We start from the raw sequence: 63,266 nt of genomic DNA, 5'->3' as shown, positions 1-63,266 counted from the left end.
GCCAACCAAATGCTGCATTATTTTAAAAGTTTAGATACACGTTCAGTACTTCAATGGCATTTCCCCACTGTAATTTAACCTGTGTGCTTCATGTAGCGCCTCTAAGCCTCAAGTCAGTTGCAGTTTTCTCATTAGTTGCCGAAATCCAAGTATAAACTTCCCGCAGAGAGTTGCCAGCATAAATGGAACTTTTAGAAACATGTGAGCATTTGTGGCCAATTCAGTCAAAGGTTACAACAGCCAGAAAGCATTTTGAAAGAAAAGTTTATCTCAGCTGCCGATTATTGCACATATCTGTTTAATATTTTGGTCAAACCTGGCTATTTGGTATTTTATGTTTTATAATCAGAATTCATCCACATTGTTAAATAAGCTTTTATTTGTGCTGCCAAACCGCTGACAAATGCATTTAGCTGCGACAACCGGTTGTTAAATTAAATTACAAAGTTTATCAACTCAACGCCATGGAGTGTGTAATCAAATCTAGCTTAAACGATACAAGTTATGTCTTTTATTTGTGCAGCAATACAGTTTATTAGCTTGCAAAGGAATTCAGCGAATGTTTAGCAGAAATTGGATTTTCGTTATCGTATCATAACGCGATCTGGAGTGGAATTGTTATTGAATTCCCCATCGGCACTTGCCTCTCACCTGTGGTGGTGACATGATTACCTGTTAGTGTAACTAACTTTGCCCCCCTCTCAGCCAGCCAGCAGATGATGGCAACTGGAATCGAGTTGGTCGGATGATGTTGAGCCAGCAGCTATGTGTACCTATACCTCGTACTCGTATATATGCCAGCCACATACTGGCAAGGTCAACAGGGTCGCAGTGCATTTAAGTGAGTGTATGAGTGTGTGTGTGGGTGTGTGCTTGTGGCAGCTAACTAACTAACTAACTAACTAAAAGTGGAGAGGGGAGTGGGGGGGAGTGGGGTCTGGCTTACACAAATAGAACGGGCGGTCTAGTAAATTCAGCTCATGAGCGGCAGCCCACGCGCGGTAAAAGCGCAACCCACTCGCAATTACCAAGTGGTAAATGCTGAATGCTGAGTGGTAAGTGCTCGGCAACTTTTCCCTGCACGCATTAAAATTAACATTAAAAGTGCAGCTAGAACCCCAAAACCCATCTCGATTCTCTGGCAGGCGAGAATTGACACAGTTCTCTATTAAGTTGAGCCCATTTCAACCGAAAGCAAACTCCTGCCGAACTCGAAACACGTTTCGCATATTGCAATGTGGTCGGGTGACAATAATTCCCAGCCCATCATCCGGTTCTGATCGGTTGGACCCAATCCCAATCCCAATCCCGTTCCCGTTCCCATTCGCAATGCTCCTCCATGGCAGCCAGTTGATGGCTCGAGCGGGCATTCTGGCATCTCGATTCTGGTCTGGTTTCTGGTCAACTGGTCATCGGGCCGGGCCATTCACTGGCATCGTCTGGCCATGTCAGCAATTAGATTACACCGACTGTGTTTGCGACTGTCTGGGCGTGCTGATGGCTGGTGAGCTGATGGCTGGTGAGCTGGTGGCTGGTGAGCTGGTGTGCGATTGTGCGTGATTTGTGGGGCCAGGGATGGTGGCAACTCCTCGAATGCACAACAATTTTGGAATCTTGATACATACAAATCCAAAAGATTAAACTAAAATAACAAAATAACACTTCGGAATAATGAATATAAAGTTTATAAATATTTTTGAGTAGCTGACAGCTTGTTTTTCCTTATAGTGCAAGTAAGTCTTTGCCACTTTCACATCTTAGAATCTCATATTGCAGCCCTGTTCAATTTGGTCTACACACTACACACTAATGCCATTTGCTGACCGGGTCTTGTTTAGTTTACTGCAACGGTGCTGTATTGCGCTGTTATTTTTGCTTTGGACCATGCCGCGTGGCAACTGTCGCAGTTGCAGAGCTGCAACTGTCGCATCTGCCACCGTTACACATACGCCGCGTTGCACGCACGTCGCTCATACGCCCCCTCGACCAGATAGCAAACATGCAGCGCCCACTAGCCACTCTTGTTTGCGCACACGGCAACGTGTTGAATGCAAATGAATTTCTTCGGTGGCGGCTGTCATTGTTGCCCGTTGCTGTTGGCCATCGCTTTCGGTGCTTTTGGCCGTGATTTATGTGGCCAGACGATTGCGATTGTCGCCGCCTTCTGGTTTCGCATGATTTCAGCGAATTTTATGCATTGAACCCAGTTCCGCACAGAGATTGAAATGTTGTTTACCCGCCATGTGTTCGTAAACAACTGCCAATTAAGACCCGGCCATGGTGAAGTAGGTCCACAAAGAGGCTTTAATTTTATAAATTATGATTAATAATTTTTTGTTGTGAATGCGTTAGGTAAACAATTATAATTTAATCCCAACGGATGCCACTGGTGTGTGCACAATTAAAATAGTTATTTTCCTTGAACTTATAAATTTAATACTCATTGAAAATTGCTATTTGCCAGAAAGTAGCCAACCATAAACTTTCTTTAATGAAGGGAACAAAATGGAATTCAAAATTGACTTTACTATTAGTTTATATATATTTATGGTAAATATTTATGGATAATTAGAAGTTTAATCTTACAACTTTTGAATTTATTTCTTTTGCACGTGTTTAATGCCTGGCAAGAGCCAATAAAACCTGGAATAAATTCCCCATAAAATAAACTGAAAATTGCCCACAAACTACGCATAAGAGTTCAGAAACCAATAGCAAATTGAATCGATAAAAGCTTATCAGCCAGAAATTTGTGGTTTCATCTTTTCTGAGACACTATTTCAGCCATAATCGAGTAACTTTCATAAACCATAAGTTTGTGATTAGCAAACGCAAATTAAATGGTTTGTAATTAGGAATGGCATTTGGCTGTGGGCCACTTTTGAGCAATGCCATTCGGTTGTCATTCCGAGTGCTACGCAAATAATCATAAATATTTAACCAATTACTGCGCACACACAGAACTTTTTAAATTTAATTAAAAATTTAAATGCGCAAAACTGAGCAACTGACTTAGAACAAGCCACACATGGACCGGCCAGCAATCATTGGCAAAATGCTAAGAGGGTGGCCAAACAAACTGGCAAAAACGAAGTAGTGGGTGTGTGCTGCAAAGCGACGGGAGAATTTAAATAAAGCGTATAAAACACAAGAAGCGTGCACTTTATGACTCCCCCCAGGACCTCGTCCTCCTGCGTCCTGTCCTCCCAACCTGAATACGGAATGCGGTATACGGGTATACGGCCATCAAAATGCGCTCCGGAGCGAGCGAGCGCTCACAGCGCCAATTACACGGGGCCCGGTCATAAAAATAAAGCGCAAATAAATACACTTAAAGTGAGAGCAAAGCGCCGTCCACGACCCCGACCCGCCATGCCACGCCCCCTTTTTTGCCCACGAAACGGACAAAGTTCGGTGGCAAAAGCCGAAAATGAGGCACCGCTGCTGGGTCAGGACACGCACAGTGGTCCATTAATGCGCAGTTTTGTAACTACATTATTGCCAGTGCAAAAAACTGGGAATTTGAAAATAGTGAGATACCCTGTAAAACTGTTTGGAACCAAATAAAATATTTAAATAATTAATTCAAGTAAATATAAGAAATAATAATAACTTTGTGGTGATGCTGTTAGCTATTTTATTTTCATCGCAGATACCCAGAGATTTTGAGCAGTAGATTGGCAGTGGCACCCACTGTACCGTTCTGCAGCTCGACGCTGGCATAAATCAAGCTATTTAAATGGACATTTCGCGCAATGAAAAGCGAGGTCCGAGTCACTTTGCGCTGCCTGTTGGTTGTTGCTTGTTGTATGTTGAATGTTGTTTGTTGGCTGGATGCTTGGATGGTCGGATGCTTGGATGCTTGGATGCTTGGATGGCTGGATGGTTGGATGGCTGGACGGTTGGTGCGTGGAGTAATTACAATTACACCTGCACCACAGAGGGCGTAAAAGATGAGGCTGAAGTGGAGTTGGAGTGTGGGGTGAAATGAGGAGCAGGAGTCGGCGCGTGCCATTGCAGTAAATTATAATTACGCCGAGTCAAAAGTTGACTTTTATTAAATTTTATTTATAATGCTTAAAATGTCATTAGCCAACTGGAGCCGGGTTAATTGCAACCGCGTTAATGGAAGGTCATGGCAAAAGCCTATCGTTGTCCCTACAAAAAAGGAAGCCATTTGCTCGGAAAACTAGCAGCAGAAACAAAAAGATTTGTTAGCCATTAAATATTATATCTCCCCTGTCATTACAATGATTTGTAATAAATGCGGGCCCAAAAAAATCGGAAGCATAAGCCAAAATCAAACAGTGACTGCCGTTTATCACGACGCTGGCCATTGGGGCACGATTTGTCAAGATCCCAGCGAAATTGTCTTTTTATGTGGCTACGTGGCAAAAACACGACTCAATTCTGTAAGCCCGATGCGAATTTGAGTTAACCATGCCGCACTTCCACACTCAGAAATCAAAGTGTCCATAAATAATCAATCAGCGAAGAGTCCGGCGAAGTATTCACATTTTCGGGGCTTGATGATAATGGTGATGGTAATGTTTGGGAGTCGTTTTTCAGCTGAGGCAGATTAGCGGAGTCTGGCGGCATCTGCCTGGGCGTTTTATATTTATTTTCCACTTCTTAGGCAACATCAAGTCAGCACAGTGATTTAAATATATGAAATCGGTGCAACTATCTTAACTGCAAAGGTATAAACTCAGACAGTTAATATTATTTATACTCCTTAGGTATAGTAAAACAATTATAAATTTAAATTATAAAGTCTGTTTTTATATAAATATCTAGATATGAGGACACTGTTTCACAAGAAACTATGCCAAAAGTCAATGTGTCGAATAGCTGACCCAGTCGAAAACTGGAAGCAGATGCAAAACTTGTTATTTGCATTGCCTATGATGTGCAAACAAGTTTTTTCTTGGACATGCAATAACATAAATAAATATGAAAATACTATTAATAGGGAAATACAAATGTTATGAATATTTGGCAATGCCCGTAAAAATAAAGACCATTAATTGAAATTGTGCTGTGGTGTAACAAACCAAATATATGGCTTTAATTTACAGTAAAATATAAATGCATTATAGCAATTAAACTTTCCGTTGCTGCATTGCCACTAAATTAGGCCACAAAAGTACGAATAACTGCTATGAACTTGCTTAGTAACTTAAAGTCAGTTAAAATTTCTCCACAACTTTCCCGCGAATATAAGCAACTGTCGAACTGCAGTCTCTGTTAACAATAACAATAAAACTGGCACAAATACAATACAAATAAAAAGCAGAGCAAATCCCATTGGGCGAATAAAATTGTCGTAGGATTCAGTGCTCGAATGCTGTGACTTCCAGTGATTTTCAGCTGCGACTCCAGCCCGAGCTAAATGTTTCGGAAACGGCAGTGCAAGTTCCGGACACCCGGATGCATTTTGTGTGCGCCACACACACCGAACGCGAGCATTACACATACGCCGTGTGGCACGCAGCTGGCTGCGCTGCCAGCGCGCGCTCATCTCATCAGCAGCCAATGCCTTCGACTGCAATTTGGCTGCATGGCTAAGACAGGCGGTGGGCCAGAGGGAGGCTGCCGCTGGAGGGGGGTGCAGAGGGATTCGGGGAAGTGAGTGGGATTCAGTGCACAGTTCACTGCACTTCATATTGCCGCAAGCTGCGTGTTTCTGCAGTGCTCTGCTGTATTAATACCCCTTAAGCATGCTTACTAGGTCCGTATTTAGTGGTGGTATGTTTCGTTTCCACTCCGTTGCTGTAGTAAACCACTCGACTTAAGTTATAGACGATTACTTAAAAGTAGTTAGAGATATAAGTCAGAAATCTAGTATTTATAATTAATCAGTTGAAAGATGTTCTATACTATAGAGGGTAATATTTAGTCTGTATAGATTGTTCCCTTAAAGCAGATTTTTCAATTTTTTCAATCACAACTGTTTCTATAATGTAACGACGCCAATGCTTTTGCCACACTTATTGAAATAGAACGCAAAGTAAATCAGAGGACACTTTTCAAACCTTAATAGTATTTGATTTTCTTCTAACCAACTTAAAAGATTCTGCACTTACTGTTCGAATACCTTAATTTAATTAAACTGATATGCAAACAGCCAATTTTGAATTGAACAAATTGTGCAAAGCAGCTAAAGCAAATTGTGAAGAAAGAACTAACTATTAAACGTTTATTATTCAAGTACACACCATATTTGATTTTATTGAAATTGCTCTTCTGCTATAGAATGCTATATATAAATACGTTGTTCAAGTCAACACGTTTCTATAGTTTCTTTCCATTTACCCCTCATTCGAAACTTATTCTCTCGTGCCACGAAATTGGCTTTTATTACGCATACGCAACGTTGACTGCACTTGAAAACTTCTTTAGCTTTTCGTGCCTGGGAATATTTATGCGATTCCAGAGCACAGGAAACGAAGAGAGCGAAGTGGTGGTGCTAGAAAAAGAAAACTGTCAAGCAGCAAGACACAAATAAATAAATGCCAAAATATATTTTGCAGCAAGTTGTCAGCAGAAAACCTAAGCAGGAAGGAAATTATGAAACCCAGTCGAAACGCCAACAAAAACAAGAAACCTAAGAGAATGCAGCAAAAACTTTTATAAAATGTGAGCTCCACTGCCTTCCTTTCATGGTCCCCGTTTTTCTTCTACTTTTTTCGGTGGCCATGAGTGTGCAAATTCCTTTTGGCTTTTGTCTAGCTCAACTCGCATTTTATAATGTGCATATTTTATAACATGTTTATGTGTTTCCCCAAAACCCAAAAACCCAAAACCACTAACACAAAAAGTGAGTGGCAACGACAACTGCACAAAAAACATGCAACAAGTCAGGTCGTGAATCTTACTTTGTATTGGTTAAAAAAGAGATCCGAAACCGAAAATTTGACAAATGTCATAGCAACAATTATTACTTATGTAGGACATAGGCTAATCTACGAAGTTATCACCCGTTTTATTAAGGTAATATAAGTATTTGTTATTTCAGACATAAACAACTTGAAATATTTTGTTTTTAGAGGATCAGCCTTTGTATTATATTATGTTTTTTGTGTGTTTATTGTTAGCACAGAAGTCAACAAAATAAATGGAATAAGTCATTCTGCTGGCACAAAAATTGCAGCATAAAAACAAAAACAATAAAAAAACCGCAATCTGCAATCTGAGTGGCAAAAGGGCTTTACCACTCGCGGTGGAGTGTCTGAAGGAATTTGCATATTTTATTAGCATGACGGGTAACAAATTTAGACGGTCCTTGGCTTGCATTTTCCTTCCACTTCCTGTCTAAGTCATTTGCGGGCGGAAGAGGGATTTTATTAACTAATCTGTCGCTTCCTCTGGACGATTCGCATTGCCATTGCGATTGACGTCACCAGGTCTGCACTTCGCCGATGTAAATGTAGTTGTATGTGTAGATGTAGATGTGGATCCTTTTTGCTCCCAAGTCCTTGCTGCTTGCCGCTTGCCGCACGCAAAGTGCAATTTCCGGCGGAAATGTGAGAAGGATTCCGTAATCTAATTTTAATGATTTGGCCTTCCATTCGTCGCTTTGCGAGGGCAAGTGGCCGGATTGGATTGGATTTTTCCTCCTGCCCCCCGCCCCGCGTGGAAAATTTAAAATTAACCCAATTTCGAAATCGTTTTTGTTGCCGACGCCCTGGAAAATATTCAATTATCCGAATTTTCAATGTCTGGATGTGACAAAATGCCACACAACACAGTTTGCCAAAGTTTTCCTCGCACTCGCCCCACCCACCGCCACCTCCACCTCTATTTTCCATCTTCTATATTTAGCCTGCCGTGATGCTAATGACGTCAGTGGCCTGTTTTCCTCCAACTTTCGCCTCTCAAAGCAAATTAGCCAACAGAGGAAGGGGCGTTGGTAGGTGCTCCCAAAGGGCGCGGGCGTGGGCGTGGCAAAGTGCCATTCAAGCTGGCATCAGTGTTAAAAGTTAAAAATTAAGCGAGTAACGCAAGAAGTTCGAGGGGCCTTTTGGGCTGGCAGAAAAGAATGTTTGTAGCAGTCAAAGAAAATGAAAGCTGATTAATGATAAGGGGCGCTGGAGGCGGCTCGATGGGCGTGGCAAGTGCGGGTGCGAGTGTGCGTGTGTGCTGGAGACTAATTAAACTAATTAAATGTGTGAAACTCACGGCATTATTTGCCAAATGCTCACCAGATGCGGGCAAATGGGATTTGGTCTGCTTTTCACGATTTTCGCTTTTGTTTTCAAACTGCGAAAAGGTAAACTCTAGCATAAAACTGTTTTCATTAGGGCAAAAAATAAAGTTTGAAATTGAAAGGATTTCACCCTACAAGTTAATCACAGCTACCTGCTTTTTTTTGCTTCAAAGAGGTTTTTGTATATCCATTGTTCAATTTAAAGTAGCTAACTTATGCATCCTTTCACCATTTTTCACCATTCAAATCACAAATAACACAGTGCAGTCTACCGCACTAAATCGAAGTGACATAGTTTCAATTGAATTCCATTGCTCGTCTGAATTTCCTTTGTTGGCTGCCACCATTTCAGCTTCCTGATCACTTATGCCATCGATAAATTTCCATTGTATTCTAGCAAATGCTGCATGCAAATTACCAATGAATTTTAGCCAACATTTTAGCCGTGATGGATCAAATGTTGTGCACCGGCCTAAAACAGCGCAACAAAACTTTAATCCGTTGGGAGTAATTAACAATAATACGGTTTTGACCGTGGCAACTGGCTGCAAACACGGAAACATCCTGGAATTTTAGCATTTTAATCGAACAGCCACAAAATGCTTGTCTTTTGAAATTGCCGCTGCCACTGGCACTAATGAGTTTTACCATGCTCGCGTATTGTTTGCATTTGTGCCAGCCTCCATGCCCCATTGCATTGCAAATTTCATCGCTGAAAATTCGAAAAATGATTTTTCTCTAATTACAAAATATCATGGAGCAGCCGCAGACGAGACCAAAAAGCGCAATTGATGTTGATTAGGGCCAGAAAACTGGGCAACAGCCGCGTGTTGTTCTTTGCTCTCACACGTGTCCTGATCCTGGCTTGCCCCATCCTTGTGCCACCCGGAGGCAGCCCCAGTTGCCACACATTCAATTGTTGGCCACCGTTTGGCTGCAGCTCCCACTCCACTGATTTCGCTCCACATTTTCGCCCATAATGTGCTTGATTTGATTTATTCGCGTTGGCTACAAAATGAAAATGTTTCCTCTTGCGGGGAAAAGCTTGGAAGTTATACAAAATAAATACACTTACTTCCTAACCATGAATTTGATATATATAAACTACCTGAATATTAAAATGGGGGAATTTATGAGGGTTGACAGAAGCACACTGTTTAGATATTAACTAAATTGAATTTCTTGAATTTAATATTAATATAAATATACATTGATACACAAGCCACACAATCCGCATACCCACCGAAGAAAGCTCCATGGAAAATCAAAAAATAGCTAAAAAGAGTTTACAAAACTTCCATTTCGATTTGCTGCTTTGTGACGCCATTCACTCGATCAAATTCGCAAAGTGCAATGGGGAGAGCCAATTGAATAGGCGATGTGGCAGTGGCAGTGGCACTTCCCGCTTTTGCCCCTACATATATTGGAGTACATCTGGGCCAGCATTTCATCTATTTACAGAGTCTATCAGTGTTTTTCAATCACCGCTTCACCTGGTCCTGGGCCAAGTCCTTCTGGTCCTTTCTCCACTGCGCTCTCGCAGAATGCAACAAAAATGCAACAGAAATACGAAATAGCCAAACAAATAAAGAAGAACGAACGATTTTTGTAATAAAGGAATTGAACGGAGGGCGCGCAATTTTTCTAATGGAGCTAGGCAAGATGAGTCCTTCGATTGGAAAATGCTCCAAGGATATGAGGTGTCAACTGATGAGCTTTCCTCGCTCTCCATCTCTTTCTCGCCTGGCCAGTTGTCTCTTTCACCTCGCACTGTTCATCTCACCGTTTGCTTCTTGCTGTCAATGTGGCAAGGTGAGTTCTGGGCGGAAATGGATACTCGGTAGATAGCTTCAAAGCGGCATTTGTAGCAGTCCATTTGCGAGATTTCCTTGAAACCAAATCATTGTGTCTTTGTTAAAACTTGCAGCACCAATATCCATTTATTACTTTACTGAGGAAACTGCATTTTATGATTACTATCTGTATTTATTTTGCTTAAATATTCTCTTTATAATCTCATTAACTGGCATATCCCTCTAAGGTAATTTCGGCTCAATTGCCCACATTATTTCGCCGTTTATCTTGACCACCAAAGGAGGCGACCCTTGAGGTAAATGGCAGGCACCTGTCCTTATCACACGCCCATTCGGCCGATCGTGAATCCTTGTTTTTATAATCGGCATTAGGCATTTGAATGGCCGAGTGAGGAACCCAACAAAGAGCCCCAAAGTATGCGCACATTTGTAGCAATAAGCGGGACAATAAAACATTATGTTGCCGATAAGAAGCTGTGAACGGTACAAAGCGGAACGGAAGTTGGGGATGGGGGTTTGGGGACCCCCCGTCTGCGGTTACCCCTCCGTTCCGCCCTGTCATCGAGCTGCTTAGCGCCCTAATGCGATTATTAAGTGCCAAGTGCGCTGGTGTCGTGTAAAATTCATTATATTAGCCCCGCTGCCACTTCCCACTTCCCACTTGCCACTTGCCACACCCCCATTTCCGGCGAGTTCATTGGTCCTGTTCCCATTTGGCCAGCCCCCTTCTCATTTCCACTCGCTCATGCAGTGCGCGTACTCAATATCCTGTCCTTTGGCTTTGCCACTGCCACTGCCACTGGCTGAAACGAAACGCGGCCGGTGACTGTGGCGCAATAAATTAGGGTCGCAAATAAATCATCCATTTTAATGTGACAGTTCCGACAAACGAAGCCCCCTTCGACGAGCAGTCCTGGATGCTGTTGGGTTCTCAATTGGTCTGCTGGTCCTCCGTTTAGAGATGAGCTCGTGATTTTACAAGGACTTAAAACCACAGACATCAGGGTTTTAAAAGGCAAAGCCTTAGTTACTCATTTCATTTTGGTTATAGTTAATTTCCATATACATGCGAGCTTTTGATTGTAACTCTTGGATAAGCCTATAAGGCAGTACACTATTCTTCAGCCTAAATCTACTCACGAGATCCTCTCCATTGGGCTCCAGATCTCCAGACCTTATCCTGCCCCCCTTCGCGCAGTCGATGCCCCCATTTGTGAGCCATATTTTGCGGGTTCATTTTCAGGCGTGCCATCAGCGTCTCCTTCGGCTGGGCTTCCATTGTTTGCACACTGTTTGACTGGCATTTAGCCGCCAGCTCCGCCGCTCTCGATGCCACTAAGTACTTGCCTAACTGCGGCACTTAATATTTTTGAATTGCTGTGCGTATGCGAGATGTTTGTGTGTTTCTCCCTCTCCGCTGGCGAAGAATGGAAATGAGGCTGGGTGGTGGGACTCAGGAAATGTGCCACCATTATCTGACACACCTAGGAGCAGAGGAACACTGGAGAAAGCGCGATTTGCTGGACTAAATGTGGTCAACAGTGCGTATGATTAATAGGCGCTGATTAGGTTTTAGGTAATGCGAGAAATGGCCAGTGAAAGGCATTGCAGACTTTACAAATGAGTGGGAAAATCCCCACTTTCGCCCCCTCCCAAATTAAACATAAATTTATCGCACAACATTTCCGGTACGAGTGCAGCGTAATTTTCGGCTTGGGAAAAGGGGAAATTGCGCACATGTCGCCATACAAAATCCATCCAAATTCGGAGCCCGAAAGACACACACAGAAACACACACACGAACATTGGGTAATGAACATTTATGAGGCAATTTCCTTGGCTGCGAACGCACACAAAGCAGCCGAAGGGAGGACACAGCAGGAAGGACTCGGGGACAAGTGACAAACCCACTGGAGGACAGGAGGACAGCAGGACCTCCCACTGTCATCTTGGCGAACAACTTTTTCTGCTCCACTTATGCCCAAACTAATTAAGTGCAGGAAAAAGTTGCCATTGCCATCCCGTTTACAACTGCCGAGTTGCACTGTCTCGCTCGCAGCTGGGATACTTCGCTTTGTCTGCCCCGATACTGCCAAATGCAGCGAGGACGAAGGATACTCGACTCGTCCTGCCAGCGATGCGAAAAATGAGGCAGTCCACCATGGGCTAGAAAACGATAATAGCGAAAAAAGCGACAGAATTCATTTGTTTAAAAAGGGTTATAGTGAAACTTATTTATCAGAAACACACTATGATTAATAATTTTTGTAAATATTTGTATGGCATTTCTACTTCTACTCGTGGCATTTTCCATTTGAATTATCTCTTCCTGCCTAGAAAATAAATGGAAATCACTTCGCATTTCCTTTGAGATACATCTGTTTTGCATCACCGGAATTGCGCAGCACGTTTGACAACTTGTAAGAATTTTAGCCACTGCGCGTTGGGCGAAAGCCGGATGAGAAGCGGCGGAATCGCGGCATTAAGGACATTCTTCTTATCCTTAGAGCCGTCGCACTGTGCTTTTTAGCCCTTATGCATTTCCTATGGCGGCCAAATATTTAGCAGCCGCTCCACTTTTGCGCTGATAGCCCATTCGAGCGTCATAATAACGAAGATAAATGTTGCAAAAGTTTGCTCACAACACGCCCCAGGACGAGGAGACAAAAGGACGAGGGGAAGGACCCATCTGCTATTTCGCCTGCAGCTGCGATTTCTCGGCTGCATTGTGTGCAGTTGCATACTTTTCGGCTGGCGTCTCTGGTGGATATTTTGCAAAGACAAAGGCACTGTGCGTAGGACAAAAGTTGGAGCGATTCATCCAGCAGGAACTTTACGGATGTGGTGTATGGCAGTATTGCAGTATTGCAGGGCATCGCAGCAGTGGGAATGCTTTGGCTAAAAGGAACAAGTTGACGTCAGTTGAATGCGCAGCACTCTGGGGGCCAACACAAGGGGATATCTTCTAAATGAGCCAAAAATATCACTAGCATTTGAACATGTTAAGTAAATGGAACTTGCACTAAGAGAAACAATGCAAAATGTATATGTAAGCGATACAAATGCAACACAATCTAGCTGCATGCTCTATATTAAGCTGTGGATATTTTATATTTTTCATGGGGAAAAATACCCATCACGTTGATCTATGAAACCCGCGAATTCAATCAAAAGCATTATTTCGAAATCGAAAACTGATTAGCTGAGCACAATTTTGACATGCTAGCTTTATACAAACTTTGTATAGCAATTTGGAAGTTTAATGAGAAACTGGTGGGGCAACTAGAAGGGCAACTGCAACGGCAACGGCGATGACAACAACAACAGCAGCGACGACAGTTTACACTGATGCTCGTTAGTTCTACGCCAAAAACTTTGCCTTTGGCCCTCGCTGCTGCTGCCACGCCCCTCGAAGTCCTCGTCTCGATTCTGGCTAACTGCAATTCACAAATTTCAGAATGGCCATGGGAAATCGAGAGAAGGATGAGGGCAGCAGCCTTGTTGGACTTGTTGTCCTGCCATGTCCATGTCGTTCCCGTTCCCGCTCTCGTTCTCGTTCACTTGATTTATGTCCAATGCGTCTGGCAAATGTTTTGGGACATCCCGATCCCCAGCTCCATTCCCATTCCCATGCCCATTCCCAACCCGATCCACGCCCACAATTCCCGTGGCTGCAGTCTTTGGACTTGGCTTTAATTAAAAAACTAAAATAGATGAGTGGCCGGGTAATTTGTCTAGATTGAAGCTCTCAAAAGCAATTTGATTACCACTCGTAACAAGCTATAAATTATGGCACAAAAATAAATTAGAGGTCCTTGCGGAAAGAACGAAAAAGGAGCGCCTGTCGCTCTTGTTTATTTATGTAATTAAGGGCGACATTCTAAAGAAGTGTAAGGAAAAAAATGATGTCATCGAGATATTAAAGGCAATAGCAAGTTAGCCTTAGCTATGCTTTTGGCTTACAAATATCCTTATGCTATTTATAGGCTAGTACAACTTACAACGTACAAGAACCCAGCTCAGTTGATGGCGCACTTTCTTGTGGCTAGAGATTTTACTCACCGATTGAGGGGCATAAAGTAGCTCTATAAAAATAGCTCACAGATGCTTTCAATAAGGCCAAAAGGCAGAAAAGGGAGACATTGCATGCTGAACATGCCACACATGGCACACATTCACCCAGACATTGCGAACAAAAGAAAAGCGAAAGGTTAAAGGCAGCAACTGGAGCTGACTTAAGAAAATAGCTCATACGCAGCGTGTGCCGCACGCCTCGAATGCCACAAATGCCGCCTGAATAAAGCAGAAGGACTTCCTCGCCGGTGAGAAGGTGCAAAGTCAGTGGAGAAGAGGACACCACAGTCACCACAGTCATGACTTCCTTTGGCAGCTGCCATGACTTGGCCACTTTCTGGCTGTGCACTTGCTTATTTTCCAATTTGTGCGTTTAGCGTTGTTTATCGGCTTACCAGCAATAATACAGAAATAGTACACAAAGTATGCATACTTCATGGGAAAATATGTCTACGCGCCATGTGATGTATTTCAACATTTAATAATTAAAACTGGCGAATAAAATATGTTGAGCCGTTGCAAGTCACTGGGAAAAGTAGCTGATGTCAACTGAAATCTCACATTTATTTTCACGGAGCAACTATATATATTTGCACAGAAGTATTTATAAATGCCATACAAATTAAGGAGAAATTGTGCCATATACATTACCATATAAACATATTAAATTCCTTTTACTTCGCGATGTCTTAAATGTGTTTTCTTGCATATTGCATGAAACATACGTTACCTGCTCGATTCATAATGTTATTCCGATGAAAGAATTTATTGAATATTTTATGCGAATTCCGCGAAACACATTTAAGGACTGCAGATCAAAGGAACCAACGGAAACGCAGGAGCCACGCGGAATCCTTAAGCAGCAGACCGCGTTGCGACCCCGAGGCCACTAAACACTTGATTTGAATATGCGCACCTGATGTCGAGGCTACCTGGCCTCCGCTGATTGAGTTTACCTGGTTTTCGAGGGTCGGCAACTGGGCCCGAACTTCCTTCAATCGAATCGAATTGGCCGGGTTAGGGAGAAGATGACGATGATGTGGATGCGGTTTTTCGGCTTCGCACTGCTGGCCAAAATCCATCATCGGGGTCCTCAAATGCAAGCGCTGTTCGTTCGCAGGGAGTGCGATGTTGTACATTGTACATACATCATACATACATACATACATATATTGGGCTCCTCTTGCAGCTGACTGAAACCACAAATTGCAATTAGCGTCAGCATTTCAACCCATTGACCTCGGCTCGGCTGGAGCTGCTGTGCTGGCCCACCATTGATTGATGATGAGCGCTAATTTGTGAACTTTTTCCAGCAGATCGACCTTGGTCGGTTTAGCCGAAATATAGCAACTAAATTTGCATAGTGCAAGAGGTCCAATGCTGGATGTCATTAGTCAAATGATAGATGAGAACCAAAGCGAAAGGTTTTTAAACACTAACACACTTCTGTGAATGCATAGATTGAAGATTCCTGTTCTATTAGATAGAATAATCTCAAATACCAAAAGAGTTATTTAATATAGCTTAATATAGCAAGAGAGTGGTATTTAACTTTTTATAATAAGATTATCCTTTGAAACTGTGGCAAAGATCTCAATGATCTGTTGAAGTGAAAGGGGCCAAGAGGAGCTGAATGTCCTGCATTTGTCCTGTTACTGTGGCTGTTGGTTTAAGAGTGCAATAAAGCAGCTCGCAAGTTTCTCTCGCTGTTGACCCATCTCCCCTCTCTCTCTGGCCCGCTCTTGCTGTCCCTCTTTCGCGCCATTGTATTAATTTCCTTAGTTAAGTTTTTTATTCGCGCTGTACAATTTTTTTCGCGCTTGTCCTTCTCGTTATATGGTCTTTTTTGCTGCTTTTATATGTTTTGTGTGTTCTGCTTCGTTGCCTTGCTTATAACGCAAATCCTTTGTTGTGCCCTCCCCCCCCAGCCACGCCTCCTTTCGGCCCAGCCCGCATCCGCATCCTTTTCGAACAATAGCTGTGAAATAATCACTTGCCTGTTTGCACTTTATTAAGTGGACAGTGGCGGGAAAGAGAAAGCACGCCCCCGGCGCCTTCTCGTGCGAAAGAGACAACTGCAGTAGATTTACTGACCCAACTTCGAGTCGTTTTATTGTGGAGCTTGTCTGGTTTTCTTCTGCGCCAAAGAATTTTCTTTCGCTTTAAGAAAATAAGTTCGTAAAATGGAAACTAAATGGAAACTCCCAAAATTACCACACTGAAATTCGCAAAAGGCCCCTCCGGGGGCGCCACAAAGTTTGAAAACAGTGTTAGTACTGAACATTTATTAATGCTAAACGATATATTTTCTCGAGTGTAGGTTTATAGTAGCAGAGCATGCATTTCTCAACCTATTGAAACCTTTCGGCCAAGTTAAATTGTTTTATTATGGTAACCACAGAAAATGCCAGCTTCACCATCTAAAAAAGAAATGTAATTTAAAATAGGTTAGACCCAAAACTGATACCCACAGCTAAGTTTGTTTGCATGCAAATGGGAAAAACTCCACCAGCCGTCAGAGTAATGGGTTGCTGAAGATTGTGAAGAAAGTATACCAAGGTGGATTTGTATCGACGGTCGGCAGAAGTCCAGTCCGATTGAAAGAGGCAATCGGCCATCTCCTGGCAGTCGTCGATGATCATGTTGCACAAATAGCAAAAGGGAAAAGTCTCCATGGACACGTCGAACATAAAGAGGCAAGTGGCGACACCAGTCCAAAACGTCGAGAAGAACATGAGGTTTATCATTGAGAGACCCAGGACAGTGCCGATCAAGAGGAACTGCACGAAAATGGTTCCCGAAAACACAGGGCGCAGAGCGTCAACATAGCTGCAAAATAATAAACGCTTTCCAAAACAAATGGAAATTATATTATTTGAAACACCTTACTCCAAAATCAAGCGATGATCCCGAATGCACTTGGTGAGCTCCTCCAAGTACTCTTCTTCGGACTTTCCTGGCTCCGATCTGAGATTTCGCAGTCGCTTTTTCAGGAGGTTGATGTGGCATCGAGCCATGAGCATGGAGATCAGGGGACACACATCCGTGCAGAGATCCATGTAGATGGCCTCCGTCATCAGGAAGCATTCGGCGATGCTGGAGATGTAAAATTGCTTTTCGGAGTCGATGAAGGGAAAGTACATGCGCCAGGCATGTCGTCGCTCCAGCAGAAAGTACGGAAAGTTCATCACCACGAAGCTGGAGTAGAAAATGTGATACAAAATATCGAAAAAGTTGGACATGGCAACATAGCGATGAACCGTGGCCCTCTCCTCGTTGCGAATGCATCTCTTGTCCAGCTGATCCAGCAACATCTTAGCCTCCTGCCTCTTCCTAAATCCCATCATGGTAAAGGCGCACTTGAAGCTGCTGCCGTACATGTTGACTCCAATCTCGAAGGAGCTAAGGAACTCACCCGGCGAAAAGGTCTTGAACCGCTGAAGGTACTCGATGCTTATTGAGATCGGCAGAAGGACGAGCATTACGATGCTCACGAACACAAACCACAGCTTGTAAAGTAGATCCCACCTTCACACGAAATCATATTTGTTTCAATACTTGCATATGTGCTCAGCTGGTTTTCATTACCTTTTGTTCTCTGGCTCTGTCCAGCCAAAGGACCACATCACCCTATCCAAGTAGATGAAGGCATCTCGGGACTTGACCCGCTCGCTCAAAGGCCTTTCACTGATGTGGGGAAACAACTTGCTCAACATTTCGTCCGTGGCTGCTCTTTGAATATTTGCTTGAGCTGGGAAACAGTGCCTTTTATAGGCCACCAAACTGTTGTAAAATGTCTCACATGACTCGACGTTTTCGAGAACTTAAACTTCGCATATGCCAAAAGTTTTCAAGGAAACTCAGTATACATTTTCATATGACATTTTTCCAGCAAACAGAAGTCGATTAAATCGACCGCAGGTTACCTTTCTCCTGAATGCAATTATGCTCGTTCAACGAGCAGGAACTTAACATGCCATTTACCGAGTAAAACACTTCCAAAACTACATTAATTCACATGTATGGCTTCATTCGACGATACTGCACCCAATGCCTTTTCCCCGCCCAATATCATTGCCTTTCGTCTGGCATTGCGGTGACCATTGGCGGTGTTAATCAATGCCACCGCGATGGCATGCAACCGAAAAATGGATGCCGCCAAACACATTATCTGTATTATTAATGAGCTGCATGCCGCAGACTGCACTCCTGGAAAATGAGTGGCTTGAATTTCATGTATAATTTCCGAAATATTTATTATATATTCGGTAAATGAGCTGCGTGTCTTAAAACACATAATTAATTAGATAGAAAATATAGGTATAGGAGAAAAAATCATATTAGTAATTTACTTTTGATACGAAAGACAAAGTCATACTTTTAGATACCTTTACGATGATTGAAACCCAATATTTATAACACTTTTTTTTTGAGCTTCTATAATATAGAGTTTAGCGATGATATAAGGTTTTTCTGCGTGCATCGAGTGTCCTGTAAATTGGCATCATTGTTGATTGAGTTGAACGAGAGACCCGCTGCGGGTTCCCCCAATCAAACATCGCTCTTTAGAGCTCTTTGCACAGCACATTGCATTCTCATTATAGCCTTGCTTTTCGGGTGTTTAATTAATTGAAAGCATTTTTGCCAGCGTTTGCGGCCGCTTTCCCTTTTGCCAATTTCGCGGAGAGTGTGAAGCGTCGACCGTAATAATATTGACTCATTGGCGTTGAGGACGGACATCCACATCCACACCCAGACATACAAATGCACACAAAAGGACCTCCGCGAACATGCAAATTAAATGCATTCGCCGGAGACAAACCGTCCACGTGCCCTAGAATCTTTTGTCGGCTCTGGTAATTAATCGGAATATTTTACATTTTTTTCTGGCTGATGATAGAGAGACGGAATTTAAAATTCAATCAGCGTCTGCAGTCCAATTTATTTTAAAGGTTTTGGCATTTTTATGATTTAATATTAATGGACCAATTGTATACATTTCTTTTCTGATCATACATTTGTTGCCTAATGGGTATATTTTTGTATGAACAAGTGCCACTAGTTATCTAGATTGTTATAAAGTAAAAGCCACACAGTTTGCAAACTCATCTTTAAATCAACGATTCCTGGAAAACGCACCATATGCAAAACATTATGTTGTCTTATGAGTATACAAACTGATTTCCATTGTTGGTCAGTTGGTTTAGTTTGAATATGACGTAAGCCAACAAAACCACAGAATATGGTACGAAATCCCCGAAATATATAAATTATTATTATTATTTTTGGTTTTAATGTGCTTCTCCTCGTTGGCAGCATTTGCAAGTGCCGCATTTGGATAATTAATATATTTTGTCTAATTAAAAGCTGACATTGCCGGTTATATGTTATAAACATAAACATAACAATCATATGGCTATCTGATGACAAATGGATTGGCCCGCATGCAAATAAATTGGGAATAAAAGCTTTTAAAAGTTAGCAATGATATCATAATTTTTTTAATGTTCAGCGGAAGTCCAGCAAATATCTATTACTAACTAACATCGCAATCAAAGTGATAAACTTGCTTTTAAATATATATTATTTACCCCTTTTAATTTAAGTTCAACTAATTAAATGAATACAAGTAAATTCTATGCTATATATTCCACATGGACATGCAGATTTCCGCAGTCGTCAATCCTTTGAGTGAATGCAATTTATTTTAATTGCGGTGGAAGGCAGCGAAAAACAAAAATTGCTAAAACGAAAAAAACACGAAGTAAAATTATCGAAAAACAATGAATGAATGCAAAAACACTCACTTTTTCTTTTACTTCCTGATTTGCTCTCTTTTTTTAGGTCGCGAGCTCATTAGAATTTCTGTAGAATCAATCTGAAGGTTTCTTAAATTTACTGAAATCGAACTCAGTCTATTTGTGTTCTTACATTATATTTTATTTCTTACGCATTCTAGAAACAATGGTTTTCCTTGTGACACCTTTAGCGATGTTAGACTGTACGCAGACGTCGCATAATTTTTGCGGGTTGAGTAAAATCCAGTTTAATCGCGTGCTCGAAGGAAAACAGCTCCTGCAGCTTTCCTGGCAGGTAGCTAAATCTAGCGCTCTAGCGCCAGCTGCCACTTCCTCAGGGATTTCCCCAGAAAATCTTCCACTGGCAGAGTGTCGCAGTTTTCCCAGTAAGCAGCAGCAGGTAGCCGATGGGCTGGCATAAAAACCAGGACACCATGAACTCGGGCAGCACTGCACTCTGGACACTCAAAGCGAACAGATCTCACCGCAGCACTCAGCTACCCAGTAAATCAGTGGGCATATACATACATATATACGATAATGGCCGAGCTACTTTTTCCACAACTGGAGCGTCCTTTGCCCACGCTGCCATCGCTGCACTACACGCTGTTCGCCTACAGGGAGGAGTTGCGACGCCGCGATGCCCCGTTCATGAAGATGTCCACCATCAAGCTGCACCTCACGGACAACCTCATCCTGCAGACGATCAAGAACATCCGGCAGTACGACACCATCGAGATTATGAATCTCAACCAGGAGATCAACTTCAAGCGGCGCCTCACCAAGCAAATGCGGAAGGTGCGCAAGCTGGAGAAGCTCAGCTTGCAGATCGATCCGCGGAAACTCAACGAGAATGGCCAATGGCACTGAGGTTTAATGATTTAGTGGAACTCCAGAACCTAAGCTTCTTACTCAAACCCTATCGTATTCATACACACACCCAACTATTCTTACATACTCTGAGCATGTGAAGTTAGATCGTAAGCAAAGTCTCTTCAAGTTTCTAAAACTCTATAAGCCATACTAACCATACTAAGTCTATCAGTTTTGAAAGGAAATAAAAGTGAAAATTAAAACAAATTGTGTTTGTGCCCTAGCAGTCACATTCTGAATAGAAACAAATTTTTAGGTCGCAACAAACTGTGTAAAATTTGCCAAAAAATGTCTACATTTTGGTGTATTCTTTTGCTATTTTCACTATTGATCTGGAGCGCTCAATCAGATAAATTTTCATCTGAACGGCCTGGCAATGTAACCGCAATTACAAATTGGAGCATAAAGGCGAGATCCGTGGATCAGTGCACTCCTGGCAAGGTCCTGGTGCTGACAGTGCACAATTTCTTCGAAACCACGGAGGATGGGACGTTCTTCGTGAAGTTCTATGAGCCGAACTGCATGGGCTGCCACGACTTCGAAACTATCTGGACTGACATGGCCAAATCGTTCAAGTCCAGAGGCAACCTTTGCTTTGCCGAGCTCAACTGCAAATTGGCCAAAACCATATGCAACGACTATCAACTGCGATATGAACCCAACCTAATATGGCTCGAAAATGGAGAGGAAGTTCGGCAGTACGACGGAGACCTGACTTCCCCGGGCATTAAAATATTCATTAGGGAAATGATTAGGCTGAATGAAACCAACAGATCCGCGGCCGAAAGGCCACATTTTCACACCAAGCCAATTATCCTTTTTGGATGGTTCCTCTATGCCAGGCGTGTGACTTCGTATTTCACATAAATTGTTATCGTATTAAGAGCAGTCAGTGTAGTGGGCTGAAATGAAAAATAAATTTAAATAGCTGTGCCGTTGTTTTCATTTATATGAGAATACGCCTCTCCTAATTATTTGAAGGAACTTTCGTCAGCCAAACGCACATTTCATGCGGGCAGCACACATGTGGGTGGTTGAAACTGAAAACGCAAAAACAAGAACGCATTTGCCGGATGCTGTGGCGGCCATAAAAAGTTTCCCAACTGCAGCTACGAGCCACATGAAAAATGCCCGGGAAAGCGTAAATTGTATTCTCAGCAGTAAGTTGCACTTATACCCTGTAGTCCGCAAGTGCGGAGTGCTGCAGCATGCTGGTTTCAGCAGCGCAGTCCTCGTTTTTGGATAATGAGGAATTTAAAAGACATTACTCTTTGTTATCTTCAGCAAACTTCATGTCTGATTCAATATATAATATATAAAATCATCCAGAAGATAGTTCCGCTGTTTGGTACGAGGTAGCGAATAGGCGGGACGTTGTAAATGAAGCATAGTGTAAGCATGCAAATTTGTGTGTGTTGTGTGGGCGTGTTTCAGTAATTTAGTGCGCCATTTAAAATGTCGGTCCTTCGGGTGTGGTTTGTTGTCTTTACAGGGAAGAGATCCCAAGATAGAGTATGTTAACTTGCATAAACATTGCACACTTGCAGGGGCTTTTGCGCCTTTTGGGCTTAAAAAATATGTAAAGAACTCAAATATGGGTAAACGACTCAACACTGCGTGTTTGTGTAAGCCAAATCTGAACCGAACTGAACGTCGTTCAACTAAAAAGAAAAAAAGCGAAATAAAACTGAAGAATGCCGCTGTGTATTTTGATACTCTTGAGAGGGATTTTTCTTAGAAATTGCATTTCAAGTACGAAGGACTAACAACAAATAAGTAACAAGACAAAAAGACACAAAACGCCGAGGAATGCACTAAAAATGGAAACGCAAGACAGGCAAAGAAAATATTAATCCGAAGCAGCACAGCACCAAACAGAGGAAAAACTTCCCGCCGTCCGCAAAAGTTTTCCTCTTCGGGGGAGGGGGGGAAAGTTTTTATTTTTTTGGCTCGAAACTTTCGGTTGCCACTCGAGCAAAATAGCTCAATGGCTGGAATGCAACTCTGTGCGAGTGTCAAAGTGCAGACGATGCTGACAGTCACTCACAGAAGTGCACACCCACACGTGAGGCCTGCATTCTGCACTGAGGTACTGTGGTTGCACAGTGTTAAGTACTGGGAGAAGTTTTGCATTCGACTTGTTATTTACTTGCGAGAAGGCAGCACAATCAAGAGTGTTTTCCGCTGGCTTGGTGGTGGGAAAAATGGTACTTTGCCTCTGTTGCACAGGCATATTTGATGGGCTGGCTTGTAGAACCCCAAATGTTTAGCATTGTTAGCTGAATCGGTACATGAATTAAGAACAAGTGATAGTTCCAAGGCCGGGACTTTCAGATATTTAAATTTCGAATCCACCTGATCCACCTGACTAAGGGCTTTTCCTCCGTTCACCATCAAACATCAAACACACATCAAATTCCAGCCACATACCGTGGCTTCTACCACGCTGGCATGGACATTTATTCCCAAGCCACTGTGGCAACCGTACACAAAATCGCAAAATATTTTGTCCTGCAGACAAAGGAATCCCGAGGAACGGAGACGATGAAGCGACAAGAAAAGGCCAAGCCCGAAAAGAGCAAAAATGCCAGTCGATCCACAGCGTACTCCACCACCCAAATCACCCACTCCACCCACTTGGCCGCTGAAAACCCAGCTAAAGTATGCACAAAGGAAATGGAATGAAGTGTAGCGAAACTAGTCGTGACACAATTTCTTATGCAAATTGCACAAGTCATAGCGAAAATATCGAATATCCCGGCCAAATGAAAATGGTCAATTCATAAAATTCCTACGCCAATAACATTATCGGCTCGTAAGAGTGGGCACCCAAAAAATGGAAATGCTGGAAAATAAAAAACGGTTACACCCGTCTAACATTACATTTCGGGAAAATGTCGCACACACACACACTTAAAATAGAGACATGAACCATTTGGCCAACAGATAAATGGGGCACTCGCACCGGGGTTCACTTGTGGTGCAAACCCAACTCGTAATATGTGTTGGCCAAAACGAGCATAAAACGAAGCCCGATACAATCCAAACCCAATTGAATCAATTGAATTGAATCGGCAGCCAAAGGTTTGGGTTTATCGATGTGCGGGAATCGGAAAAAAGGGGGAAATGTTTTCCTACTTTGTAGCAGCACCTAGCAATCGAAAAATGTCGGGTATATTAGAAGATTTTACTATCTTATTTTATTAGTATTTTAGATTTTAAGTTAAGTGAGTTCAGAGAACTCTTTAGTTTATTTAATTATTCCTACCAGAATAAATTTGCAGGATATAAATTTCGAGATATAGGGCATATCGCCATCGATCCCTTTGAACTGACCAATATATTTTTGTGTTTTTTTCCAGAGCAACCCTTTCGGCGAAAACCCCAAACGTGGCCACCAACAAGAGGAAAATAAAAGTAAATTGATGTGCTCAACTGTGGGAGAAGAAAGCAGCAACGTGTGTCACATGGAGTAGTTTCCCCAATTTTAGTGGCCGCTGTTGCTTCAGCAATTTGCCCAATGTTGCAATGCGGTAGCTGGAAGCTTATGATTCCGTATTGAATGCCTGTAAAACTGAGGCTCACTTAAAGTTTAACTTACTTCCTGCAGACTTGCGAACTATCCGAATCACATTCTAACTTTTGGCTTTAGTGAGTTGGCTGCACATCCGCGAAACCCTACTGGAATTTTACCATAGAGACAAGCGAACCGAACATCTGCAAAACTTTTGCAATCGAAAGCAAAGTAAAAGAACTGGCAAAGAAACTCCAGTGCACCGAGTTCAGTTCAGTTAAAGATGTGACTTCTCATCAGTATTTAAACGCCAGTAAGCACAGATCCCCCAAAACGGTTGTCAAATTCGCATTACTTATTGAGTTGCTGGTATTGTACACTTAATGCGTATGTCAGTCAAATTTTCCCCGGTGCAGAGTACTTAACATATCTATAACGCCATCAAAGTAACTTCCGTTTGCGGAGCCAGAAAATACACGAAAATGATTAGCAAACAAGAAAAATCACTCAGGATGTCGGCGATGTGGTATCTCCACCTCACTCTGCCGCACATTTGATATTTTATTCTCGTAGGCAAGTTGGTGCGCCAGTAAATGATATGTCATATTAGATGGAATGTTATAAGCATTATGTTTAGCATGAAGACATTTTCCATTTCGGCGCCAGTCACTTGATTTGGCTTTCACATACTTTAGACAAATTTCCCACAAATAGCTTTTCAGGCAAGTGTTGCGGCTGAAACTCTGTTAATTAATGAGAAATGTTTCACTTACGAAATGGTTCAACTTTAAAATACTTGCATCCCATATCAGTATCAGCAGCCAGTATGCAACATTCAGGGTGAAACTAAAAAAGTGCAGGGGGCACGGGAAATGGGAAATGGGTTCAAATCATGACGTATACGTACAACAAGTTGCCTCAACTTTTCATTACAAAAGCCAGTGCGGCAGCCGCAGTCTGTTCACATTACTGTGCCACGAAAAATGTGAAGGCGCCTGGGAAATGGTTATGGGAATGGAAATGCCAAGGGAAAGGAGGAGCGGAAGGAGCAGAAGGAGCAGGTCCTGAAAGGAACAGGACTCCTGGCTGATGGCCTGGAACGATGCTTTGATGGCCACATGCAGCTGCAAAATAGGAATTGCTGCAGCCAAACAGTTGAAAACTAATGAACTACTCGTTCTGGTTTGCTGCTCTAACAAAAATAAACAGCAAAAAACTTGAAACAGTAAAATAAATATGAAAAAGGACCTGCAAAACGTTGACAAAATGGCAAAAAGTTGGCTATTCAGCTTCCTTGGTGTCCCTGCGCCCTGCGCCATAAGTGGAATACCATGTAAATATGAGAAATATGAATTTAAATACTCGAGCGAAGGAGATAAAGCAGTGGCAAAATGGGCTGCCAACTTTCCTGTGCCCTTTTCAATGGCATAAAACATTCGGCATTAAGTGCCACAAGTGAAGGTAAGTCATGTGAAATCATGTTGTTTACAGCCATGAATGTAAATTTTGTTTAATGAAACTAAAGCTGGCCATAAAACAAGTTCAATATTAAAACTTGGATGGGTGAAGTAAGACTAGAAACATGTGTATTTCAATTAAGTTTGCTTTGGGGAACATCGAAGTATCTCTTTTAGCTGCTCAATTTGGTGTACCATTCATAGAAGAAGATTATACATTTTTATGTCCTTTCTCTCGTGTGTCCTTGAAGTGCTTTTAAACTGCTCGTTTAACGGACTCAGCTGCTTGATTATTATATATTTTATTATTATTTTTTGTAATAAACAAGCATTCAGTGAGCTCTCCACAGATTTGGCTTTCTATAGTTGAGTGCACTTGGGGGCAGAGTCTGTGGCCCTCCACTCGCCCATCTCTCGAGTTTATTCACTATTCACTTCAGAAGGTATTCGGTTCATCCCATTCAAAACAAAGCAAAGTTAAAAAAAGTAAATAAACCAAAAAGGAAAACGTTCTCGTTCATTCATGCTCATTATCCTGTAGATTATTCGGTACTTTACAGCGCTCAATGCGATAATAACGATGTTGTGTTGCGAGCCAAGGACACCGATGCACTGGGAAAATCTAAAAGAGGGAGTACTTTTGAAAACACATTTAATTCTTATCTTTTTAAGGCTTAAGCTAAGCTATAATTTAATAATTCCACATTTTGTTAGGTTTTTGAAATGTTCCATTTGGCTACTTAATTTAGTTTATCCAAGAAGTTTCTAGGTGTATTTGTGTAGTTTTGAGGCTGCTCGATTTCGAAGCACGGGCCAAGTTAATGCAGTTTTGGCCTCGTCCTTGGCCCAACCGCTCCAAGCTGTCCTGTCCTTTTGCTCCTTGATGACGACGACGATGACGACGATGATGATGCACTTGATATTTGCCGTATGAATGCGAATTGGGGGCTGGACGTTGGTGGTTGGCGGGTGGTGAGAACGCAGAAATCTCTTTGCCATTTAAAGCAGATTAAGGCTTTGGCCCCTTTGGTCCATATATATTTCGGACTCTTTGCGGGATTTGGAGCAGCTGGGACCGGGTCCTGGCGGTGGACATTCAAGGGTCCTGGCTTTTGTTGTCGCTAGCTCCCGCCTTTCACTGCACATTGTGTTTCGGGGCTGTCGTTTCGGCTTTTGTGGATTACTTGGCATTTACTCGGTGGCAAGTTCCTTCACTTCACTCACCACATCCACCACCTACCTTTTTCACCCACTTTCAGACTCGGTTAATTTCTGCCCATTTAAATGTTAAATATCTTGCGGGGATTTATTTAGAGCACTGAACGAAAGTAAGAGAACGCAAGGCAAAAATATATAAATTTTGTTATCTTTGATCAAATTATAAATTTATTTTAAAAGCTGTGTATAAAGCTAAAGGTCCATCATATGATTTAGTAACTATGAAACAGAGATGTAAAACGAGGTATCTTAGATTGATTACCCCATACTTTTTCTCAGTGCAGTGAAGCCCGCTACTTTTTGGCACCATGGATGTACGAGTGTGCGTACTCGCTGCTCGCTGGACACCTAAGCTCGTCAGGCATCCTCGACCCACCTGAATCCCCTTTACCTTTAAGCCCATGCCCTGGCGTTGGGTCCGCGACCACGCCCCCCCCACCGCCTGCACCGCCTCCCTAATGGACCTGCTGGCTGTCAAGCTGTTGTCATCATCGCCGCTAATCCCGCACTTGAGTGGCAAATGCCGAGCCTTCGTATGCAGGGCGGCCCTGGGCGAAAATGATGATGATGTCCGGCTTAGGTAATGGCAATTTAATAAGCCCTAAATGCTCCTGTCGCCTCGGGCGCTGCGTTTTGCACTCAACCATCGGCGATTAGGGATATTCCATGTCAGCGGAGATGGTGACGGAGTTGGGGAGTCACCAGCGTGGAGGAAGTTTTTGGGCTGAGCCGAGGGATTGCTCCTACTTTTCGGAGGTCACTTTGAAAATCTGACACATCGAGGCTATTGGCTTCAAAGTAGTATTAGCACTTATGATCCTTTAAAAATCCTTAAAAACGGAATCATTTAAACTCTGTTTTACATATGTACATAGCACATATCAGTTACTTTTTCATTCAGCTGCCAGTTCACTTGTTGGTAAAACCTTTTTTGGCTGTTCGCTTTTGTCATTGGCCTCACCTGTTTCACAGGTATTTCCGAACATATTTCACCTGGAGCATCTGTGCCCCGAAAAACTTGACCGGCAGTGGACAGTGGACGGGTCTTAGGACAATTACAACACGCAGGACGCGTTTTGCATGCAGCAATAATACAGGAGTCTCGCCCCGGACAAAAAAGACCCATTCACAGGGTCGACAAGCGGAAAATTGACAAACGTTCTGGGCCCAAAATGCATTCAACATATACATACGAGTACATACCAACGTACCAGCTGGACCAGCAAACAAAACCAGGTCCTTTCGGGAGGATTCTGGACACCACGAGGCCAGGGTGACAACAAGAGCAAAGAAACTGGCACTGCAGCCATGATTGTTGCCCTACGCTGCTTGAGCCTGTTGACGATTGTTAGTGAGACATTGACTAAGTGTCCGGACGGAGGACAAGGTGCTGTGGGGAAAGAGGAGTGGGGAGGGTCAGGAAGGAGCAGGGAGGAGCAGGGAGGAGGAGGAGGATCACGGAGGAGCGACAGGGGTTCTGGCATCCAGATTGGACGGACAGCTTAATGACATTCAAAGTGTCGAGTGGACTACGACTGGCCAACAGAAGCGAGCATCGCACAGATTGCATCACTGAGAGAAAAGACTGCCTCCTCAACTTGCGTTACTTTTCTCAAAATATGAATATATTTTGGATATGAATTAGTTCCCAGTGCAACTAGAGTTTCGTGGGAATTAAGTTAGTTGACTAAAACTTAATTTTGTCACTTTTTCTTTCAGTGCTCGCATGGTGTGTCCCACAGCCTTCCGATTTCCCTCGTTGAACTCCTTCAGGCGGTGTCAGAGTGCATTCTTGTTGACTTACTGACACTTCGGACCTGGCAGAGGAGGGAAGAGGCGACTGGACTGGCTGTTCGGGAAATTAGTGCCACAAAAGGGTTGTCCAGAGGTCAGAGGTCGGCAAGGCAGGAAGTGCTCATTATTCAGCTCATTTGCATGCATTTCGTTGCAGGACACACATTTGTCCACTCCGGGTGCTCTTTGCTCATGCTTTTCCCATTTGCCACTTTCCTTTCGTCATTTTTTTCTTACTTTTATCTCTCATTGTTGCAGAATGTGTCTTCTGGCTGAGATGCATTCAGAGTGGAAGCTGGGAAATACCCTGTTTTTTAGATGAAAACTAAAATTCAAATTTCATTGTGATAAATGTCGAAATGATACTTCTATTATTTTGCAATGCCGAGTCTAAGGAAGTGGAATTTCAATTATTTCCAGCATTATCCCTATGTCAGCATTCAGTCCACACCTTGCAGTCGGAGTCTGTGTTTCGTAATCCCCCTAACAAATACCTGATAGCCGAGTAATACAGAGTAAAACACACGCAGCAAACAGGCAGAGACTTAGCAGCTTGATCTCTGGCCAGTGCATTCAGCTTCCAGGACAATGCCAGAAACAGGAGGACATCTGGCAAGTTCTGGTCCTCCCGACCCGCTCCTCCGCCTTTTGTGTCCTGGCCCGTGTAATCGCATTTGGTCGGCTTCTCGGACCCAAAAGTCGGAATCGGAGACGGAGACGAATGCCATTTGTGAGGAGGAACTGGTTTTAAATAGATTTCGCCTGGCCAAAAAACAATGCAGATTCAGATGGAGATGGAGATGAGCTCCGAGAACGGTTGTGAAATTAAGTGCCTGTGGCCGGGGCTTCTGGCTTCTGTCTTCAGGTGTAGGATTTTTCGGAGAGCGCACATAATTTTTAGCTTTCAGTGTCTCTCACTGGCATTGTAATTATGGTAATTGGCTAATATTATTCTGGAATTCAATTATATATTTAAATATTGTCAGACCAGCATGAAATAAATAGGCACTTTGATGTTTTATTTTCTGTGTCACTTTATTGTAAGAACTGCACACGCTCGCTTTCATAAATCGACTGACGACGCGTAGATCATGAGTACACACACAAAGCCACATACCACAAAGCTACAAAAGACAGAATGAAGATAAGCTACAATAAGCAATTCATCTTCTCTCTATCCTACTCTCTGCTATGCAGGAGTATATGTAAGCTATGTGACTTTTGCACACATACATACTTTCCAACACGCCACCTCAAAAGTTACATTGCTGTACTTTTATTACTAACAAGACTGTGCATGTCCTTCTGGGGAATAATTTTGATCCAGCATTCGCTGCGAGGAGTTGGGGAAACCCAGTAAAACCCAATCAGATCAATCGAACATATTATTTACATTAATTCAGTTTTGCAAACAATTTTAACTAAAAATTAACATTATTTCGTCTTTGTAAGAAATTCAAAATTATAAAAAAAACAGTTTTATTTATTAAATTAAATTAAATGTTACTTTATTTCACGAGCCCCAGTTCAGTCTGGTTCCTCTGTAGTTTAATCCAAGAATATTATGTTTTAATTCATTCTGAGAGTCCAAGTCCACTTCTCAATGTAATGAATCTTGCAGATGGTAACGGCTTAGTAAGTATATCAGCAAGTTGTAAATCTGTAGAAATATACTTAATACAAATAAGTTTACTTTCAACTTGTTCTCTTGTAAAATGATATTTAATGTCTATGTGCTTAGTTCTCTTGTGGCAAGTTGGGTTATTTGCAATACTAATACAACCTTGATTATCTTCATAGATATCTATTGGACTATTTAATTCTAGCTTAATTTCAACCAATAAAGACTTCAGCCATAAGGCTTCTCTAACACCTTCAAATAAGGCCATGTACTCTGCTTCGGTGGATGAAGCTGCAACAGATTTTTGTTTCATTGTGCTCCATGAAATTAAACAACTTTCAAACATTTTAAATAAATAACCAGTAGTACTTCTTCTGTCTGTCTCATTTCCTGCCCAATCAGAATCAACATATCCAATAAGAATATTACTAAACTGTACATTTTTCTCAAACTTCAATCTCAAATCAACAGTTCCTTTTAAATACCTTAAAACTCTTTTAAGACATAGCCATAATTCCTTATTATTGTTGTTCGTATATCGACTTAGAATACTTATTGATGTACTTAAGTCTGGGCGAGTACATAACATGATGTACATCAAACAACCAATCAAGTTTCTACATGGTGCCTCATATGATTCTTCAGATTGTAGAGCCTCATAGTTCAGTTTGCTTGGGAGAGGTGTACTAACTGCATTGCAGTCTTCCATATTAAACTTTCTTAACACATTCTTTATATATGCAGATTGACTGAGACATATCTGACTTTTATTTCTATCAATTTTAATTCCGATAAAATATCGAACTTCTTTTAAGTCAGTCATTTTAAATTTATTTAGAAGGTATGATTTGAATTTAGACATTGTTTCGGATTTACTAGTGGCAATTATTACATCGTCCACATATAATAAAATATAGATATTATCTAAGAAATTTCCTTTATCTAAAATATAGATACAGCGATCAACTTTTAGATTTTCAAATCCAACATCTTTAAGCACATTTTCAAAAACTTCAAACCAGCATCTTGCGGCTTGTTTAAGGCCATAAATAGCTTTATTAAGCTTGCATACTGCATTCTCATCGCAGTATGGCAACCCTTTTGGAACCTTCATGTAGATTTCATCTTTTAGTGTTCCATTTAAGAATGCTGTTTTCACATCCATATGATGGACTTGTAAATTGTATTGGTTTGAAAGGGCCAACAAAAATCGAAAACTGGTAATTCGTGCAACTGGTGCAAATGTCTCATCATAATCAGTCATATATTCTTGTGTAAAGCCTCGTGCTACTAGCCTTGCTTTATACTTTACTAAGTTTCCAAACTCATCTTGTTTAATACTAAAAACCCATTTACAATCTACTATGTTTTTATTATTAGGCTTCTGCACCAAACTCCATGTTTTATTTTCTGAATGTGAATCAAGTTCATCTTGTATGGCTTTTTCCCAAAAAGATCTGTCATCACGAAATTCAATTTCGTCAATTGTACTGGGAATATCATTTAAACAGACTTGAGTATTCATTAGACATTTTTCTAAAAATCTATACGATAGTTTAGGTTTACCTTTATTTCTTTCACTGCGTCTGATTTCTTGCTCACATTTGTTATCTTTTATTTCATCACCAGTTTCTATAACTGGATCGGCATTCTTTAGACATGTGGAATTTTCACTATGTTGTACATTCATCCTTGAATCAACAGATTCATCATTTTCCACCATTGGAAAATCTGACTCTTCATTTTCTTCATTTAAAGAATCATCAACACTTTCAAGTTGAACCTCCGAGTCTTCTTCATGTACCAACTTAGACTTTAACATGTTTATTTCATCCACCACAACATCCCTAGCTGTCATAAATTGTCTCGATTTCTCATTCCACAATTTGTACCCATTTGGTTCATAACCGACAAGTATTGTTTTAATTGACTTGTCATCAAATTTTCTTTTATGCATTTTATTAAGTGCATATACTGTTGAACCAAATATCCTAAGATATTTTAAGATTGGCTTTTTATTATGCCACATTTCATATGGTGTCTTCTTTTCTTTCAACGCTCTACTTGGGGACCTGTTAATTAAGTATGTTGCTGTTAAAACAGCTTCACCCCAAAAACATTTATTAAGCTTAGAGCTATTAATCATTGATCGAGCCTTTTCTGTGATTGTTCTAATCATCCGCTCTGACACACCATTCAATTGTGGAGTATGAGGAATCGTTAAATGATAGCTTATGCCTTTTTCAACACAGAAATCACGCATTTCATTTGAAAGATACTCCCTACCGTTATCTATATAAAGGTTTACTAATTTTAAATTGAAATGAGCCTCACTCTTGGCGATAAAATCTTTATATACAGAGAAAACATCTGATTTATATTTAATTATATATGTCACACAGTAATGTGTGTATTCATCAATAAAAACAACGTAATAGTTTTTATTATCAATAGTAGAGGGTGTGATTGGCCCACAGACATCGGAATGGATTACAAACAAAGGTCTCTGGATATTTTCTTTGTTTTTAAATTTATTAAATTTTAATCTAGATTGCTTGCCGTTTATACAAGCCTCACATAGATCTTGATTTAGCTCTATGTCTTTTAATATATTTATATCTTCAAATAGTTCATTTTGTTTTATCTCTAAGAATTTGCCTGCACTTATATGACCCAATCTTTCATGCCACAAGCGATACTCAGCACTATTTCTAACTTTTGATGTGTATACTCTACTATTCATGTTAAATCTTATTATTGGTACATTGTACTCACATGTTCCATCAAACGCTAGATTACCATCTTTAGTTACTCTGATGCCATCCGGGTTAAACTCAACCGTCATTCCAGCATCTTGCATCTTCTTCACTGATAATAGATTATGTGGAATTTCTTTACAGTACAGCACATTCTTCAGCGTTATTTCCCTTCCACTACTGGTAAGGTTAACCACTCCTTTTGCAGTTGCATGTATGTACTCTCCACGCTTTGCAATTTCGATGGCAATATGATTTTGCAAGTTTTCATGTTCAGAAAACAACGACATATCATTGATGAGATGATCTGATGCACCGGAGTCCAGGATGAATTCAATCAGCCCCATATTTTTATTTATGTTTTCCTTTCTAATCATGAATGCAAAGCCTCGTTGAGAATTGGTTGTTGCAATTTGAGCTTGCTTCTCTTGTCCACTAATATTACTACCAACATTTAGATTTCCTGCCTGCCGTTTCAATAAGAAACAATCTCTCTTTAAATGTCCTGGTTTTCCACAATGAAAACATTTCGGCTTCGATTTAAATTTATTCTTCAATTGTTTTTTGTGCATTCCTTTGTTTTTATATTTATTTTCTTTAACTTGGTTATTGCCTATCGCTTGAAGAACTTTTGCGCTTGTGTCCTTGCTTGTATTTTTTAGTTTTGTCTCTTGGTCAAGTAGTCGATTTTTAACAAATGCTAAAGTCAGATTTGCTTCAGATAGTGTCTCTATTGCAGTTACGACCCCATCGTAGCATGTTGGAAGAGTTAGAAGTAAGTGTGAAATTTTGTCCATTTCATCTATTTTTGCACCTGACGCAATGAGCTCAGTTATTAAATTATCAAACAAATAGAAATGATTTTGTAGCGAAGTATCACCCTTTAACTTTAACCCCAATAGTTGTTTTCTTAATGAGAGTTGTGAAGCTAAACTTTTTCTTTCATAGATTTCGTCTAATTTAGCAAAAATCTCCTTAGGTGTACATGCATTATTTGCATGAAACAAAAACGAGTCACTCAGATATTCAACAATTATGCTTTTTGCTTGTCTTTGTGCCTTTTTAATATCATCATTCACTATATTTTGTTCGTCATCTATTACACTCAATAAATCATTTTCTTCTAAAAGCACTCTCACTCTATACTTCCAAATTGAATATTTTTCCCCATCAAAAGGTTTAATATTTCTCTTTCCTTTATCCATTCTTCCTTTTTACTCAATACACACAACTTGTATTCGTTTGTCTTCTTAGAAATGCGGTGACTGCAAGAATAAGAAGAGAGAAAGAAGAGAAAAAAAAATTTGGTACCGACACCAGCTACAGCGTCGCGGTTTTTCGCGCGAAAAAAAAACTTATGTGTATGCGACGAAATTGTGAAATTATTATAAACGTTTAAGACGCGCACATATTAAACTGCCATACAACTATATGTATGTAATTATATTAAATATGTATATGCATATATTAGCAATTCAATGCATATATGTATGTACATATATATACACATGTATTATTCTTCACTTTTTATTGTAGCTTGTTATTAACAATCAAAGACTTAATTATTTCAATGCTATTTTGTGTCTGGGCCCATAACCTATGGTAATTGGCTAATATTATTCTGGAATTCAATTATATATTTAAATATTGTCAGACCAGCATGAAATAAATAGGCACTTTGATGTTTTATTTTCTGTGTCACTTTATTGTAAGAACTGCACACGCTCGCTTTCATAAATCGACTGACGACGCGTAGATCATGAGTACACACACAAAGCCACATACCACAAAGCTACAAAAGACAGAATGAAGATAAGCTACAATAAGCAATTCATCTTCTCTCTATCCTACTCTCTGCTATGCAGGAGTATATGTAAGCTATGTGACTTTTGCACACATACATACTTTCCAACAGTAATTAAATTGTCAATTGGAAGTCACGCTTTGTTGCTCGCAAATGGAATATATGCAAATAAAAGTTAATAGTTGGCATTGCAATAAAATGAAATATCGACAACGTTTGAAGATTTACGTTTATGTTTTCAGGAAGAATCCATAATTTATTTCGTTGAATTAAATTAATGCATGCGAAAGACATTAGCAATAATGTGGTCCATATCGATTGAAATCGCCTTAATAAATCCGAAATGCTCATTAAGTTTCTTGCCAACTTGCCAGTGGAAACGATTTGAATTGCCAATTGAAATCTGCACTCAATCGAAGGACCCAAGTCCTCCTAATGAGCACAATCCGAGGTCCTGGGCCGAACCTAATTGCATTTAAATTGCCACTCGTGTTATGTTAACAAATAATTAGAGTTGCCCACTGGCCACCGAGGGCGCACTGAGCTGGCCCAAGGGGGCGTGGCCGCACCGACTGGTGGCAATTTAGCCCAAGACAAGGACGCACTGCACACACACTCACGTCCTGCAGATAGAGGTCCTGTCAGCCGGACGACAGACGGCGGCCCAGCCTCATTTGCATAAACTGCGATGCGCCACTTGAGGCCAACTGCGGATTGAGGCATAGCCATGGCTAGGGAAACAGCAGCGGATTAAAGTGCCTAATATACTCGGGATTGCAGCTCAGCAGGACCAAAGTCAACGGCCGCGGAAATCCATTTAAGTGATTAAATAGCAATTATAAAGCTAAAATCCTTTTGCTAGGCATGTGGCAATACATTCCTCGCCATTTAAACTGCATAACTTCAGTTTATATATTTATAAGGTAAATACATGTGCACAAATATAGATGTGCACAAAAAACTCAAATTCCAAATGTTAACTTTGCTTCTTGCCCATATGGACCCATAAAAAATTAATTCAAATTCAATAAATTGCGGCAATTTGCCATACGAGTCAAAGTTGCTGTAATGCACACAAATTAATTATTAGCAGCAAACAAAAACAATGGTAATCACATCAAGCTGAGCAGGAAGAATTTCGAATGGGAAGCGGAAGTGACTGGTGCTTGTGGAGTGGAATGTGTTAAAATCTCCAAAGATTAAATTGGTTTCGCAACGACAGACAAGTTCGATCATAATGATGAACAAGTAATGACGATGGTGCTGCTGGAGGAGGAAAGGGGTAATCCCCAGAAGGTGCAGGTCATCAATATCCTGTCAAGCGCAACAAGGAAAATTTTCACAGGCTCTTGCCAGTGCACTGTGGGCTGCAAAATGGGTAAAGTTATTGTGAAATAATAGTTTAAGTAACTCGAGGTGATAATCTAATCTGTAAGAAAACTAAATATATTTATAACTAAAAGTGCGCAGTTTGAATATAGGTTTGATTATCCACAACAACCACTGTGCGGCGATAGTTCAATGAAGTATTTCCCCGATCCCGATCCCGCTGCCGTGGGACGGCGAGAGGCATGCAACGAAGCATGCGAGAATTTGGCTAATACGGAATGCAGGCTAAGAAATTCAAAGTGCATAGATTAAAGCGCAATGAAATCGGGCAAGGGCAAAGTGGGAGCGCCTCGGCGGAACTCGGTGGAAACTGGAGGGCTACCACCCTCTTGGGACCCCGAAAAACCCCATCCTGCACCTTTGCGAGGGGGAAAGCAAACTTAATGCAATCAAGCTTAATGCAGCGCAACGGCTGCCAGACGACGTCTCGCAAGGGAGGGGCGGGGAACGGTGGCGGAAAGTCGGAGAAAGTCGGGGAAACTGAGGCAAAGTGAATCCTTTGGGCATACCTGCGGTGAATTTTTAAGCAATTTACATAATAATTATCGAGCCAGCGCCGCCGCGTTGAGGAAAGCGCAGGAAAACCCAGCCAAATAGGGCTTCCGCCCGCAATTATCGAACAAAACTTTGGGCCCAACTGCAAACTGGGCTTTGTATGCGGCTCTTGCCTAGCCATAAATTGAAATTAAATATTCAATAACTAGAGAATTGAACTGGCTACTTGCCCAACTCAAATTATTTTAGACACATTTCAAGCTTAAACCTAAACTATATACAACACTAGTGTGTTTTAATGATTCGTTATCCCTAATTTATTTCCATTTGCTTGAAGGTGTCGCACCGAAATCAATTGCAAGCCATTTGAAATATCGCCAAGAACTCAGTTCATAGAATTCGGCAGCACAACTTTAAGTCAATCAGGAAAAACAATTTTAGGAAATTGTTCGCAACAAATCCGAGCGCCGCGACGGATTTTGAAAAATATTTGACATTTACATTGTGCGCAACGCGCGAAAAAGGACACTGAAGCTGGGGGAAAACCCATCGACGGAAAAGCGGGAGGACGTTGAGCGCTTGTTTAACTTAAATTGCTTTGCTCTGGCGTTGGCGATGCTTGGAGATGGCGAAACAAAAGCCAACAACTGCAACTTTGCTCAATGCGCTTCCGTTTCCGCTACCCAGAATCCCTCCTCTTGCATCCTGCGTCCTACGCCCTTCCCCGTTTTCCCGGCCAGTTTTTCCCCCACTTTCGCGAAAACTCCTTGGCACAGCCAAAGTTTGGCATTGTTGTCTTTGGCTGTTGCTTGTGGCAATCACTTTCATTCGTTTTCCCCCAGAAAAACCGCCAAACACTTCCGCTCCTCCGCGCACCTCGCCCAATCATCAACCTTTGGGCCATGTCTTTGTGGCGAAGTTTAAGTATAAAATTTAGTTTCTTTTGGCTTGGAAAATGCATTTTCCAGCGTCAGCTTGATTTACCCCGTGGAATTGCATACGTTTTTTGATTGAGCAATTAGGACAGCACAACACCGAAATTCCCGGCTGCTTCGTTGGTTGGTTTAATGGGGGGATGGGGTTGGGGGTGGGGTCCTGCGGTCTGATTGCTTTTCAAAGTGTCAGCCACACCAGAAACTATTCCATTTTCATAATTTGACAGCCGTTGCGGGACAGATATGGCTTTCTATTTCGGCGATGGCAGCTATGGACTTGCCAGTGGTTTTGGACGAACCCGGGACCACAGCCGTGATTAGTTCTGTCCAGCTGGTATGCGAAATCGGATTCGATCGGAAAATATGAAATTGCAAAACATTATTTCACGTGGCCATCGAATTTGGGTTGGCAGCCACAATTTGAGCGCCACTGCGAGCATTTATTAAAGAGTTCGCTGGTATTTCTGCCACAGCGGTGTTCTATATTTGTGCAGACATTTGGGATTTGAAACTATTAACAGGACTTATCTGAATTAATCCTTTGAAGAGATCTACAATTTGTAGTTAATGTAATATCAATGTACAATAATACCTTCATTTAAATTGTACATATAAGCTTAGCAATCCAGTGCAAAGTAATTACAAAAAACTCTCTGCAACCGATGACATTTAAAGCCAAACGCTTAATTGCAACTGCCAATCGCCAGTTTCCCTCGATCCTTCCCTGATTTTCCCCTGAAGCCACAACAATTTTGCCACTTTGGCTTATCACACGTTGGCGTTGTCCTTGTGCTCCTGCCAATGTCCTAGCCGCAGGGGGAAAGAAAATAAAGCGTAAGCGAAAAACAAACAAAATGCAACTTGCAATGAAAATGAAACCACAAAAGGGGCGGGGCAACGGGCGGATGAAGGGAAAATGTAAGCCATTATCGCGTTAACTGTTAATTCAAAGGGCCAAAAGAAGACACCATGGTAACTCGAAAGGTATTGTTTCTTAACTACCGAATATTATAAAATTAAATAACTTGCATTTTTCTACATCAGAACTAGGCTTTAAATTGCCTACATTAGCGACTTTTAAGTTTAATTAATTTAATTTCAGTACTGTCGCGATTTTCGAGAGTCCACTGTAGCCGCAAAGTTGGTAAGGACAAGTTGGAATAATAGAAGACGGGGAGGCAACACGTGCCGGAGTGGGGCTAATAACAAAGCGCCAGTGCCAACACAACACATTTGCACATCAAATTAGATTTAATTTCGAAAACAGCAAAAAATGTCTCTTTTTAGCGACGGCAGCCAAAAAGATCAACAAAAATGGCATTAGCAAAAAGAGAAAGAACTCAGCACACGAAACCAAGTCAACACGCAGGAGCAACAAAAACCGAGAAAAATGTGACAACCAACAGACAAAAAGTCGTAAAGATGCCAAAAACATACAGGAAATGGAGTCACGTGTCCTTTACGTTTAAATTACTCCGCAGGGAACACTCACAATCACATATGCACGCACACACATGCACGCGCGAATGCAAGTGAGGCCTTATGGGAAGTCCTTCGAAATACACTTATCCGTGCAAGGATCCCTTGCGAGCCTCTAGAATGGCTAAAGGATAATATTGATGGTTTCACTGCATTTGAACTTGGCGCGTATTTTGCATTACAGTACTGCATACTTTCAGGCTGTACACATTTTGCAGCACTGTCGCTGTTCTGTTACAGCACCGCTACAGCACTGTTATGTGTCTTTTCCGCCAAAATGTAATTTTAAATTTTATAATAAATTTGTGAATATAACATACAATTAAATTAACCGACTTAATATAAGTGTCGTAGTTGATGGGCAATCGTTATTTAATTTATTTACTAAGCTTGTTTTATGTCCTCCCAAATTAATAAACCTCTACCTAATAGTTCCTTTTTCATTTAGTTTTAATGCCTTTAGCTTTATGGGGATTTCCCGTCGTATATTTCTTAGTTGACCACAGCACAGCGGAAAGCCATCGTATAAGCCGTCATATTCGCGCCAAGAAACGGATAACAATTCATACTGGACTCGCAAAAAAAGTGAAGTTTGCCAAGGCGACTTTTGAATATCCTGCAAATTAAATTTCTAGTCCATTTGCAACTATCTGCCTCTGGATTTTCCTATTCTAATTCGACGGCGAACATGTTAATTCCCTGTGGTTTAATTGACTGCCATTGCGATTCAAAGGGATTGCCATTTCCATCGCCTTTGGGCACCTGCGATTGCATGTGGAGCAGCAGTCTTTTCTTGCATGGCTTTTCTTCGTTTGCGGGTATCAAGTGAAAATCATCAGTTTTCATTTCTAGCGTTTAGGGGCGCCCACCCTTTGGCGTTCGGCGTGTGTGCCAGGCAATTTTTGAATTGCAAATGCGGACCACAGTGCATTCTTCACGTGAGCGGGGTTGGATTGGCTGGCGGACGAGGAGGAGGAGGTCCTGGCCACGTCGCATGCCAGGCGAACGTTGCAGCTTGGTAATGTCCTGCTGTTAGCGCCAGTTGCCCATTTGTGTAGCTCTGATTTTCTAGCGCCGTGATTTCGGTGCAATTAAAACCAGCTCACCTGTGAGTGGGTGACTTCGAATGGGTTCTGAGGCGATTATGAATAATTTGTATCAATATAATGCAGGATCTTCAGAAGCTTAGGGCAAAGCATAACTAATTTGATTAAAGTCATCGTATTTCTCTAATATATTATTATTTTACTAAGCCACTGAAATGCAAATAATCCTAGGCAATCTCCATTTCGTTGCTCCTGAATTTCATTAACTCTCCACCGCATTTTTCTTAGGCCAACTCGCATTGTGGCTAACTGTGCGGCTTACTTGGCCCAGCTCGACAATTAAAACTTAATTAAAATTGCATGCTCTTTAACCTTCGCCCTGAACTTTTATTGCTTTTAATTAGAATGTATTTATATGCGCTTGACACGATTTTCACGCCCATCCGGCGGGATTATATAATCGTTATGGCCATAACCAAATGAGACATCAGATGAAAGCAAAGTGTTATTACTTGGGTCCCAGGAGGTCAGATGATTAGATTAGAGCATTAGTAAATAATGCTGAAAGGCGCTTAGCACCAAGATTAAGTCGTCCTCCAAATTTAAATTTTATATTGGCGGGAAGTTAAATGTGTCTGTTATCAGGCAGAGTCATGTAAACCAAACAGCTGTGCGCGAACGTCTGGCAACGCTGCCTCATTTGCATTGTTTACATTTTAGCATGCGACGCCGAAACTAATAGAACGCGAAATATAAAAGTAATTCCAAAGCACAGCCAAGCCTCAGTTTTACATGAGCTGCCCAAGGCAGAGGAGCGCTTTCGGAGCCAACTGGAGGCCATCGAGGAGTCGGAGCCATCGGATCAGCAGGCGCATTCCTGGCGTGACTGCGGTGCATTAAATCAGCCGGAAAAACGCGGCGACGAACAGCAACCGGAAGTCGGCGCGAAACGAGCAACTGGTGGTCACTGGAATGGAGGTCTACGCCTGGGTAGGAGCCACAGTATAGCCCGCGATAAGAAGCCGACCACTGGAATACCCTTGCAGAGAGCGAAGTGCACTGAGGTCGTGATAATTGTTATCTCTGTGCCACCTGTAGATCCAAGAACTAGAATCTTACTTCGAGGTTCAAAACCATTGTTCTATAAATTTGTCCATACTATTTAAGAAAGCTATGCACTGCTTCCATATCTGAGACTCAAAAATCTGTAATCTGTAGCTCAACATCTTAATATCTCATAGATACTTATATGATAGATTGATCGAAGTAGACCACAAACTGCATTACTCTCTGCAAGGGTATGAAAACATGAAAAAAACAGAGACATCGCCACGGCGCATTTGCATTGCAAATTAATGAGTGATTTCCTTGGCTTTCGCTCCTTTTTTCTTCGCCATGTCTTAGGGTGCCAACTCTCACGGCCAGCTCGGCCTTGGCTTTGAGTCCGAATTGTGCATGACACCGCAACGGGTGGCCAAGTGCTCCTTCGCCCCCGCCCAAGTTCGCTTCATTCGCGGAGGTGGTGGCCACGTACTCATCCTCGACACCAGCGGGCGGATTCATGCCTGCGGATGGAACAATCGTGGCCAACTGGGACTGGACTCCACGGAGGAGTGCCACAGCGAGTTTAAGATGATTCCAACGGAATACTTCGGGGTGAGTAACCGCAAAGAACGCTGCTCTTATGAACCCATAATCTCGATCTAACAATACAATGGGATTGCAGGAAGTTCCTGTGGAAACCATCAGCTGTGGCTGGGACATTTCGGGGGCTATCACGCTGACCAAACGCCTGTTTGTCTGGGGCTCCAATGCCTTCCAGCAGCTGGGAATTTGCCAGCGCGGCTTTACTGCTGTCAGAAGACCCATGCCTGTGAAGCTTCCACGCGAGGAGCCCGCCCAGAGGATCAGCTTTGGACTGCGTCACTGTGCCGTCCTCACGCAGGACAACAAGATCTACGTTTTCGGACGACTTAGGATCATGGACCCTCCGCCCATGGAGCTGGATATCACGGCCACCTGCCTGCACCGCTGCAATACGGTGAAGATCCAGGCCCACAATCCCAACGAACTGCGGATAGTCTCCATTTCGAGCGGCCAGAACCACATGCTGCTCAAGTGCGCGGATCTAAGCGAATCGGGTGGCGGCAGCACCAAGAGAATCCTGACTTTGGGCGACAACAAGTTCGGCCAGTCCAACGCCTTTCAGTTCGAAGAGGATGTGCGTCAGCTGGCCGTGGGCTGGACCCACAATGCAGCTGTGCTCAAAAACAACGAGATCCTGGTGTGGGGTCGCAATTGCTACGGCCAGCTGGGAATGGGCTCGTTCAGCGAGCAGCAGGCCATACCCACGCCACTTCGGCTGAAGCTTCCCGAGGATCAGGCTCCTGCCAGAATTCACATGGGCGCCGAGCACGGTCTACTGAGGACTACGGCAGGACAGGTCTACACCTGGGGATGGAACGAGCACGGGAACTGCGGCAACAACAGCACCGACAATGTGTAGGCACCTTGGCCACAGAAATATACAAATCACTTTCACATTTATTCACTTTTGCAGGTGCACTCCAACTCTTTTACAACTGCCACCAGTGAAATTGTGCGGCGCAGGAGCAGGGTTTTGTTATGCGATCACAGAGCCCGTCAACTGATTTTTAGGCGCTAGGCCCAGTGATGTCTTTCTGTTTAGCTTAGGACCCATAGTGACATGTTCGTGTACGGCTTTGTTAGCACTTTTTGAATAAAGATACTACTGTTGTTGATCAAGTGATTTATTTATTAGAACTCTACGTCAAGCACTTGATTAAATTTGACTTGAGTGACTTACTATCTGAGAAAACGGTCACATAGTTTTGGAATATTTGAAAATAAGTTACTATAATATATACGTATCATACTTAACTACCACATCTGAAAGTTTTCTTTCCAACATTTGGACCAACTTTGGAATTGGAATCATTTAAGGAAGTCGCAGTGTTGCAAAGACAGGCCAGTGCTGCCCATCATCCTTGTGTCAGATTCTTCTTCGCCGAGCGAGCACGTTTCCTTCCTTTCCTTTTGCTTCACTTGGCCAGAAGCTGGAATTCGTTGAGGTGCGGAGTAAATACATTAATTGTTTACTGCGTAATCCAAGCCAGAATTCATAAACAAACTGGGGTGCGAATTGACTGGGCTTTTGCTCGATTGCCAAGGCTTTCCTATTGTTTTCAACGTTCAGTGAGCTGCGGGACGCAGTTGGCGAAGGTTGAGCAATTTCATTTAAGTCAGGCATATTGTTCGTTACTCCAAATTTATAGTTTATGTTTCTTTCTACCAGTCGCACGATGACCGAGAATACCAACAATAGGAGCCAAGTGATATTTGATGACCTGGACGAGAATGAGACTTCGGCTGCCACCCAAGGTAAAACTTTCGTGTGAACTTCAGAGTCAGATTGATGCCTCATCATGCTACCATTCCACCCCATTAGCCAACATATCCAGTCAGCTGGCCAAGAAAATCTGGGCCGTAACGCCCAACGACGTTTGCCTGGGACTCGTGGAGGCGCCTGAGCAAGCTGTGCCCAATTTCCCAACCGGATGCGGATCGGGAACGGGCTGTGAAATGGGACCGGTCAGCAAGCCGTCGGCCAGCGACAATGCCAGCATTTACGTAACCGAGGTGGAGCGCGTTCTCTACGGAGATGCCACCGGTTACCCGGAGAACGGCAGCCAGAACTACTTCAAGGCCGCCGAGAACTACTCCATCTTCGGGGAGGGCTTCCTCGACTTCCCCAAGGACACGGCCAGCTGTCTGGCGGGCCTGAAACCGACGGTGAGTCAAGCTTGGAGTTCCCACCCGGGATACGAACGATCCGCCAGGTCGGCGCCTCTATATGAAAGAAGACAAGCTTCTCCGGAACATGAAGGGGCTGCCTCGGGGTCCAACTTGCCGGGGGTAAGCTATGAGCACACAGGCGCGACTCTATTAAGTAGTTCACGGGGTTTTAGTAATAGTACAGCACTGGGTATACCTATCCCACATCTTGTAAATATTCTGTGCTTATTGCTAAACATTTATTTCATGTTTTAGAGCGGCTTTCAGCAACCACAGAGGCAGACTCCTCAGCAGCAGCAACATCAGCAGCAACATCAGCAGCAGCAACATCAGCAGCAGCAGCAACAGCAACAGCAGCAACATCGTCAACTTGGCAACGAAAACCACAATCGCAACTCGGTGAACAACTTCAATGAGATACCATTTCCGCAGTTTTACCATCAGATGCAACACCAAGCGCCGCCACAACCGCAGCTGAATGCGCCGCACAGCCAGCAACATCTGCACGTGCCACAGAAGCCCATGCATCAGCAGCAGCAGCAGCAGGGTGTCCCACCGCCACCCCCGCAACAACAGCAGCAGCAGCAACAGCAGCAGCAGTACCAGCAGCAACTACATCGTCCCAGTGTCGGGGATCTGGCTGCACTGTCCCACGCCAATCCCAAGGACTTTGCTCTGCTCTACCAGCAGTTGATGGCTCGCAACTTGCGGCAAACTCCGCAGCACAACCAGCAACAGCAGCACGCGCCACAAGCTGCCCCGCAGCAGCATCAGGCTCCTAATAGTGCTGCTGCTGCTGCAGCCATGATCTACAAGAACCTGGAGTTTCAGCAGCAAGTGCAGCTGCGACAGTTGCAGCAATTGCATCAGCAGCAGCAGCAACAACAGCAGCAACAGCAACAGCAGCAGCAACAACAGCAGCAACAGTCCCGCTTGCCACGCGGCATTTTTGGGGGCAACGGTGGTCAGCAAACGCCACAACATGGAAAGGAACCGCCAGTAGGAACCCACAAGTAACAGTCCACCAAAAAGGTCAGAGGTCAGATTTCTCCATCGGATTTAACGCCCATTAACCATTTAACACATTTATTTTTCCAACTTTTACAATTTATTTGCCATCTTTTGTGCCACTTATACACATGTTAACCAAATTAAAGTCCGACCTTTGAACCCGAAGTAATGTAGATACAGTATTCCCACTCCATTTATATATACTTTTCCAAATAAAACTCATCTATGCCCATTAAACAGCCGGTGCTATGCCTATTCTTTTCTCAAGCATATCGAACACCACATAGTTCTCCCGGATGAAGGTATCGCCGATTATCCAGTGGTTCAGGCCCAGCAGGTCCATTAAGCCCACGAAGCATAAGTCTGCGTACATAATCACGTAGGTCTGTGGCTTCACGTAGAACTCCTTGCCGGCGATGCCAAACACGAGGATCGGAAGTTGGGGAATGGAGGCACAGTCAACGGTGTAAAGTTTATAGGTGTCATTGTATACAGCGCCTATGTCATTGCACAGGTGGAGGACCTCCAACACAGGACCAACGATCAGTGAGGTGCCCGTGTCCATGATGGCCTTGCATCCCGAGTTGCAGCGCCTCGCGCCCTTGCCATGGACCTCAATGAAGTCCATCTTGAATGTCCAGTACTTGGCCTCGGTCACATTTGTGTAGGTCAAGGGACCGTAGTACAGACTCGAGTTCGATCCACCGAGAATCAGGGAGCCCCCGTCGCGGGACCCACTTTTCAGATGAAACGAGAATATCGGCTGCTCCACCAGCTGTTGGTCAATCATTTGCTGGAATGGAGGCACCGACTTGGTCATCGAGAGCTGCTGGAAGGCGAAGCCAGCGATTCCATCGAAAACGGAGCAGGAGTCGGATATGTTGACCAATCCAATGCCTTGGTTCTGGATCTTCAGGTCACCGAAGGCCACATTATCCGAGGCCACCATTCCCTTGACGGATCCCGATCCGTAGGTGATGCTAAATGGCTTTCCACTTGACCGAAAGGATTTGGACTTGGACTCGCGGAAAAACTTGTTGCCGCACTGCTTGATGCAGAATCTGCAATGGGAACTGGGCACCCAGAAGTCCGAGGATCCCGTGTCGAACTGCATGGTGAATGGCTGATCTCCGAGCGATACAACACCGAAGAAGTTCGTATCGTAGGAGTTGATCAGGGGCTCGACAAGCACGGCTCCTTTGCCTGGCTCACTGGTCACATTCACCGCATTCACCGTACGGAGTGGAGTATATCCGTACTTCCTCCGCAGGGCGTTTCGGAACTGCAGGTGCAGATGGGGGTGGGGAACCTTGTGGTGGCGATGGGATCGTCTTTCCAGTCGAAATCGGTGGATCTTCTTGCCGTCCACCAAGACGGTCAGGCAGCAAAGTAGGATAATCACACGTATATTCATGGTGGCTCACTGGTCGGGTTCCTAGTCAGTCCGCCCGATTTATAGTTGCTCCATGGCGAAGTTATCAGGTTCAAATTTAGTGCGATTCACACGTAATGTGGGTCAAAACACGAGACTTGCTCTGCAATATGTGATTTGTGGGGGAAACTCAATGAAACGCAAATGAAATAAATAACGGGCGTAGCTTTGGTTTTTCCAAGGGGGATACTTTATTAATGTGGTTAGTAGTAGTACAAAGAATAAACTTGTTAAAGAACATATTTGAATAGATAGATTGAATGACCTAGTGAACTGCAGGTGCCAGTGCAATGAGTTTGTTGACAGAATCGTAGGCTGTGTAGTATTTGCCCAGGAAGATCTCGCCCAGAATCAGCAAGGAGTTGCCATTCATGAAGGTGAATCCCGAGACACAAGTGCCTCCATATCGGAGCACATAATCGCTGGACTTCAAGGGGAATTGCCGCCGGGCAATGGTGAAGACTATGTCAGGAAGCTCGCTGATCGTGGAGCAATCCACTCGGAAGACGCCGTTCGCAGCCGTCGGGTTGAGAACTCCCAATATTTGGTTGATGGTACCTAGGACTTGCTCAGGCACAACAATCAGCGAAGTGCCCACATCGAGTATGGCCTCGCAGTCCTCGCAAAACTGAAAGCCACTCACCATGGCACTTGTCATGGTAAACTGCCAGTATCCTGCGACCGACACGGGCACATAGGTCAAACAGCCACTGTACAGACCCGAGTCGGTTCCTCCCAGGATCAGCTCGCCGCCGTGAATGGCATCTGTGCCATTTCTATTCAGGTAGATGGAAAACACAGGTCGGCTTACGAGGCCTTGGTCCACTAAGTTGTAGAAGGGTGGGGTGATACCACCAATGGCTATGCTGGAGAACCCGAATCCCATAATTCCTATGAACTCGGACTTCAGAAAGGCGCTCTCTGGAGCATCGGTGATTTCGGCGAAGACCTGATTTTTAATAGAGTATCCGGCGAAGTTCACCATGTCCTGCGACTGAAAACCGGACAGTGCTATGGGTCCATCCTCTGAATTGGAGCCATATTCGATATTGAATGGGGCATTGATAGCCTTGTAGGTTGTGGAAGCACTTGAGTTGTACTTGATGCGATTGGCGCAGGGTGCCACCGAGTCTGGACACTTGGATGAAAGCACCCAGAGATTCGCCGAACCCGTGTCGATCAGCACCTTCATAGCCTGAGGCGGATTTCCGAACTCTAATGTGGTGTAGTACTCCGTGTTGTACATATTGGACAGTGTGGCGACTTTTGATCCTGGATCCTTCGTATCCTGTTTCGTGGTAGCTTTTGAATCGCCAGCCTTCAACTTGTGTTTGATGGACAGGGTCTTCAGTTCGTTCATAATGTTCTCCTCAATTGGCTCAGGATTCTTGTGCAATCCAATCTTAACGCGCTTCCTGGCCTCCACTTCCAAGGCCAAGACAGCCAAGACTGTTAGCCAGAGCAGCAGTAACTTGAAGTGGTTCCACCTGACCCCCATGGTCCGCGATTCTGATTTGTTAATTGAGGCCTATTGGGTCACGTATTTATAGCTCTGCTTCGTTCTCTGATATAGCCAGCAAGTCTGCAGCTGAGTTTCATTTTCACACCATTTAGCCAAGAATTTCACACGCGATAGTGCGGAGCATGTTCCATTCCATTTCAACATATTCTGGGGTGTTGACAATCATGTAATATGCGTAGAATTAATATACAGTGGGAGTAAAAGCTTTTCCAGCTGGCAAAATAATTAGCTAATAATTAATTAAAGACCTATAGAAGTTAATCAATAGTTTGCCATTTATTTTTTTGTATTTTTATAAGTATTGTAAACCTAGGAAGCAAGTCGTTTGATCGTTCGTTGAAGACCTAAGCCAGAGTGGCGAAGCCCACGCGGTTCTGGCCGAAATCGAACTCGGAGTAGTACTGGCCCAGGAAGACGTCGCCCAGGATCCAGAAGCCCGTGCCGATGTCGGTGAAGGTGGACATGCAGGTGGTGTAGTTGGCCTCGGTGTAGGTTTGGATGTACACCGAGGGGGGCAGGTAGAAGTCGGTGCCACCGATGTTGATGGTCAGCACGGGCAGGGAGGCAACGGTGGAGCAGGGCACGTAGTAGTCGCCCTGGATGAGCACGCCTCCAATCAGGTTGTTCAGCTGGGTGTACGCTGCCGAGGGAGCGGCGATCAGGGAGGTGCCAGTATCGGCGATGGCCTGGCAACCGCTCGAGATCACGGTGCCGTTCCAGGTGATGTTGTTCACGGCGAACTGCCAGTAGCCCTCCGCGGTGACGGGTGTGTAGGTCATCTCACCGGCGATGAGGTCCTGGTCAGTGCCGCCCAGGGTCAGCTGGCCACCCTCCACGGCGGAGCCATTGCGGGCCAGGTAGAAACCGAAGACGGGCTCGTCGATGAGGCCCTCCTCGTAGAGATTGTAGAACGGCGGCACCACGTTGTCCTCGGCGATCTGCTGGTAGCCCATGCCCAGGATGCCATCGAACGCCACGTCGGTGAAGCTATCACCCGGCTGGGAAAGCGCCTCGCCGAAGGTCTGGTTCGCGATGGCCAGGCCGTTGATGGTCACCGTGTCGATGGCCAGATAGCCGGAGACACTGCCAGTTCCGTACTGGATGGAGAAGTTCTGGCCGCTGGACACGAAGGTGGAGGAGGCACTGGAGTTGTACTGGTTGTGCTGCTGGCAGGCCACGTCCGTGGCCAGGCACTGGGCAGATGGCACCCACAGGTTGGCCGAGCCCGTGTCGAAGACCACCTTGAAGTACTGCTCCGGAGTGCCGATGCCGATCAGGCCGTAGTAGTACATGTTCATCGAGTTGCCCAGCTCCTCGGATGTGTAGTCATCCGAGTTCTGGCTGGGATAATCGTATCCGTAGTCGGGCTGCACGTAGATCGGAACTCCATCGTCGTAGATGATCACATCCTGCTGGTTGTACTTCTGCTTCAGGGCCTGGATGGCCTGCTTGCGATGCTGGCGGGTGTTCTTGTGATCCTGGTTCTTGTGGATCTTGATGCGGTGGATCTCAGCGCTGACCAGCGCCAAGATGGTCAACAGGACCAGCCACTTCAGCATTGTGATTTGATATGATGATCTGAGCTCTGCTACCCAAAGATATTCAGCTGCCCTTTTTATCGTCTGGGGCTAGACTGAAGAGAAAAACAACAGACACCGCCTTATATATGGTGATGGTCGGTGATAAGTCCAGAACTGTCCCACAGAGAGATATCAAACTTGATCGATGGTCCTTATCCATCTTGGCCTTTGTTTACACGGCTTGGTGTCGTGCAGAGCTGGAGAAACAAAAAGCAATCAAATTCGGCATTTGGGATTTTAGATAAACTTCGCCATAAATCGTCCAATTTTCGATGAAATTGCCCGGGAAGTAATTTCACATTTTCCACCCAACTGATAACGAACTCAAGTTTGTTGTAAACAAATCAAGTGTGCGCATATCTTGTTTATCACCCTTAACAGACACTGACAATCTACGATTTTGAGGTTCCCAACACCAACTTATTTATTTATTATGACAATAGAAATAAATACCTATATATCTGATATATCAGGTATCAACAGTCATCAAACCTGACTACTATCTACTACAAAATAAAGAATCTTATTACAATTAGTTGATGGAAGATCGATATTTGCTTAAACTTTGGGAGCTAAGCCCACTAATTTGAGGCCAAAATCGAACAATGTGAAGACGGCTCCAAAGAACACATCGCCAAACACCCATATGTTGTTCAGATCGTCGCCATCATCATTGATTTGGCTGCCATTGCCATTGCATGCGGAGAGACTAGAAAAGCCGGATACGCAGGTTCCACTGTAGTTGAGAACGTAGTCGGAGGGGGTGAGAGTGAAGTCCTTCCAGCCAATATTCAGGACGACGTTCGGCAGACGAGACACCTTGCTGCAGTCGATGATGTAGACTCCGTCTCTTTTATCGGCTTCCTTAATGCCCAACTTTTGATTTATAATTTTCAGCGCAGGACACGGCACAATTATCAAGGAGGTGCCCATATCGAAGATGGCCTGGCAGTTGGAACAGAGCTTCTTGGAGCCAATCGCAGCTTGGCCCACCGTGATCTGCCAGAAACCCACTTTGGAAAGGGGCACATAAGTCAGGCAACCGCTGTAGAGAGTGGGATCCGCACCTCCGAGCAGCAATACGCCGCCGTTACTCGCATCCGAGGCGTTCCGGTTGACGTAGAGGGAGAAGATGGGCTCGTCGATGAGTCCTTGCTCCACAATATTGTCCAGGGGCGTCTGCACTCCATCCAGGGCGATTTGATGCAGTCCGAGTCCAAGGATGCCATCGAAATTCGACCGTTTGCACAGGTTCAGAGGAGCTGAGTTTATTTCGGCAAAGGTCTGATTCGTAACGGACAGATCTCCCAAGGTGAAGGTGTCCGTGGAGAGGAATCCCTTCAGGACGTCCTGCGATGCGAACTGTATCTCGAAGGGAGATCCATTGGCCTGGTAGGTTTGCGACTCACTGGAGTTGTAACCATTGTGCTGCGCACAGAACTCGCTCACAAACTCCGAGGTGTAGACCAGCAGATTCGCCGAGGCGGTGTCCACCAGGAGGGTGACCTTCTGCGCCTTCGGAGATCCGAAACTGGCAGTCACATAGTACTCCGTGTTGTGGGAATTGAACAAGTTATCCTTGGCCACGGCTGTTTGAGATACGGTTAACGAGGATATCACCACATCGGTGGTGGGACTCAGTTTTTCCTTGAGTCGCAGCTTCTGGTTGGGGAAACTCTTCAGGATCTTGGTGTGGTTCGCTTCCCTGTGCAGATTCAAATGCACGGCCTTGCGCCATCTTCGCCTGGACTCCACAGCACTTTGGGCCAGGCACCAAATCAGCACTAGGGTCAGTGCCAGTGCGAGTTTCTGCGAAGACTGCATCGTTCGACGGCTTCACGTTGGCCCTAAATCAAAAGAGGTCACGTATATATAGAGCACTTGGGTCAAATTCCATTACAATCAGGTTAGCTTCAGCTATTTTCGGCATAAAGCTAGAGCTATAAAGCCAACTAATAGAATACGTTTGCCACGTGGCCGGATGTTGTCTATTTTTTACGTGATTTAATAATTTTATTGGTGTACCATATTTGTTGAGTAAATGCTTTAAATTAAGTTTTTAAATATGTTTCATCCGGTTGTGAGCTGTTCGAAGCGCCACCTAGGCGGAAGACAACGCAAGCTGTGCAGAGGTCTGTGTGTAGAAAGTCTACGTAAAATGTATTCTACATGACAGTTTACTGGTTCCGAAACTTGCCGATGCCTGGCGCCTCAAAACTTTTGTAGTGATTTGCCGCTAACCATTAAAATTTTAAATGAAAATTTGATTATTTATTAAAAGGCAAGACAACGTTTTAATATTCCATTTCTTAAACTTATAATTAATATAAATTAAAACATTGAATTAATCTTTCAAATACACTTGTACTAACTCTAGAGTTTAACTCACGACTTGCCGCAATACCATTAATTAAACCACTCTAAAATTCCATTGATAAAATCACTGGTTAAAAATCACAAAAAGTTTTCAACTGAATGGGCAAGGAATTGCCACATCCTTTCGCAGACTTTCGAGTTGACCCAAGCCACTGGAAAACTGACAGTCAAATCCTTTGCCCTCCGCCAATAATGAATGCAAACGAAAGTGATTGCAAAAGTTTCTCGAGTCGCCCCACCGCCCACCGCCCAACCACGCCTCATTTACCCACCGAAATAAGCCAAGTTTTATTTGCTAATTGCAGGCAAAGTGTAGCCAAAGCTAGGTTGCTGCCCACAGCCCGCAACTCGGGAAAAACTTCGATTCCATTTGAGTTCCTTCGACCATTTCCCTCACTATTTATTGTAAAAACAGCCTCCGGCGGTTACAAAGATTCCAAAAATATTTTAAAAACAAGAAGTGGATTCATTCCATTAAGTACTCTTTCATTGATTGAATACTATTCCTTGTTTAAAAAAATAGTTCATTAATATACAAAAATAATCAAATTATAAAGGAAGGATGGTTTCCTTCACATTTAATTTTAAAATCTAGCAGCAAAAGTAATTTCCCAAACTGCGGAATAAAAAAAGAGCCTTCCTTGCGGGTGTTTTGGGTGGTGAAAGTTGACTGCCAACGTTTTTCCGCAAATTTCTTTGCAAGTTTTTCCGCCATCCTAACATGAGCGAGTTTCCGGGTGTGAGGAGCCATGTTGTAATTGAATTTGCGTCAAGTTCCATTAAGTGGCGTAAACTTTTGGCCTCTGGAATTGAACTTGGCTCACCGCATGTGCATTTTTCATATGTTTATCGCACAGTTGCGATACATTTTCCGTTCGCCGTTTTTCCCTCTGTTCGATTCCCTTCGATGCCGTTTGACGACAAGTTTCTGATGGGGAAGGCCAAAAAGTGAAAAGAAAGGAAAATATAGCAACGAAAAAAAAGAAAAGAAAAGCCAAGATAAGTCTGGGCTGTCAGTCACAGTCACAGTCGCAGGGTCGCATATGTGCGGTTATCAATGAAGCATTAAATTGTTTCTGGCATTTTACAATGGCATCTCATCTGCCCAAAAAACCCCTACTTTTCATTTAGGACCCTTGTAAATCACATGAAAATCAAGCCCAGTCCTCCTGCATCTCTACTATAATCAACTATATGCTGCTGATTTCGTATGCAGGACCACAAAGTTCACTCTGAGTGGAGTCCATTTTGCAGGTTTAATTTAGCATGTCGAATTTATGCATTTTATTTCGCCAAATGCATTAAATTGTTAATGTCTGCCGTTGTGTTCGGTTCAGGAGAATGGGTCACGGGTTCTCCTATCCCAAACACGGTATTTTGGGGTCACAGCTGCTGCCGCGCTGCGTGATTCGACATCAAATATTAAGAATGTCTGCGTCAGCTGGTGACATCTTTTTTACGCCACACTTGCCACTCGCTTTTTTGCCTTTTATACTTTATCACTTAACACCCTCTTGCCGCCATCTCGGATGTGTGCCACAACAACTTTCAAAGTAACATCAAATTCGCCTCGATATATGGGGCAAAAATCGATCAAGTGTTTGCTGGGAAAAGTATCCCTGAAATGCAGTTGTCAATTGGAAAAATATTATATTTGTATCGTCATAAATCATTCTGTATTGTTTACTTTTAAGCATGGCGAACATGTTTTCCCATTCAATAGTTACATATTCGTAAAGCCCCAAAAAAAAATATTTGTATTTCATCTGTTAATCGTTATTATCTCAAAAGCCCTCTTCACAACGAAATCTATCAAAAAGCCAATTGTCAGCTCGGATTCCATGCCATTTCATTCTATTCTCAGTCCAATTAAGCGATTCGCCCAAAGGCGGAATATGTTCATGCAAAACAATTTATCAACTTGTCAACATATTAAATGAAGCCGGGTTAAAGACTTGCCTGGTGATTTGCCCACCCCCACAAACCACCTAACCCCATTCGATCCAGCCCATCTACCCCATCCATCCCCTTCAATCCGTCAATTCAATGACGAGACTCCAATAATATGCCAACTGCCAATATTGCGTATACGTAGTGTTGTGCGTCGAGCGTCCATTGTTCCCGAACCGAAATGTTTTGCTAGCTGGGATTTGTTTAGCAGTAAGCGGAAATAGTTGTAGGCCAATACGATGGGGGGATGGAGTACGGAGTATGGAGTACGGTCTATGGATTTTAGGGGGCATGTTGTATATGTTGTTGAAGTTTATATGCAGGATAAACTGTTCAGCCAACTGACGTACACAGCATGTCCAGATTTCAGCAGACAGGAAGGGGAAAGGGGCAAGGGGCCCGGTCTGCCATAAAAGCAAATAACTGTCGTGTGTGTGCACTTGGGTGTGTGTTTTAGTTAACTGAACTATGTAGTGGCGTAGTTGCTATGTAGTGTCTGTGCTTCGACACACGCAGCACAGCTCCCATGCATATATAGACATAACATATATACATATATCTCCTAATATGTTTGTTCATCAATTGTCCTGTCCAAACTGCTCCCGAACTGAGCTGAAAGCCAGTGCAAACATGCTGGAATCCAGATCCTTGCCAGCTCTGCGGTCTGGGTCAAGTCAACATTTCCGTTCCGAGTCAGTTAATAAATATTTTTATGCCACGTCAACGGGCAGAGCAAATACGGCGTAAAAAAGACGTCGTCACAATTTATTCTTCATGTACTTACACAATTCAAAGCGATCTTTGTACGAGCTGAGCAGCTGTTGCATTTCTCCCAACTTGTGTTTATTTACTTGTTTGTGGCCAAGACGAATGAGCCTCGTCTTTGGAGCCAAGCTATATTTAGTGTTTTCATTATCGGCCTATGCAGTGGCCAATATGGTGGGGAAACAAGGCCAGCGTTGAATGGAAATACCAATTAATTGGTCGCCTCTCTATAGGCGAAATCGACAATTGGACAAAGGACATTGTGCGATAAGGAAAATGAGATGGAAAACAGCATATAAGTCTATTTGCATTTAAGAGTCACCTGCGAGCTGTAAAAACTTGAAAAGTATTCATTATTTAAGACCAATCTTCTAAAGGACTTTGTAGCTCTCAAGTATTATATTTAGGTCAATTTAACGTCTAGCGGGAAAAGTTTTTAAATTGGTTACATTTGCATGGCCTATCACACAAAACACGCCCTCTCAATAAACTGGGGAGCCGCAAGTCAAAGCAGCCGAATCGAAAACTCTCTGGAGTGAAATAACTCAGGCCACGATGACCCCCAACTTCTCGGCTATCCCCAAAATGGAAATGCCACCGGAAAATCTCCGAACACATGTTTGGCAAAGGTGGGAGTGGCACGCCTCCGTACAAGGATTTTCCGAGGCTAAAAGTGGGAGGGAGGCCGTCTATTAAGGTTTGACATTAGCATGAAAAACGCATTTTTCTTCTAGCGCAAACAATGAAAGAAAAGTTTGGGATGGAAAATGGCTGGGAAAAGGGAAAATGCTTTAAATAACTTTTCGGCAAAGTTGCCATTCTTATAAAGGTGACAAAGGCATTTCGATTCCCAGACTTCGATATCGTTACGCCTCTGATTGAATCAAATTGTGAGAATTTATTCCCTGCACCCACCACCCCACCACCCAATAAAGTTTATTGTGTTTCTCTTTTGGCATATTTATGCAATTGAATTGTTTACATTGAAATAACGATTCCGAAGGGTTCAAAAGTTTGTGGAGTTCCTGCATGTGCTATTGGCAGCTTAAAAGCTTTTTCAAACCATCAATTTTGCAGAGTTTGCTGACATCCAAAAGTCAGGCGACATTGATGAATTCGAGTTCAATGGAGGCGATATTTTGGCTGGCAAATTGCGACATATAGGAGCAAAAGTACCTCCATTTAGACAAGCAGGTAAATGGATGATACGGGGTATACTTATCATGCAGTATCTTGAGTTTTGCAAGGCAGCTAAATAAATGAATTCCCCTTGTCAATTCCCAAATATTAATTTGTAATGTTTCTCTGGATTAAAGAAACGCGTCTGCCGCCTTCTGATAAGCGACAATCAAAGCTTAACCCACAGACTTGGCCAAACTCATGCGAAATCCTTATCAAATCCCAGCCAAGAACAAAGGCCACAGTGATGCAAAAAGTTTGTCTCGTCTCGGGCTGATAGAAACTTTTAGCCAGCAACAGCCAGCAACTCGCTTTTGGCCCATTGACAAAAGTTGACATATGCAAAAATAGGGAAACGAGAGCCAAAAAATATATATATAGAAATTACCAGCACATTTATCTCAGGGGACTAAGAAGACGGGGAAGACTGAAGACTGAGAAGTGGGAAAATGAAGCTGGAATGAAAAGTTTTGATTTATTTTTAAGCGCAAAGTTTTTGCCTGTCACAAAGATTTTGACAAGGGTGTGTGCCACGGAGACTCGCAAAGGAAACCGACTGAAATCGATGCAGAAAATGCTAAATCAAATCGCACAAACGGACGAGTCTTCCACTTTTCCCAGGAGAAACAATGATCCAAACGAAGCCAATTGCTGAAGGAGTGACAGCGGACTTGCCGGCCAACTTTTACTTTTGCTTCTGGCCAGATTAAGCCAGCTTAAGGCCTATTAACGACCTCAAGTGACAAAGTCGGCTTCTGTTTTTAATTGCGGACAGCTGCAGTGCTGGGTGCAATCAAGCTGAAAATGAGCTGGATATTCCAGGGCTTTGTCCTTAAGTCGCAGCCGAGTTAAGAGTTTAAGGACTCGCGATTCAAAGGTTGTTACCTACAACATTACTTAGTTCTATTTAGTTCTTTGTTACCTTAAATTGACATCTTTGGCTTTGGCCCTCCTCTTTTGGGCCAACCTCTTTACCTTTTGCCGCCCTGCCAGTTTGACAGGCAAATGTAAGCGCAATTTAATTTGCCATTTGTTAATGACAAAGCTGGCTGAAAACCAACAAAAACAGCAAAAAGGGAAAAGTCTAAACTAAAAGCATTTCGCACACTTGCTAGCTAAAAGTGCCGAAAGGGGGAAATTCAGGGGCAGAGTGTCTGCAGTGTCACTTGAAGTGTTGCAGTCGCCGCGCTGACAACGAAAATAAAAATTTGCCATTTTTTGCAGGAGGCCAAAAGACTCGGGGAGCCCGCAAAGACCGTCGGACAATAAACACATGTTTCGGTTTGTAAAACGCGGGGCCGTAAAGTTGGCGAGACCCTCCCAGAATCTTCGCCCCCCTCCCTCGCCGAGTTACCTTCAGCAAAAGATACAAAGATACGCCATCTTTCGGATACCCTTACCATAAATAAAGATACACACAGAGCTGGTTATTGGAATAAGTCTCTGATCTGCGAATTGAGTTTTTGAAATTATTCAAGTGCCTCAAAGATATTTCTCTACTTGATTGATAGTTGGGAACTCCTTCTTTACGAAGAGTATATGAAGAGCAGCGAAATTTACTGCGAGGGTAGCCGAAAAGTATCTCCACAGTTCAGCTGGTTGTCTGTTTGTTATTGTTGTGTATTTTTGTGTATTTTTTGTGACTGTGTGCGAGCACATGCCCTTTTTATTTTATGGTGCGAGAGTGTGTGCGAAGTTTAGCACGCATCCCCTCGCAGATCCTTTATTTTTGCAGAGAGGAGATTACATTTGACAATGGGGAACATGTGGTACTTATAGGGCATTTGCGGAGAAGATAATGGCTAGGTAAGCCGTGTGAAATTGAACTGTGTCAGTGTCACAACAGAAATCGATTTCACAATGGCGCAAATGTTTTCGGATGTTTGGATTTAGGTGCTAAGGCAGGATTAATGCGGAGCGCATGTAGAGAGCGAGCTGGCCGAACGAAGGGAAAGCCACATGGCGGGTATTTTTAGTGCGCACTGTAAGTAGTTTCGTCTGTGGCGCGATGTGTCTGCAATTCGCGCAGTGTCTGTGGGCCATAAACTCCGCTGGCTAATTATGGCCACTAATGAGCTTGAAATGGCACTTACCAGAAACAGTGTGTATTTAGATATTTGAATGCGCCATCAGGGCAAAACAAACAAAGGGGGAAAACTGTCTTACAAATACCTCTTGCCGTTCCCAACACGCAATATTTATGGGCGGCAGCAAGTGTGAAAATGTAAAACACTAATTCAAACTAAAGTGGCCAAATCCAAAGCCCAACAAAATTAGCAAGAAGTGTATAAAGGCAGGAAGGTATTAAAGGAAGTGGGGAGCGCTGAGCACAGTACTTGCCCCTTAAGGTGATCCAGTTACATATATAAATAAAACTTATGTATATGATTGTTATCAGTGTGAATTTCTTACTTAGTGATCACTGTACCGAAAGACTCCACATCTACCCAATATCATTGAGTTGTCCGCCCGCCTGCGTTCTTGGCTCCTCTGTTTTTCCTGGTTATTAAAATATAGCAAAGAGGAGATCGGGTTCGGGGTCCTCGACTGCGAGTCCGCCCCTGTCTGCATTGTATATTTTAATTATTTTCTACAAATGATGATTAAATTGGCCGCAGGCAACCAGCAGCCCGATATTAAATCAATAAATACAAAAATGCCGGCATGTGGCAATCCCCGCTGCCCGAAGAAGACCCTCGATATCCAATGCACATTCCCCTCTGTTGGCCACGTTTAAATGGCAATATGTAAGGATGGCAGGGACAGTGATGACAGTTTACCGGTTTACAGTTCATTATATTGCATAAATTGACTTTATATCGGGCCGCACTAGGCACAATATTAACAAACAGCTACAGTAACAACAACGAGGTCGAAAATGAAATGCCAGCAATTTACTGCCAACTGAAAATGAAATGTGCAAAAAAGGCAAACACAAGGCAACAGCTCGAAATGGACAAAAAGCCAACAACAGGTAAGGCAGATTGAACAATAACTATTGGAAAAAGACAGTGCTAGTAGATACTGAGCAATGTAAAGCATTTAACGCGGATTTGCTTACTTATGCAACTGATTTAATTGGTGGCTGCTTTGGCTACTAAGTAAATAGTAAAACATATTAATTGCATGGGCCTGCAAAAACTACATGTATAGATAAAAATCTACTTTTTTCCAGCTGTAAAAAAAGAAATCACAAATAGGATATGAAATAGCAGCAAATATGCGATTATCCCTCTATGCAGCTCCATCTCCCACTTTTCAAAGCCCATAAAAAGTAACCCCAAAGGCTCCCCACTCGAAGAATGAACAATTGGATGTACTTAGCATAGAATAACAATTTAACAAGCATTACTCGACCAGCACGTAAATGGCTACTTGAAGGACTTTCCTTCGCCCAGACTTTCCTGCCCCTCGGCGTGAAAATCTGAGCTGCAGTCATTGGGCTTTTGTTCAGGTGACGAAATGCGACTGAAAACTACGTGAGTTGCCTGCCAAAAGCCACAAAATGAAGGCGAAAATCCGAGACGGAAAAGTTAAAAAAAATCATGGGGAATATCGGAAAACGAATACCCGAAAATCCCAAGTAACCCGGGGGGTGGCACATTAAGGGCAAATCCCCAGGCGGGAATCTTGGGCCCGAAAGCCAGACAACAATGCCCAGGCTGAAGGTAAATGCAATCAATACGCGCAGACGGCACATAGCAGGTATTACGTATTACGTATTATGTATAATGCATGATGTGCCATCGCAGAGCCCCGAAAAGCGAGTGAGTGCCGTGAAAAATCAACGCCGGGCGTAATCTATTAAATTATCCTAATTTCATCACGCACCAAATCCCTTTAGCCATGAGCCTTCGTCCTGCGTCCTGCGTCCTTTGGCTCTTCCGCCACAGGACGCATCGTCTGGCTTGTCTGGAAAACAATAAAAATTTGCATAATATCGGTATAATATTTTAGCATTATGTGTGCCCCACGAAAGGTGCAGAGGTGTCGAGTATTATGGCAAGATTTTTCTTTTCCACTTTTTGTATTTTTTTGCAGAATGTGTGCGGGGCAACACATGTTAGCTACATTTTTTGCAGACACTTTGGGTTAAGTTACTGCACTAAGCGAATTTATCTTCGCCATTCCGTCGGTCTATTTTCTCGTCCCTGTGCTTTGCAGCTCGTTTGAAAAATCCACACTAATTACTTGTCTAATTACTGGGATTTTTTCCCGCCAGCCCAAGTAGATGCAATTTGTTTCGCCAAAATCTCATTTTAAAAATAGCCAAGTCAGAGGGAAAGGCTAAAAAACGAGATGCCCAAATGCCAAGCTGAAATGTTAATGTAGATGAATACTTGCGGAAAGCCAGAGAGAAAAAGTTGAGTTGGATTAATGAAATGTGAATGAAATGAGTGTTTTAACTAGGAAATATACATGATTTTAAGAACTGCACAGTAATTTAGAATTTTGAAGTAAGGCTACCACAAATTATTCCCTATCCGAGCCAACTAAAAACAAATTCCTAATCAATAGTCCCCCAGAACTCGTCCCAACCAAATTGAGATTAGGCAATCTTGGAGATTTCTGATTGTTTGTCTCGCATAAATCTACAAAAATAAGCAGCGAAAATATTTGGCTTGGCAAAGGACTTGGCTCACACTCAAATGGCAGGCCATAATTTATTATAACTAACTCCGGAGGCGATGCTCATTTGTCAAGTCCAGCCAAGTACAATGAACTCCAAATTGCGAAAAGTACGCCAAAAAAAAAATATATTTTAGATCACATAATATTCTTAGGCAAATCGAGGGAGGAAGTGGGGGCTTGGGCATATGTGACCCTGTTAGCGGTTGAGCTTTGATGGGGCAATTTTCCTGGATGCGGCAGATTCAAGCGTAAAATGAAAGGAAATTGAAATGCGGACAAATTGAATCGAGCACTGCCCGAGGGCCAAGAAATGAAGCCAGGCAATGGAAATGGGAATCTATCTTGCAGCTCTACTTGTGGCTCACTTCTGTACTGGCGTCTTCTGCTTCGTTTAACTTGCCCCCAAGTATGCAACAACTTTCGCAGCAAGTGGCACTCAATGAGTGCAATCAAATATTCAGGGCGCTGGTTGGTGGCCAACTTTGCGACTTGCCACGCCTTGATGCATAATTAAAATCCATTAAATGAATTTCTTACTCGCCTTTTCTGCTGCTGCTGCTGCTGCTGTTGCTGTTGCGAACTTTTCATTAATGAATCAAAATGAAAAAAGTTTGCAGGCCAAGTTATTCGCATTGCGTCCGAATCCGACCACTTCCTTGGCCCATTAATTTCCCATTTTGACATTTACACAATCGCAGCGCCACCGAAGCTTCACCAGTTCACCGGTTCGCCGGTTGGCCAGCAATGCAAATTTCATTTTGGCCATCATGAATGCCAAAGTGCAAAATTCAATCAATTTGAGCCATTTACCAAACGTCACCGAGCGCTCGTCCAAAACCCAAAACCCAGAGTCCAAAGTCCGAGTCCGAATCTGATTCGGAATTTGAATCTGAACCTGAATCCGAGTGTGTGGGTGGAATTGTGTTTGTGACACACAGCTCACTAAACCCATTCAAAAATACTTGTGTGAGTGTGTGCCAGGTAAATCATGATTGGCAAAGAGTTTTTCCCAATTAATAAACACCGATCCATTGACTTTTGATTTGGCCAAAAATGCTTTGTGCGGCATTTTCCATCAAGCGAGTGGAATGGCGCTTGTGCCATGGTTTTATTGAAATACATAACTCGTTTTGCTGTCAGTTGGCTTCCTTCAACTGCTGGAGCAAAAATATAAATAAATATTTGCACTAACCGGATTGGCAGCAAATGAGTTTTATACTATTTGATTGATGTTAAATGGAGCTGTAGAAGGGTAAATAGTTTTAGTTAAATAAATCTTCGCTTGGTAAAACATTTAAGCTCTCACTCATTCCCATGCAAAATGACATTTGCGAGTTTTAATTGCCATCTTGCACCCATTGCGATATTTCCTTTGCGTGAATCGCATAAACAAATACAATTCGGAATGCAAATTAAGCCCAATAATCCCGCGATTCTGCCTAGGCGAAGCTATTCTAATTTACTGCAATTTAATTGCCAAAGGATTTGAAGCAAAATATTAGCGGTTGCCATTACGGTCCGGCGAGCGTGAAATTGTATGCAATCCGAGTGCCAACTCCAATCCCGATCCCGATTCCGATTCCAATTCCAATTCCGATCCCCGTGGCCAGACCAATGGAATGGCATTATAATGGCCCCTCGACCAATGCGATTATATTCATTAATTTGCCATCGATTGCCGTATTAGCGTTTCATTGTCTTGGACTTCACTTGGGCGTGCCTAAGAGGATGGACAATGGACTCCGTATTTTCGGGGTCGGGCAGGCACTCCATGCCTCATACCTCAATTATGAATGGGAAATGGCAATCGATTTAGGAACATTTTAAATCAGTCAAGTTGTGGTATAAGTACAAATGAAATGGCTGCTACTTCGCATCAGCAGTAAGTAGAAGGAACTTTAATATTTCTGCCTATTAATTTCCATTCCAAGCACTCGCCCATAAAATGCCTTCATTTATTCATTGTTTTCCTACCTTTCGAGTAAAAGAGGAGAATGGCCATAAATTTTGCATTAACCCGCTCTTTGGGTGCGTTAAAAGAATTCGGTATCTGCATAATCTTTCAATTGCCTGAGGTTCTGTGTGGGATTATTCCTGCGTTTTGAAGTTGACGGCGGCAGATGTTTCTGTAAAATGCTAATAATTGCCTTAATTGCGCTGATATCCAAATATTTGCATTTGCGGCGGCAGCGCAACGCATTTGAACTTTCGAGTGCCTGTCTGTCTTCGGAATCTGAATCCAAATCCAAATCTGAATCCGAATCCGAATCTGATTATGTTTGCCTGTGCATTTGCATTCGCATTGCATTTGCAGCTCTTTCGCTTCGGGATTGATGCACTGCGTCAAGTGGACCGACGATGATGATGTTGATGACGACTTCTTGAAATGTTTGCTTTAATAAATGCGGAGCAAATTGTGCATTTTATGCTGCAAATGAGGCTCGGCCCCGAACTGGCCGACGTTTGATGTTTGATGTTTGCCCCGGGCAAACTTTAATGACTCTTCGGATCTTATCAACTGGATGCACTGGCTGCTCGGGATGTACTGGATGCACCAGGTTGAGTCTCCACTTTAAAGAGCTGTGTTTGCTCAGCTGTGATGTAATTTCATTCCGCATTTCATGGCCCCGCCCCCAGAACTCCATTCTATGGCTCCCTCAAGGATTAGGCGGCGTGCTGACGTCTGAGATCCGAAATGATGTCTGTCAAGGACTCAAGGACTCTCGG

General features: G+C 43.1%; 10 protein-coding genes across 11 annotated transcripts; 4 read left to right on the top strand and 6 right to left on the bottom strand.

The window, feature by feature from the left end:
- Positions 1-7,275: 7,275 nt before the first annotated feature.
- On the bottom strand, positions 7,276-8,298 carry LOC122611793. Its single transcript, XM_043785107.1, has 2 exons — positions 8,182-8,298; positions 7,276-7,687 (listed from the first exon to the last, which is right to left on the bottom strand). The coding sequence occupies exons 1-2, from the start codon at positions 8,284-8,286 to the stop codon at positions 7,400-7,402; spliced, it is 393 nt and encodes a 130-aa protein (XP_043641042.1). The 5' UTR covers positions 8,287-8,298; the 3' UTR covers positions 7,276-7,399.
- Positions 8,299-16,448: 8,150 nt separating this feature from the next.
- On the bottom strand, positions 16,449-17,813 carry LOC122611792 (odorant receptor 22a). Its single transcript, XM_043785106.1, has 4 exons — positions 17,686-17,813; positions 16,987-17,625; positions 16,569-16,926; positions 16,449-16,517 (listed from the first exon to the last, which is right to left on the bottom strand). Exons 1-4 carry the CDS (start codon positions 17,811-17,813, stop codon positions 16,449-16,451), a joined length of 1,194 nt encoding a protein of 397 aa, XP_043641041.1.
- Positions 17,814-20,420: 2,607 nt separating this feature from the next.
- LOC122626775 lies at positions 20,421-20,803 on the top strand. The gene has a single exon (XM_043807150.1). The coding sequence runs from the start codon at positions 20,436-20,438 to the stop codon at positions 20,763-20,765; it is 330 nt and encodes a 109-aa protein (XP_043663085.1). The 5' UTR covers positions 20,421-20,435; the 3' UTR covers positions 20,766-20,803.
- Positions 20,804-20,985: 182 nt separating this feature from the next.
- On the top strand, positions 20,986-21,701 carry LOC122626494 (protein disulfide-isomerase 5-1). The gene has a single exon (XM_043806776.1). The coding sequence runs from the start codon at positions 21,057-21,059 to the stop codon at positions 21,633-21,635; it is 579 nt and encodes a 192-aa protein (XP_043662711.1). The 5' UTR covers positions 20,986-21,056; the 3' UTR covers positions 21,636-21,701.
- A 19,289-nt stretch (positions 21,702-40,990) lies between these two features.
- Positions 40,991-43,036, top strand: LOC122625927 (secretion-regulating guanine nucleotide exchange factor). Its single transcript, XM_043805989.1, has 4 exons — positions 40,991-41,266; positions 41,681-41,932; positions 42,003-42,778; positions 42,837-43,036. The coding sequence occupies exons 1-4, from the start codon at positions 41,249-41,251 to the stop codon at positions 42,925-42,927; spliced, it is 1,137 nt and encodes a 378-aa protein (XP_043661924.1). The 5' UTR covers positions 40,991-41,248; the 3' UTR covers positions 42,928-43,036.
- Positions 43,037-43,486: 450 nt separating this feature from the next.
- LOC122621157 (putative mediator of RNA polymerase II transcription subunit 12) lies at positions 43,487-45,283 on the top strand. 2 transcript variants are annotated; one of them, XM_043798927.1, is made up of 3 exons: positions 43,487-43,678; positions 43,746-44,089; positions 44,348-45,282. In XM_043798927.1, exons 1-3 carry the CDS (start codon positions 43,576-43,578, stop codon positions 45,107-45,109), a joined length of 1,209 nt encoding a protein of 402 aa, XP_043654862.1. In that variant the 5' UTR covers positions 43,487-43,575; the 3' UTR covers positions 45,110-45,282. The 2 variants fall into 2 exon arrangements, with proteins under 2 accessions (XP_043654862.1, XP_043654852.1); XM_043798917.1 differs by having other exon boundaries at positions 43,593-43,678; positions 43,746-44,212; positions 44,348-45,283.
- A 46-nt stretch (positions 45,284-45,329) lies between these two features.
- Positions 45,330-46,517, bottom strand: LOC122621165 (pepsin-2B). Its single transcript, XM_043798941.1, has one exon. It carries the CDS (start codon positions 46,515-46,517, stop codon positions 45,336-45,338), a length of 1,182 nt encoding a protein of 393 aa, XP_043654876.1. The 3' UTR covers positions 45,330-45,335.
- A 205-nt stretch (positions 46,518-46,722) lies between these two features.
- On the bottom strand, positions 46,723-48,045 carry LOC122626205 (lysosomal aspartic protease). Its single transcript, XM_043806377.1, has one exon. It carries the CDS (start codon positions 48,031-48,033, stop codon positions 46,801-46,803), a length of 1,233 nt encoding a protein of 410 aa, XP_043662312.1. The 5' UTR covers positions 48,034-48,045; the 3' UTR covers positions 46,723-46,800.
- Positions 48,046-48,335: 290 nt separating this feature from the next.
- Positions 48,336-49,616, bottom strand: LOC122626382 (lysosomal aspartic protease). The gene has a single exon (XM_043806626.1). The coding sequence runs from the start codon at positions 49,614-49,616 to the stop codon at positions 48,402-48,404; it is 1,215 nt and encodes a 404-aa protein (XP_043662561.1). The 3' UTR covers positions 48,336-48,401.
- Positions 49,617-50,035: 419 nt separating this feature from the next.
- On the bottom strand, positions 50,036-51,470 carry LOC122626044 (aspartic proteinase A1). The gene has a single exon (XM_043806150.1). It carries the CDS (start codon positions 51,459-51,461, stop codon positions 50,196-50,198), a length of 1,266 nt encoding a protein of 421 aa, XP_043662085.1. The 5' UTR covers positions 51,462-51,470; the 3' UTR covers positions 50,036-50,195.
- Between the last annotated feature and the right edge of the window lie 11,796 nt (positions 51,471-63,266).

The sequence above is a fragment of the Drosophila teissieri genome, chromosome 2L (assembly GCF_016746235.2).
Source record: "Drosophila teissieri strain GT53w chromosome 2L, Prin_Dtei_1.1, whole genome shotgun sequence".
NCBI lineage: Eukaryota > Metazoa > Arthropoda > Insecta > Diptera > Drosophilidae > Drosophila > Drosophila teissieri.
The sequence above is the reverse complement of the archived record's forward strand: the minus strand, read 5'-3'. Positions and strand labels throughout refer to the sequence as shown.

Coding starts and splice junctions, on each gene's coding strand:
- LOC122611793 (XM_043785107.1), bottom strand. CDS start 8,286: ATGCTAGAGTTTACCTTTTCGCAGTTTGAAAACAAAAGCGAAAATCGT. Junction 7,688..8,181: donor AGCATTTGGCAAATAATGCC/GTGAGTTTCACA, acceptor AATATTTTCCAG/GGCGTCGGCAACAAAAACGA.
- LOC122611792 (XM_043785106.1), bottom strand. CDS start 17,813: ATGTTGAGCAAGTTGTTTCCCCACATCAGTGAAAGGCCTTTGAGCGAG. Junction 17,626..17,685: donor ACAGAGCCAGAGAACAAAAG/GTAATGAAAACC, acceptor TTTCGTGTGAAG/GTGGGATCTACTTTACAAGC. Junction 16,518..16,568: donor GCATGCAAACAAACTTAGCT/GTGGGTATCAGT, acceptor TTTCTTTTTTAG/ATGGTGAAGCTGGCATTTTC.
- LOC122626775 (XM_043807150.1), top strand. CDS start 20,436: ATGGCCGAGCTACTTTTTCCACAACTGGAGCGTCCTTTGCCCACGCTG.
- LOC122626494 (XM_043806776.1), top strand. CDS start 21,057: ATGTCTACATTTTGGTGTATTCTTTTGCTATTTTCACTATTGATCTGG.
- LOC122625927 (XM_043805989.1), top strand. Junction 41,933..42,002: donor TTCCAACGGAATACTTCGGG/GTGAGTAACCGC, acceptor ATGGGATTGCAG/GAAGTTCCTGTGGAAACCAT. Junction 42,779..42,836: donor AACAACAGCACCGACAATGT/GTAGGCACCTTG, acceptor TCACTTTTGCAG/GTGCACTCCAACTCTTTTAC.
- LOC122621157 (XM_043798917.1), top strand. CDS start 43,600: ATGACCGAGAATACCAACAATAGGAGCCAAGTGATATTTGATGACCTG. Junction 43,679..43,745: donor GACTTCGGCTGCCACCCAAG/GTAAAACTTTCG, acceptor CCACCCCATTAG/CCAACATATCCAGTCAGCTG. Junction 44,213..44,347: donor CGGGGTCCAACTTGCCGGGG/GTAAGCTATGAG, acceptor TTCATGTTTTAG/AGCGGCTTTCAGCAACCACA.
- LOC122621165 (XM_043798941.1), bottom strand. CDS start 46,517: ATGAATATACGTGTGATTATCCTACTTTGCTGCCTGACCGTCTTGGTG.
- LOC122626205 (XM_043806377.1), bottom strand. CDS start 48,033: ATGGGGGTCAGGTGGAACCACTTCAAGTTACTGCTGCTCTGGCTAACA.
- LOC122626382 (XM_043806626.1), bottom strand. CDS start 49,616: ATGCTGAAGTGGCTGGTCCTGTTGACCATCTTGGCGCTGGTCAGCGCT.
- LOC122626044 (XM_043806150.1), bottom strand. CDS start 51,461: ATGCAGTCTTCGCAGAAACTCGCACTGGCACTGACCCTAGTGCTGATT.